Source organism: Myotis nattereri (assembly GCF_964212035.1).
Source record: "Myotis nattereri genome assembly, chromosome: 5".
Lineage (NCBI taxonomy): Eukaryota > Metazoa > Chordata > Mammalia > Chiroptera > Vespertilionidae > Myotis > Myotis nattereri.
Window position 1 is genome coordinate 21174082 of NC_138080.1, and position 71269 is coordinate 21245350.

Genomic DNA, 71269 nt, shown 5'->3' on the forward strand with positions numbered 1-71269 from the left:
CAGGCCAATTGGCTGTGAGGACCAGCTGCGACTACAGTGGGAGAGCTACTGTGCAGGAGACACCCCTTTAGATCAGGACTTGCTTCAGTGGGGCTTCGGTGCTCACTGAGTCTTCCCCTTGAGTGTGTTGCTTGTGGATGTGTAGAGCTGTAATCTGCTGTGGTCTGAAGCTGTCCACTGGGAGCACTGACTCTGGGGCCTCCCAGGATGTGAAAAGTCAGCCACTGTTTGGGGCCACCCAGCAGGAACTACAGAGATATTTGCAGATGGTTGTTACTTGTGTTGGGCTTAGAAGTGCCCAGGCAAGGCCAAGATGTCTTGGGTCACTTACTGATAGATAAGTGCTGCTTATTTGAGAAATTTTAGGAGAGTATGAAGCCTGAACCGGGAGAAGCCATTCATACAGAAAAGCTGCTGCAAACAGCTTGGGTGCGGCTGCAAATGGAATGGGGCAGGGTCTCAGGGAATCACCGGGGTGGGGCAAACATTGTGAGCTAGACTGATGGAAACTCAGATATGGCTGTGTCAGCTCTGCAATAGGTGAGGTCTTAGTATGGGAACAATGACCCCTGCACGCACCCCTGTCTGGGAGAAAGCCACCCTTTAGTTCTTGTTCCAATGGTAGACTATCCAGTTCCTCTCCGTATGCCCCTGGATCCCCTCAAGCTGTTGTCCCAGCTCTGGAGCTCAGAGGGAGTGAGTCCATGGAAGTTTGTGTGCTGGCTCTTTAAGAGGAACTGCCTGGGGCTCCAACTGCCTCTGTGTCACTCAGCCACTTTCCCAGCCCAAAGTTACGAGGACTTCTCTTTCCATCTCTGAAACCGTGGGCTGGAGGTCTGGTGTGGGGCTGGGACCCCTTACTCCTCAAGGGAGTCCTCTGCAGCAGAGATATACCTCCCAATTGAAAAAAGCCATGCATGGGTGTCAGACCAGCCTGTTCCAGGCGTCCACTCTCCTACGTCTCGGGGTGCTTTCTTCTTTACTTCTCAAGGTGTAGGACTTCCATCAGCCAGATTTCAGGCAGTTCTGAATGATGGTTGTTCTGTATTTTAGTTGTAATTTTGATGTGGTTGTGGGAGGATGAAAGTACCTCTGTTTATCTAGGCCACTCTCTTGGGTCTCTGTGTATTTGTATCTTCTTCAGTATCTTATAAATTTCTGAGTACAGGTCTTTTACCATCTTGGTTAAATTTATTCTTCATTTTAAAAAAATACAATTGCACACGGGATTATTTTCTTAGTTTTATTGGTGCCATATTTCAGATGAGAGCATTTTTTTTTAGCAATAAAGTATTTTTAATTAAGGTATGTACATAAGACATAATGCGAGTGCACACTTAGTAGACTACAGTATTGTGTAAATGTAACTTTCACATGGACTTAGAAACCAAAAAACTTATGTGATTGTGATATTCACTTTATTGCCATGGTTTGGAACCAAACTGACAATATCTCCAAGGTATGCTGGTAGAACCTAGTGATTTGATAAATTAATGTTGCAATAAAATTGCCATTGTCGCACTAGCTAACCCCTCTGTCATGTTACATGATGAATCATTTCTTTCAGTGGTGGGAACAATTAGGATCTAGTATCTTAGCAAGTTTAATGCTTATAATACAGTTTTGTTCTCTATAATTACTGTATGTGTGTTAGATTTTTAAGACTTATTTATCTACTAGTTGCAAGTAAGTACCTTCTAATAACATCCTGAGTTTTTCTTGAGCAAAAGAAGCTCACTCGCCTGGCCTATTTGGCTCAGTGATTGAGCATCAACCTATGAACCAGGAGGTAATGGTTCAATTCTTGGTGAGGGCATGTGGCCGGGTTGCTGGCTTGCTTCCCAGTAAGGGGTAAGCAGGAGACAGTCAATCAATGATTCTATGTCATCATTGATATTTCTATCTCTCTCTTCCTCTCCCGTCCTCTCTGAAATCAATTATATATATATATATATATTTTTAAAGAGAAGCACACTCTATTCCCAGAGAAGAAATTCTTTAATAGTCTGCCTGGAAAGATTTGTCATTTGTTAATGACCAGGGACTGCTCAGTGTTAACTCTTCTCGTTTTATCATAGGGATTTTAAACTTTTTTTTTTTAATATATTTTATTGATTTTTTACAGAGAGGAAGGGAGAGAGATAGAGAGTTAGAAACATCGATGAGAGAGAAACATCGATCAGCTGCCTCCTGCACATCTCCTACTGGGGATATGCCCGCAACCCAGGTACATGCCCTTGACCAGAATCGAACCTGGGACCTTTCAGTCTGCAGGCCGACGCTCTATCCACTGAGCCAAACCGGTTTCGGCAGGATTTTATTTATTTTTATTTGCTTGGTCAATCCTCTCCAGAGGGTATTTTTTCCATTGATTTCTAGAGAGTGGAAGGGAGGAGGAGGAGGAGGAGGAGGAGGAGGAGGAGGAGGAGGAGGAGGAGAGAGAGAGAAAGAGAGAGAGAATCATCAATGTGAGAGAGACACATCGATTGGTTGCCTTTCACACAGGCCCCAACCAGGGCGGGGGGTTGAGCCTGCAACCAAGGTATGTGCCCTTGATTGGAATCAAATCTGGGACCCTTCAGTCCTTAGCCAGCAGCTCTCAACCTGTGGGTCGCGACCCCTTTGGCGGTCCAATGACCCTTTCACAGGGGTCGCCTAAGACCATCCTGCATATCAGATATTTACATTATGCTTCATAACAGTAGCAACATTACAGTTATGAAGTAGCAACAAAAATAATTTTATGGTTGGGTCACACCATGAGGAACTGTATTTAAAGGGCCAGAAGGTTGAGAACCACTGCCTTAGGCCAACACTCTATCCACTGAGTCAAACTAGCTAGGGCATTTTCATCATAGGGGTTTTAAATCATTACTCTCCTGTTTGATTCCCAACACTTTGTTTGATGTGTATGGGGCAGATAACTTATTGCTTGATTTACTGACGAAAGACTGCCATTGGACTTGTTGGAGGGAACTTCTCATCACCCAGAGGTCCTAGAGTTTGAGGTAGAAGTATCTATGATGGGACTGTGAGAGTCACCCTAAATAGAAAAACTATTTGCTCTGAAGTAACCACTCCTATCATGTTGCTGTATTTAATTTTATGTCACCTGAATTTCACCTCAATAAAGAACATTGAGCATGTGTTTTACCGCTTATGGAGATGTCCTTCTATATCAGGCACTGAGGTAAATGACATACAGCATTGTCTCAATGAATCCTGACAGCAACCTGGTGAGAGAGACACTTCTATTACCCACAGTTGTATCGGTGAGAAAACAGATGCTCAAAGAGGTTAAGCAAGTTGCTTAAGGTAACACAGCCAGGAAGGGTCGAAGGGTCAAGCAAGCCCAGGTCTGCTTCTCTCCCCGATGATGCTGTACTGCCTCCTCTGCCAGTCTCGTTTTTCAGGAAAACTGGAAAGATAATAAGAAAGCCAGCTAAGTCACAGTGAAATAGATGATTACTAAGGAACCTTTGTATTTCTTTTTTTGAAATTTCAATTACAGTTTTAATATTGTTTTCTATTGGTTTAAGATATACGGCGTAGTGCTTAGCAAAGTGTTCCACTGATATTTCCAGTACCAGCTGGCACCCCACATAGTTATCAGAATATTATTATTATTTTAAAATGTTTTTATTGATTTTAGAGAGAGGAAAGGAGAGGGAGAGAGAGAGAGAAACATCAATGATGAGAGATAATCATTGATTTGTTGCTTCCTGCATGCCCCCTCCTGGGGATTAAGCCCACAACCCAGCTCATGCCCTGACCTGGTGGACGATCAACTACTGAGCCACATAGGCTGGGCTATTGCAATATTAATGATTGTACTTTACATCCCTGGGACTATTTTGTAACTACCAATTTGTAGTTCTTAATCCCTTTACCTTTTCCACCCAGACCCTAAACCCCGCCCCTCTGGCAACCACCAGTCTGTTCTCTATGAGTGAGTTTCAATTTTGTTTCTTTGCATTTCTAAAATGGAAAATTAAATAAGGCAATGCACACCTGTATGGACCTTATTTGGAATTGTGCTTAGAAGAATATGTTTTTTTTATTACTTAATTGAACTATGATATTTGATGTTATTAAAAAACTAGAGGCCCGGTGCACGAATTTGTACACCCACAGGGTCCCTTGGCCTGGCCTGCGGGATCAGGCTGAAACCGGCTCTCTGAAATCTCCTGAGGAGTCCCAGATTGCAAGAGGGTGCAGGCCAGGCCGAGGGACCCCATTAATGCATGTTCAGGGCTGGGGAGGGACATGGGAGGTTGGCCAGCCAAGGAGGGACCAAGGGGGGGCTCCAGGGTGTGTCCGGCCCGTCTCACTCAGTCCCAACTGACTGGACCCCAGCAGCAAGCTCTGCCCCCTGGTGGTCTGTGCATGTCATAGTGACTGGTCAACTGGTTAACTGTCTGCCCCCTGGTGGTCAGTGCACATCATAGGGAGTGGTTGAGCAGCCTTAGCATATCATTAGCATATTAATGCTTTGATTGATTGAACAGCCAACTGGACACTTAGCATATTAGACTTTTATTATATAGGATTATTGTTTTTGTTGGTGTGAAAAAAACAAGGCAATGCACACAGAAACACTCTGCAAATTTAAAGTTAACTGTTTTTTTGTTTATTAATTCATGTAACAAATGTTTACCCAATGTTTGTTATATGCCTGCTCCTACAGCTTAGCATCATGGCTGGATTCAGTTGATGTTCCTGAATGACTAATTGAATGACTTTGTGAGCCCCTTCATACAAATATTTAAAAATTATTTTAAAACTGCATCAGTATAACTTATATGTGGTCCCTAGAGTAGTCAAATCATAGGGAAAGGAAGTAGAATGGTAGTTGCCAGGGTTTGGGCAGGAGGATGGGGAGCTAGCTTTTAATAGAACAGAGTTTCAGTTTTGCAAGATAAAGAGTTATGGAGATGGATGGTGGTGATGGCTGCACAACAGTATAAATGTACTTAATGCCACTGAACTGGACACTTAAAAATGCTTAAGCCCTAGCTGGTGTGGCTCAGTTGGTTGAGCATCGCCCCATGCGCCAAGAGGTCGCTGGTTCAATTCCGGGTCAGGGCACATGCCCAGGTTGCAGATTTAATCCCCAGTAGGGAGCGTGCAGAACACAGTTAATCTATGTTTCTCTCCCTCTCCCTTCATCTCTCTAAAATCAATAAAAAAGTATATTTTTAAAAATGCTTAAGATGGTAAATTTTATGTTATGTGTATTTTACCACAATTAAATATATTGATAAAAACTGCATTGGTATAAAGATAAATATAATTTTAATATTCAGATTCTTATACAATTATTAATGTATATAATTATACAATTATATTGCATGATAAACTATGATATATTATATAAATAAATTATAGTTCCATGTTATATATTCATGTTTTTTCTGACTTTAAAAGAAATTAAAATGCCTGGTCGGTGTGGCTCAGTGGTTGAGCATCGACCCATGAACCAAGAGATCACTGGTTGGATTCCCAGTCAGGGCACATACCCAGGTTGGGGGCTTAATCCCAGCAGGGGGCGTGCAGGAAGCAGCTGATTGATGATGTTTCTCTCTCATCACTGATGTTTCTATCTCTCTCTCCCTCTCCCTTTCTCTCTCTAAAATCAATAAAAACATATTAAGAAAAAAGAATCTAAAAAAATTATTAAAATAAAAGCATTTGTGCCAGCCCCTCCATTAGTGTCTACTGTGGCTGGTGCAGAAATCGGCCCTGGGAAGTTGGCAGCAGGGCGGAAAGGCGTTTCTTTTTTCTTTCTTTTTATTGTTGACACGATTACAGATGTCCCCATATTCCTCCTAGGAAACGCATTTCAAACATTGGCATGCATCAGACTTCCCTGGGACGCTCATTAGAAATGCACAGCCCTCAGCTCTGCCCACTGGGATTCAGATTCTGTAGGCCTGGAAGGTGGCCCAGGAGGTGTTCTCAGAAAGATGGTGCCTGGACCATTCCTTGGGGGCAGTGGCATATCCCCAGGTGGGGGCACCCCACACTTTTTAAAGTCCTGACTTGACCCCCTCATTTGATGGGTGGCTTTTGAAATCTTTCCACTGTGTGGGGTCTATTTCTTCATCTTATGTGTAGGGATGATGACACCCACCTTATGGTATCATTGAGAGGCTCCCTGGGTGCCCACAACTCAGCCCGGAGCAGCAGCTGAAACCTCAGCTCTGAGGCAATGAAGGGGGTTGTGCAAATGCTGTTGGGGAACACTGGGTGACTGGGGTGACAAATGGGCCGGTCCAATCAGAGGTAAGACATTGTCCAGAGGGGAGCATTTGCATCCCCATGAGAGGTTCCTGGGAAGAATGGATGGACAAAGATTCAGGCGAAGTGACAACTCCCAGCCCCAGAAAGGACCTGCAAGAGGCTCAAAAGTCAGTAGGTGGAGGCGGCAGCTCTGTGTCCTGGAAGGAGATGTGGCCTGCACCAATGGGCTCCTTTCTCTCTGGCTTTGAACATAGGGAACACTGACCAATGGAGAGAGAGGGGATATTGCCAGGCTGCCTGCTTCTGACTACTTTGTCCCTTCGGACTTACCAAAGGAAAGGCAGCTCCCCACAGTAATTAGTAACTTGGAACTGTCCCTACATCCTGCCTATGCCTTCGCAAATATAGGCAATTCTCATTATTCACTGTTGTTGCAGTCTATAAAGTTGCCCAAATAAGCAACCATTGCTCCCAGCGGAAATACTGTAAGGGATAGGTTCCTTTGTCATAACATTTTTGTCAACTGCTCAACATATAACCTTGTTTTTTTGTTTGTTTTTTTAAAGATATATATTTTCTTTCTTTCTTTTTAAATTGATTTCAGAGAGGAAGGGAGAGGGAGGGATAGAAACATCAATGATGAGAGAGAATCATTGATCAGCTGCCTCCTGCACGCCCCCCCCGCACTGGGGATCGAGCCTGCAATCCAGGCATATGCCCTTGACCGGAATTGAACCTGGGACCCTTCAGCCAACAGGCTGATGCTCTACCCACTGAGCCAAACCGGCTAGGGCCATAACCTTGTTTTGTGTGTTTCTGTTTAAAGATGCCTTAGTTAATACACACTGTTCAAAAATATATTATTATTGTGAGTCACTAATATTAAACTTTAGGCCAACAGAATTATAACTCATGGCCAAAGGAAGCTTGTCTAACACATCATTTTCTCTGTGAGGCACATCACAGCCTTTTTGCCTGAGGAATACTATAGAGCACTTCAGAAACATGCTTAGGAAACATTTTAAACAGCAAAATTACCAACGAAAACAACAAAAATATGAAAAAACATGGCACTAGGTAGACCTCAAAAATGAGGCTTGGTTTTAAAAAAATTATAGTTGACATATATCTGCTTCCTGTTGGTAGGACACATCAATGATGAGAGAGAATCACTGATTGGCTGCCTCCTGCATCCCCCTACTGGGGATCAGCCCGCAACCTGGGCATGTGCCCTTAACCAGAAGCGAACCTGGGACCTTTCATCAGTCTGCAGGCGGAAACTCACTGAGCCAAACCAGCCAGGGCAGGAAGAACATTCTTGACCCTCAGGAGCCCCTGGCGACCCTCAGGCTGTGGAGTCCCTCTTGAGATAAGGAAAATGGCTGTGATGCCTAATGGTTCGGAGTCAGAGATGGTTCATTTGAACCCCTCAGCCCTACTCCTTCTCATCTCTGTGATCCTGGGTAGGAAGCTACTTATTTTCTGTGTATTTCCTGTCTGATGGGCAGAATTAACGCCACCTTCACGGTTGTTAAGGAGACCAGTGAAGATCCTGGTGAGCCCATGGCCGATGCTTGCCGTGTGGAGCAAGGGAGAGTGCAGACCCAGCGCTGGTCCCACTTCCTCTCTGGCTCTGTGACCCTGGGCAAATGAGCTCACCTTCCTGGACTTCATTGCGGTCTCTGTAAAATGTTGGCAGGGCTATGCTGTGTCCATGTGACTGGTTGGCTCTGCCAAAAGGATGATATTTGTGAGGGCCATTCTCCGCATATACGTGGTCAATTCCACGAGGGAGGGGCCATGCTTCTGTTGGTCCTCAGTGTATCCTCTGCACTGAACACAGCCTCTAGAGCACAGTTGCTTAGGAAATATCCGTGGCTCGATTGAGCACGGTCTATCCGACGTAGGCCACACCCTGAGACCTCCCCATGGAGAGCAGATGATTATGACAGCTTGGTGTGATGGGAGGGTGTCCACAGGCTAGGAGAACGGAGAGGAGAAGTTGGATGGGTGGGTGGTTGCAGCTGGTGGGCTTCCTGTAAGAGGCCAAGCTGCAGCTGCATCCAAAAGGATGATGTTGGCTGCACTTGTCTACTTGTGAGCTCCCTGAGATCAGGGGCCACGGCAATCTTGCTCACTGTTGCACTCTCAGTGCCTGAAACTTCGTAGGAGGGAAAAAAAAAAAAAAAAGAAAGAAAGAAGGAAGGAAGAAGGAAAGAAGGAAGGAAGGAAGGAAGGAAGGAAGGAAGGAAGGAAGGAAGCTATGGATTTTGAAGGAGCTGTCTCCACCCTCCCCCCCCTCCCACCCCCAACCCCTCTTGCTAAATGGAGCAAAGGGCAGTGGAACTCAGCCCCAACTTTGCACTTGAGCTGCTTGGGGTCTGGGAGCATAAGTCTCCACTAGAGAGGGGGCTTCAGGGGAAGCTGCTTGACCTCACTGTGCCTGTTCCCGCAACTGGAAAATGAGGGTGATAGTGACTCAGTGCACTGAGGGTATTGACTACGCAGTCACCATTCCACAGGCCTCCCACATGGGAACTCCTCTGCCCTTACAAGCCTTTGAGGCGGGCGCTGCCATTCTTCCTGGTTACCGGCAGAGTCACCTGAGGCCACATAGCTTGGAAAGGCAGGCTTTGAACCCCCAGAAACCTGGTACCCAAATCCATCCAGTTGACTTGCAGGATACACCGCTCCCAACGTGCCGTAGGGTAAACGATAGACAAACAGGAGAAGTCGAATAAATGTAATGATTGTTCTTTTTAATTATAATTCCGCTAGAGGGCGCTCGGACGGAGGGTGAGCCAGGGGAGAGGGAGAGTCACCAGGCTGAGAGTTTCCCAGGGAACCTGCCATGGGGTGGGGCGTGTGTGTGTGTGTGTGTGTGTGTGTGTGTGTGTGGCCGGAGGGGGGGGCGGTTGCGCCTGCTACTTGGCTGCCTTGCTGTCCCCTTTTGGCGGCTGCGTTTGTGGGTGGGTCCCGGCCTTCGGCGGCGTGCGCGGGTCCCAGTCGTTGACCAGGCACTGCGCCTGCTGGTAGTTGACGTGCGGGTGCCTCTGGCGGAGGCGCAGGCGCACCACGTTGTAGTCCACCTCGTGCCCGATCCTCTTGCAGTTGAGGCTGCGGGTGAGGTTCCTGTGCGTGGTGTGCAGATCCTCCAGGTTCTTCTCCACGTGCGAGATGTGGCGCTGCAGCTTGTCAGTGCCCTGGGGAGCGGGCGGCCGCGTTGGGGGGCCGCCCAAGAGGAGCCAGAAAAAGGGTAGGGGGAGGTGGGGAGGAGGGGGGAGGAGGGGGGAGGAGGGAGGAGGGCAGGCACATCTGGGCCAGATGTGCGTGTGAAAGGAGCAAGCGGAAGAAACGGTGGGCCTCGGATGGGGGGTGGGTGGGTGGGGGGCACACCTGGGCCAGAAGGAAAATAACCAGCGACAGGGCGGGGCTGAGAGAGGAGCCGGATCCCGAGTGAGGGGGGCGGGTGCGGGGGACAGGGGTCGAGGGGACGCATTTGGGAGGCCGTGGAAGGACTGACAACTCGGGTGACAGGCTCTTCCCTGGGCTGCGTGTCCCCGGGGCAGGAGTCTTACCCAGGGGAACCAGAGGGGCGTACCTGGGTGAGGCGCGCGGCCTCCGGGAGCTGGGTGCCCACGTGTCTCTGGTACACGCGGACCAGGGGTCGGTCCAGTTTCTCCCGAGTCTCCAGGTGAGTTTTGGACAGAGGACCCTGGCGAAGGGCGGGGCGCGGAGCGGTGAGGCCCTCTGTGCGCGCGCATCCCTCCCCGGCCTCCTCCCCGCAGACCCTGCGCCCCCAAACCGCACCTTGATGAGGCCGCGGGTGATGTACATCTCCTGGTTGAATTTCGTGCACCGGTGGATAGTCCCCCTCATCAGTCCTACGGTCATGTTCATTCTTTCCTGGGTGGGTGGGAGCGGGGGGGGGGGGGGCGGGGGTCACGCCGGCTCCCCGTCCGCTCCCTTCCCGTGCCCACCCCCCCTCCTCGGCCTTGGTCCTCTCCCACCCTGGCCCCAGCCACCACCTCCGAGCTGCACCTTCAGCAACGTGGTCTCGCGCATCTTTTGGGCCAGCGAGGAGCACACGCCATCGCTAATCTCCAGCTGCTGCTCCCGGATGTCCTCCTCGTTCTTGGCCATTTCCTGTAAGGCGTCCTTGGACTCCGTCAGCAGGCGCTTGGCGTCGTTCAGCGCGGCTGCGCACTCTGCAGGGGGTGGGACCCGCGTGGGTGCCAAGCCCTCCTCGCCCCCCCCCCCCCAGCCCCCTTTTGTTTGTTTATTTTGTTGTTGTTGTTGTTAATCCTCACCCGAGGATATTTTTCCATTGACTTTTTTTAGAGAGAGTGGAAGAGAGAGGGAAAGAGAGAGAAGCATCATGTGAGAGAAACACATGGATTGGTTGCCTCCTGCAGGAGCCCTGATCAGGTCCCGGACTGGGGGAGGAGCCCGCAACCGAGGTACATGCCCTTGAGAGGAACTGAACCCGGGACCCTTTGGTCCGCAGGCCGAAGCTCTATCCACTGAGCCAAACGGGCTAGGGCTGCATCCCTTTCTTTATGGCGGCCTTGGTAAATGGCATTAAATAAATATCAAAAATATAAGTCTTTGTTTTACTATGGTTGCAAATATCAAAAAATTTCTATATGTGACACAGCACCAGAGTTAAGTTAGGGTTTTTCAAAATGCTGACACATCGAGCTCAAAAGGTTCGCCATCACTGGCTCTAGGTGCAGTGGTTCTCAACCTTCTGGCCCTTTAAATACAGTTCCTCATGTGGTGACCCAGCCATAAAATTATTTTCGTTGCTACTTCATAACTGTAATGTTGCTACTGTTATGAATTGTCATGTAAATATCTGATATGCAGGATGGTCTTAGGCGACCCCTGTGAAAGGGTCGTTCGACCGCCAAAGGGGCCGCGACCCAGAGGTTGAGAACCGCTGGGGACAAGGCTCCAGGAAAAGGGGCAGCTGAGAAGTGGAGGGGAGAGGGTGGGCACCCACTACAGTGGACTCCTCTCTGAGGGGCCTACCTGGTGTGTATGCGCCCACAGGGTCTGAAGGAGGCGTTTTCAGACCCTGAGTGTTGGGGGTGGGGATGCGGGAGAGGTCCACCCAGGAGTGGCGGCCGGCCAGCTCCAGAACCTTGTCCAGGGGCTTGTTCATTAAGTCCACAACTTGGAGCCTCTCCTTGCAGCAGAAGGCCAGGGTGTCTCGGCAGGAGGCCAGGGCCTGGGGGCGAGGAGAGGGAGAGAGTCCGAGCTGAGGGCAGGAAGCGTGCTGGGAGGGAGGGGGTGGCTGGAATGGATTTTTCTGCTGGGGGCTGAAAAGCCTTTCTGCCTCTGAACTGACCCTCTTTGGTTCTAATTGTGGCTGAAAAGAAGCGATTTTCAAGTCCAAGTTCAGTCACCCCACCCTCTCACCCTCTGTCCAGGAGCCTTCATGACCCTGGGAGTGGGGAGAGTAGGAGCAGCAGGGCCTGGTGGCAGCTTCCCTGTCCTGGGTGTCCATTGCTTAGGTTCTGTGTCTGGCTTTGCCCTGGCACCCTGAGAAAGCCCCGCCCCCATCGACTTCCCTCTCTGGACAGTGGAGAGGGAGCCCCATTTCTGTCTTCCTGTGCCATCCGTTTCCTCCTCAACTTGCATTCGCCTCATCCCTAGCCTCAGTCACACTATCTCTTCTCTAATGAGACTCAGGAGCCCTCTGCAGTCCTGAGTCCCTCTCTCTGATCTACTGCATCTGGACCTTCGCCTCATCCAAATCCTATTTCCACCATTATAAAATAAAGCATATATCTATAATAATAAAAGCATAATATACTAAGTAGACTGGGCAGCCAAATGACCTTCCAGACATCCTTCTGGACGACCTTTGTGAAGCTGTGGCTGTGAGGGCTGAGCCCCTTGCACAAATTTCGTGCATTGGGCTTCTAGTGTGCGTGCGTGTGTGTATATATATCTCCTATCTAATAATAGACAAACATGGTAATTGACCATACATTCACTACGCCTCCCATTGGCTAATCAGCGAGATATGCAAATTAATCGCCAACAAAGATGGCGGTTAATTTGCATACATAGGCGCACATGAAGGCGGCTCTGGCTGGAGCAAAGGCCTGGGTCCCGGGTGCCAGAGGGAAACCGGTGCCGGCAGCCAGGGGAAGGGAAGGCCTATTGCACGAATCTTTTTGTGCAACAGGCCTCTAGTATATATACATTTAGCTTTTAAAAAGCAGAAAATCCTGCCATTTGTGACAACATGGATGAAATAAACCAGATGCTTAAAGACCAATGCTACATGATCTCACTTACTGGTATATATGGAATCTAACATAATTGCCGGGAGCTGGTCCATCCTTGCTGTTTCAAGGGACCTGGCATATATGGCATACTGTTCTTAATATGTTTGCTCACCTTCTTGGCACTATGTGTTTTAACCAAGGTCACCTCTTTGAGAAAGGTTGTTTCCCCAGGTAGGGATTTTCCCCTGAAGTTAGGGAGGGAATAAAACCCCTTAACTAAGTGCCAGGTGGGTAATTAATCACTTTAACTATGAACAATCATGCTTAATCTACATAATCTTTACTCCCTGGAATGGAGATAAGAAACGCCCTAACCTTTGGAATAGAGATTGATAGGATTGGAATCAACTGGTATAAATACAGATGTAACAAGACAACAGGACACAGAACCTAGACACAGAACCTAGACACAGAACCTACACAGAACTTAGAGACAGAAGAACTTCGCTGGCGAGAACATGGCAAAAGATCCTGGACAGAAACTGGCCACAGAACCTAGAGACAGAACCTAGCAAGAGAACCTGGCTGAAGAACCTAGAGACAGAACCTGGCTACAGAACCTGGATAGAACATGGCAAGAGAACCTGACTAGAACCTGGTGACTGAACCTGGCAAAAGATCCTGGACAGGACCTGGCTACAGAACTTGGTTGGAGAACCTAACCAGAACCTGGCTGAAGAACCTGGCTACAGAATCTGGTGACCGAACCTGGCTGGGGAACCTGGGGAACCTGGCTGGAGAACCTAGCAAGAGAACATGGACACAGAACCTGGCTGGAGATCCTAACCACAACTTGGCTGGAGATCCTGGACAGAACTTGGCTGGAGATCCTGGATAGAACCTGGCAGGAGAACCTCTCTATGCTGATCAACAGAACCTGGCTGGAGAACCCAACTATGCTGATCAACTGAACGCTGCCTCTGTGTCGTTCCTTCTTCGCCGACTCCGTCCACACCTTTGGGGACCCCTGGGCCTGCTGGGGTTGGACCTCAGCACATAATCAAACTTATAGAAGCCAAGAGTAGAAGGGTGGTTGCCAGGGGCTGAGGGGAGGGGGAAATGGGGAGAGGTTGGTCAAGTGGTACAAAGTTTCAGTTATGCAAGATGAGTAAGTTCTGAAGGGCTAGTGTATAGCAATGTGCCTATAGTTAACAATACTGTATTTTATAATTGACATTTGCTTAAAGGGTGGATGGAAGTGTTCTCACCACACAGCATAGTAACTATGTAAGGTGCTGTACACCTTGATTGTGGTGATTGTGACCTGCTGGTTCATAGGTCGATGCTCAACCACTGAGCCATGCCAGCCAGGCTATATGTACAATTTAAAATTATTAATTATACCTCACTAAAGCTGGGGAGAAAAGGATACTTTTCTGCCCCTGGCTAGTCCTGTGTCTGGGTGGTGGTGGTGGGGGGCATCTCTCTCTGAGCCTCAGTTTCCCCACCTCCAATAAGAGACCGCAGTTTCTGCTTCACAGGAGTGCTTACAGGAGCTGACTCAAGGACTGCGCAGGGCTTGGCACAGAGAGGGTGTCCATTGTTATTCTGAGGCCCAACTCCATCCCGCAGAGCAAAGCGGAAACCCAGTGAGTGTCAAGTCAGAGTGAGTGGTGGGTGGGCTGAGAGGTTTGTTGTTGTTGGTCCCTAAGGTCAGAGTGGTTCGCTCCTTAGGCAGCCAGGGGTACCCCTCCAGCCCTCTTCCCTGGGTCCCAGGTATTCCCGACCTTGAGCATGACCTCTGATTTTTCCATGTCTTCCTCCATTTTCCTCTTCATGCTCTTTAACTTCTCTCTCTCCAGGGTAAGCATACTGTCGGCTTTGTCAGGGATCTGGAAAGCGAGGAGAGACTCTCTCACGCCCAGGAGGGGCCACAGGAGAGCTCTCCTTCCAGGGTGGGAGAGGTTTGCCAACCTCATAAACTCTGGGTTGTGGGGATGGCGTCAGGGGTCTCTCTGAGAAGACTTTATCCTTTCAGGGGGGCTAGAGAGTGGGGCTGGGTATCTCCCTTTTACAGGTAGGAGTCCAGTGAGCTAGGGCTGGGGATGCCCCTTCCTTGGCGATGGTGTCCCCCCCCCCCCCCCTCCGCCACCTCCCTGGCCAGTAGTGAGGAATTTCATTATAGGGATGATGAGAGCTTGCCTTTTTGGGGTCTTACTCTCTGAATTTCGGAGCTGGAACTAGGAAGACCACCCTGTGAGTGGGGTCCCTTCCCAGGGAGGCTATAATATTCCCGCTTTGGGGTTCAAGTCTAGGGGTTCACTTGGGAGGGAGGTTTCATAGGACTGGGACTAGGTAGGAGCTCTCTCTCCCTGGCGGGGATTAGCTCTTGGGTGTGGGGGCTGGGAGTCTGAGGGTCTCAACCTGTAGGCAGGACCTGCTCCTTTATTTTCCCATGAGGCCTGGGGAGGGTTTCTCACTCACTGGGGCTGGGGAAAGTTTTTGTTTTTGTTTTATTTTTGTTTTTATAAACATTTTGAGGAGAGTTTCATGGGTTGGGACCAGGACATCACCCACTCTTCTCAGCTGCACCTTTCACTGGGCGTGGCATTGAGGGTCTCATGACCACACGCAGGTCTCACCCGGGGCCTGGGGGCTGGGTGGGTGACTGCATGCCTGGGTTGGGGGTTGTGAGTTTCTCATCTTCCATCTTCTCTCCCTCACGGGGGGGGGGGGGGGGGGGAGACTGGGATACATCCCATCTGGGATAAGGGGACTGAGGATCTCATCCCCCCACAGGGGAGGAGGGGGTGATCTCCTTCCCTGGGGCTGGGGACCAAGGCACCTCATCTTGGGGGTGTCCTCATCTTCTCGGGCCCTTGCTCACTGGAACTGGGGCCCGGGATGGGTGCTCTCTCTGCGGGGCGGGTTTTTCCCAGGGCGAGCTAAGCAAGGCTTCGCGGTCTTGGCGACTGGGCTCGGGTGGGGGAGGGGTCTCCCACCTTCTCGGACTCGGGCCGGTAGCCCCGCAGCTTGACGCTCTGCTGGTTAATGAGCAGGCCCTTGCGCACCTCGCTGAGCCTGTGGTCGGTGGCCTGGCGCTGGCGCTGCAGCAGCTGCAGCTGCCCATTGATCTGCTGCTGTGCGCGGCCCAGGCGCGCGGCGGTGAGGCGCGCCCCGCGCACGTGCGCCTGCACCAGATCCACCGTCTGCAGGGCGCGCGCGTCGCGGTTCAGGGGCAGCGGCAGGCGCGCGTGCCAGGCCGGCGGCTTCATCTTGCTCTTCCACAGCGTGACGCCCTCGCCCGGCGGCGGCGTCTCCAACGTGCCCCCATCTTGGAGCAACTGCACGTGGAAGCGCCAGGGCTGGATGTAGGCGGCCTTGCAGAGGTGGCGCGCCACGTTCGGGTCCCACACGCTGTCCTTGGGTTGCCACATGGCCACGGCCTCCTGCCCGCAGCGGTCGGTCAGCTGCTGCGCCTCCAACATCTTGGCCTGGGCCTCCTCGCGCCATTCCGGGGCCCCAACGCGCGAGCTCTCGCTTTGCTCAATCGGAGGTATCAGCACGGGCATGGCCCCTGCTTGGTGCCCTGCCTGGGCCGCGTCCTACACGGGGAGAGGCAGGGACACCCAACTACACGCACTTCTTTCCAGTCCTGAAGCGTGAGTGAAGCAGAGTCCTCATCACAATGACCGTGGTGACAGGAGAGCGCGTCGGAGTTCCAGAGGTGGAGGAGGGGGAAGGCGGCGGGGAGGCGCTAGATGGAGCCTTTGGAGCTCTGCAGAGGTGGCTTGGAATCCTAGCCTCTTGAGAAAGAGGGCCTCATACCCGCCTCTCCCTGTTATTTATTTATTTATTTTTTAAAATTTTCCCTTTATTTCTTACCCTGCAGCAACACGGGCCTTTGTCCTGCTCTTAGGACACGCTAAGCTCTTCCTCCCTTCAAAGCTTTGGATTTGCTGTTCCCTCTGCCTGGCATACTCCTTTCCCTGTTCCTCCCATGGCTGGCTCGTGCTCAATCTTCAGAACCCAGCTCAAACATCGCCATCTTCAAGGGGTCTTTCCCTTAGCACTATATCTAAGCCTCGCTCTCTCCCATCACTCAAGATTTCTAGCGCCAGAAACAGAAAAGATGATCTCACCATCAGAATCACAGTAAAAAATTCAAAGAAATACAGAGTCCTGTCTGAACTTCCTGTTTCCATGGAGGAAGAAAAACAGTTTCCCATTGAGACTCATATGGGGAATCCCTCCACCATAGGGAGCAGGCTAGAGTCTGGGGAAGAAAAAAGGGACAACTACTCTCTCTTATTCCCCACTCTGCCCCCGTCCCCCTAATTCTCCACCTCCTTTCCTCTCAGCAGTGGCTTCTTTCTTGGGTATTTGGTAGGTGCCTCAAACCATGGTCAAGATCCTAGAGCCAGACAACTTGGGTTCAAATTATAATTCTGACATTTGCCATCTGTGTGACCTTGGGAAAGTCACTTGACTTCTCTGTGTCCCTTGTCTCCTTACCCGTCAACTAGGATAATGGGATTGTGGCATGGGTTAAATGAGTTAATAAGAGTGAAGTGCTTAAACAGCGGCTGATGGAGAGTAAGCACCCTGTAAGTCAGTGGTTCTCAACCTTCTGGCCCTTTAAATACAGTTCCTCATGTTGTGACCCAACCATAAAATTATTTTCGTTGCTACTTCATCACTGTAATGTTGCTACTGTTATGAATCGTAATGTAAATACCTGATATGCACGATGGTCTTAGGCGACCCCTGTGAAAGGGTCGTTTGACCGCCAAAGGGGTCGCGACCCACAGGTTGAGAACCCCTACGAAGTGCTTACTTTTCATTTTTATTCACTGAATGAGTAGATGAATGAGCTTTTCTAATACCAGGAGATGCACAGAGGGTTTCACAAAGAACCAGGGAGATGGCTTACTTGGGACAACATTCAGCACTCAACCGTCCATCTTGGCTTTATTCATTTAGTGCTTCCGGTTTCCCAACTGGAGCATTTCGCTGCCTGGCGTGTGGAGTATTTCTGTTGGGTGGTGGTGTGCCAAACTACCTTGTGCTCTTGTGTCAGATCTACACAAAGATGATTTTGGCTTCAACATAGGTCTGAGGTGAACTTCATTATGGCTATGGGTGGAGGTGTAGTCTGTCCTAGTCTGGCTTTTAATTGGTTCAATGTATTCATGCCCACAAACCCCAGTGTGTACCACCATTGTCCAAGCATTGAAACCAGTATATGCCCTGCCCATTGTCAGTCCACCAACTTCTCACTTCCATCTTCCAACCCCAGTTTGTATCAACTTCTAAAACTCTCCTCCGGTTCCTGGTTTCGATGGTCCGTTTTGGACATTTTTCTCTAGTGTGACTCTAAGCCTGTGTTTGAGGACGAGGCAAACCACCTTCTGCTTTCAAAGCCTGCTGATCACAGCTTGGGTTGGCAGGTTCTATAGATTGAAAGCTTGTGTGTCCCCCAAATTCATATGTTAAGTTCTAATGCCCAATGTGAGGGTTTTAGGAGGTGGGGCCTTTGAGAGGCAATTAGGTCATGAGAGTGGAGACCTCATGGATGGGATTAACACTCTTACAAAAGAGACCTCAGGGAGCTCCCTGCCCCTTCAGCCATGTGAAGACAGTGAGAAGACAGCTGTCTGTGAACCAGGAAGTGAGTGGGCCCTCACCAGACACGAAGTCTGCTGGCACCTTGATCTTGGACTTCGCAGCTTCCAGATCTTTGAGAATGAAGTTTCTGTTGTTTCCAAGCCACCCGTCTGTGGTATTCTTTATAGCAGCCCAAACAGACTAAAACAGCAGGCGCCTGGAAGGGACCATGGTCGGGCTGGGATTAGCTCTCAGTCTCTCTAAGAGATTTAACTGCATGTGGCTGAACAGAAATGATACTCAAAAAAAAAAAAAAAAAAGCTACAGGAATATATATATATATATATATATATATATATATATATATATGCCAAACCTGGGAAAATTTTTTACTATTACAAAAACTCAAATGCCTCTCTTAAGCTAACAAATAAGCCTGTTTTCATGCTGTGAAAGTAATGTATGCACTGAATCTATGCTGCCTAGCCTAGTTTCTGGCATAAACCCAGAAAAATATAGTGAAGAAAAGAAAAATCATCTGCAATCTCATCACCCAGAGATATCTATTCTGAACATGTTTTGATTTCACTCTAGCTATTCCCTGAAACTCTTTCCCCATATACAGGGGTGAGCAAAAGTAGGTTTACAGTTGTTTGTATAGAAAATAAAACAATAAATAATAAGTAATAACACAGGAACAAACTCTGTGTTTCACATACTCACAACCATAAACCTATTTTTGCCCACCCCTGTGTGTGTGTGTGTGTGTGTGTGTATTTATACACATCTCCCTCCTCCCAATATACTAATGCTCAAATATGTCTAACTCAGACCAATGGGGAATAATATTTGTGAAATTAGCTCTCTGATTTTTATAATGAAGGTCGTTTTACAGAAATTCCTTTGTGCGGCCATCTTTGCTGGGACCACCTATTCTACGTGATGAGTATTACAAAACAGGGAGCAGAATGCTGTCCTTGGATTAAATAGAATGAAACTGCAGGATGTATGAGGAAGAAAAAGCCTTCTAAAACTTCTAGCTTTTCTTTCCTTTCTTCCTTTGTTATTGCACGTTGATGTCCTTCATTCTGAAATCTTGGCAGGTAATTATCAGAGACCCCTTTTCCGGTTCCCTGACGTCTTCCCTTCTGGGGCACCAGGTCCTACTTTTAGTAGGGTGCCCCCTTTCTCCTGGAGATAATCACACCAGTGGGTCTCTCATTCCAGGGGGATATGACCTAGAATCCGTTTTGTCTTTGAGAAATGAGGTCGCTTTCCTGGGGGAGGTGTCAGGAGAGAGTGGGAAGCCCCAGGCTGGGAGGGGAGGTTCTTCCTGGCTTTTACCAGTCCCTCTTGCAAAGATGGTAACCCTGCTAGTTGGTGAGGCATAAGGACTGGTCTGTATGGCTCTTGTCCCCATCTGTCCCCTAAAATGGTTCGGGCAAAAGTTAGTCGTGTCCTCCTGCAATTCACAAATTCCACAGTTTCTTTTCTATCCCATTCAACTTGACCTGTAGGGAGAATTTGAAATGGTTTACTAGCTGAAACTTGAATCTCCTCCCCTGTACTCTTTCACACTTTTCCCTTTTGCCTCTGATCTTGCTCCTTCACTGGCTGGTTGTCTGCCAGCCACCCCCTCAAATATAGTGTTCTTCAGTCTTAAAGATGGCTCCCACCTTCTGGCCTTCATGCCCTGTGTAATCCCCTCCCTCCCTTCGCATGTAGGTTGGATCTAGTTCTAACCAATAGAGTGTGACAAACATTAAAGGATGCTCCTTCTAGGATTAGGCTATAAGACAGCGGTTCTCAACCTGTGGGTCGAGACCCCTTTGGCGGTCGAACGACCCTTTCCCAGGGGTCGCCTAAGACCATCCTGCATATCAGGTATTTATATTATGATTCATAACAGTAGCAGCATGACAGTGATGAAGTAGCAAACGAAAATAATTTTATGGTTGGGTCACCACATGAGGAACTGTATTTAAAGGGCCAGAAGGTTGAGAACCACTGCTCTAAGAGATCATGGTTTCTACCTCGCTCTTTCAGAAATGGAAAGACCATGTGGCAAAGAATTGAGGGAGCCTCTGGCCATCAGCCAGCAAGGACCTGAGGTCCTCCGTCCAATATCCTGTGAGAAACTGGAGCCTGCCAAAAACCACGTGAGTGAGCTTTGAAGTATACCTTTTCCCAGTCCAGCCTTCAGATGAGATAACAGCCCCAGCTGATGCCTTGTCTGCAACTTGGTGAGAGACCCTGAGCCAGAGGACCCAGGTAGGCCATGACCAGATTCCTGACTCACAGGAACCTATAAAATCAATATTTGTTGTTTTACGCTGTTAAGTTTGTGATTGTTATGCACCAATAGCTAACTAATGTATTAGGTTCCCATGTTCTAGTCACTTCTCATTCCTCACCCTTCCCCTGGAAAAGCTCATCCATATTAGTGGATTTAGATGTGACTTATTAGATTAGGGCAACTGTGGCTTTAAGACCAGTGGGTAGGCAAGTGCCCAGTTTAGAATAGGATCCAAGTTCCTACCATAATCTGCAGAATATCAGTTCCTTACCACCTGGCTCCTGCCCACCTTTCCTCCCCCATATCCAAACACTGTGTCCTTAGATCATTAAGGATCAGCCATGCTGGTGCTCAGACGCACCAAGTTTATTTAATTTCATGGGCTTTGTGTTTGCTTCCCCCCCCCCGCCCCCCCCCCCACACCCCCATTAGATGTTCTGAATTTTCATATGGCTTACTCCCTTTCATCCTTTAGGGGTTTTTTTGGTGTGTGTGTTTTTCTTTGTTGATTAAGGTGTTATATATGTGTCCATATACCCCCATTGTCCCCTCCCCCCCATTGCCGCCCCGCTGTTGTCTGTGTCCATTGGTTAGGCTTATATGCATGCATACAAGTCCTTTGGTTGATCTTTCCCCCTTACCGCCCCCCCGCCCCGCCTTCCCTTGGAGGTTTGACGGTCTGATCGATGCTTCTCTGTCTCTGGATCTGTTTTTTCTTCATCAGTTTATGTTGTTCATTATATTCCACAAATGAGTGAGATCATGTGATATTTATCTTTCTCCAACTGACTTATTTCACTTAGCATAATGCTCTCCAGGTTCATCCATGCTGTTGCAAATGGTAGGAGTTCCTTCCTTTTTACAGCAGCGTAGTATTCCATTGTGTAGATGTATCACAGTTTTTTTATTAATGGGACTCTTATCGCCCTTAGTCCTCACTGAATCTATGCTGCCTAGCCTAGTTCCTGGCGTAAAGCAGGCCCTTCATACTTATTTTTTGAATGACTGAGTGATGGTGGCTCTGCCATACTTGGACATAGTCCACGAGTGGACTAACCAAGACTCTGCTGCTTCTGCCATGGACGTTTGTGGTCTTTGCAGATGTAATTAGTTATTACACCAGGTTATACTGCAGCAGAGTGGAACCTTAATCCAATGATTCTTGTTCTCATAAGAAGGCTACACGAAGACACGGAGACATACGGGGAAGATGGCCACATGAAGAAAGAGGCAGAGACTGGAGTGATGCATGTATAAGCTGAGAAACACCAAGGATTGCCGGCAACCACTAGAAACTGGGAGATGCAAAGAAAGGATCCCCCTCCTTAGAGCCTTTGGAGGGAGCAGGAGTCTGCCAACACCTCCATTTCAGACTTCTGGCCTCCAGGTTTGTGAGAGAATAAATTTCTATTGTTTTAAGCCACCCAGTTTGTGGTAATTTGTTATGGAAGTCCTAGGAAACTAATATAATGACATCTGTCTCTTTAGTCGGAGGTCCCTTGCCTACCCCTGGCCTGTCTCTCTATGGGGCAGTCACCATCACCTGTGCACACTGAAAGCACCTCTTCAGTGCGCAAAGAGCAGAACCAGAGAGAGGCAGCTGTGTTCTCTCCTGGTGTTCTGAGCTCATTATTATTTTCTTCTTCTTAAAAAAATATATTTTTATTGATTTCAGAGAGAAAGGAAGAGGGAGAGAGAGGTAGAAACATTCATGATGAGAGAGAATCATTGATTGGTTTCCCCCTGCATGTCCCCCACTCCCACCCTCCACTGGGGATTGAGCCCGCAACCCGTGCCTGTGCCCTGACTGGTAATTGAACCGGGTCCTCCTGGTTCATAGGTCAATGTTCAACCGCTGAGCCACAATGACCGGGCTGACCTCATCTTCTATATGTTAGTTTCCCACCTTAATCTTAACACTCCTGTCATTTCCTGCTGGACCCTCCTTTAAGTCAAATCCACCTGCCAGATTCCTGGAAACAGGGAGCCCATTGATATGGTCCACACAGATCCATCCATTACCTGGGGTGCAGAGCAGGTTGGAGATGGGTGGAGGGTGGCCTTGGGGATCCACCAGAAAATCTCTTTCCTAATGGTTGATTGATTGAGTTATTTGACAAACATTACTGAGCTCCTGCTCTGTGTCATCACTGGACTTAGAACCAGGAGCCAAGAGTGATGAGAGACAAAGTCCCTTCCCTTATGGAGCTTCTCATCCAGTGGGGGAGATGGAAAATGAGAAACTAAAATAAGCCACCAAGTAATTGGGTGAAGAGCAGGCCACTGCAGCCTGTCCGTGGCCACTTCTCAGGTGCAGAATGCTGCTTCCGGTGTTGGCTGGCCCATCGGTAGCCCAATCATGGCTGGGCGGGAAGAGGGCAGCCCTGTGAAGGCCACCCTGCTCTGCAGCAGCTCCTTAGGGTGGACGTTGGTGGGAACACAGGGCTGCAAGGAGCCATACCACTTTTCTGGCATCCTGTGCCAACATATCTGTTGGGAAAGATGCATCTGATGCTTACCTACAGAGGGTGAAAAATCAGACAGGCTGATTTATACTGGGATTCTGGCCCAGACAACATCTGGTGTGAAATGTTTCTCTTATTCTACAAGTGTGATCAGCCTTGCCTTTCTATCATACATGCTGGCACAGAATAATATCAGATTTGGAAGCCTGCCTTTGCAAATCTTATTTTATGGCATCATAGGAATCTTTATAGTGGCCACCCCAGCACTGCTTCTCTTTGTTCCAAAAGGCTAGGTCATTGGTTGTGCCACGAGGCCACAACAGACACTTATAAAGCCACTTCTTATAATGTTGTGCTTTCAGAAATGAGTACAGTGTTTCACCAGAATGACATGAAGATTCCAAACAGCACATACTGATATGTGTTTACTACATTTTATGCTAAGGCAAAACCACGGTTAGTTAATCCAGGTCTCTTTCCAAACCCTGAAGAGTATGACCATCTAATGGGCTATGACAAACCATTCACTTTTATATGGAAGAAATCAGTGAAAACAAACATTTGTAAATAACATATTGTAAATAATATTGTAAATAATGTAAATAATGCTTCAATGAACATAGGGGTGCACATATTCTTTTGAATTAGTATTTTAGGTTTCTTTATACTAGTATATACCCAGAAGTGGGATCGCTGGGTCATAAGGCAGTTCCATTTAAAAATTTTTGAGACACCTCTGCACTGTTTTCCATAGTAGTTACACCAATCTGCATTGTCACCAACAGTGCATAAGGGTTCCCTTTTCTCCACATTCTTACCAACACTTGTTGTTTGTTGATTTATTGATGATAGCCATTCTGACAGGTGTGAGGAATATCTCATTGTGCTTTTAATTTGCATTTTTCTAATGATTAGTGATGTTGAGCAACTTTCCATATGTCTATTGGCTATCTGTATGTCCTCTTTGGAGAACTGTCTATTCAGGTCTTCTGCCCACGTTTAAAAAATATTTTTTTTTGCTTTTTAGAGAGAGAAAGGGAGAGGGAGAGGGAGAGGAAGAGAGAGAAAGAGAAACATCCATTTGAGAAGATCAATTGGCTGCCTCCTGTAGGCCCTCCCACTGGGAATCAAGCTGGAAACCCAGGCATGTACCCTGACCTAGAATCGAGCCAGCAACCTTTGGTGCACAGGCTGATGTCCAACCAACTGAGCCACACCAGCCAGGGCTCTTCTGTACACTTTTTAACTGTGTTGTTTCTTTTTCTTTTAAAAATTCTTTATTGTTTAAAGTATTACAGATGTCTCTTACTGGGTTGTTTCTTTTCTGGTATTTAGTTGTATGCGTTCTTTATACATTTTGGATGTTAACCCTTTATTAGCTATATCACTGGCTGATATGTTCTCCCATTCAGTAGGTTGTCTTTTTATTTTCTTGATGGTTTCCTTTGTGGTGCAAAAACTTTATAGTTTGATGTAGTCCCATTTGTTTATTTTTTCTTTTGTTTCCCTTGCCCGAGGAGATCCATCAGAAAAATTATTGCTATGAGAAATGTCCGAGATTTTACTGCCTATGTTTTCTTCTAGGATTTTTATGGTTTCGAGTCGTAAAAGTTTTTAATCCATTTTGAATTTATTCTTGTATATGGTGTAAGAAGCTGGCCTAGTTTCTTTTTTTCTTTTTTTGCATGTATCTGTCCAATTAACCCAACACCATTTTATTGAATAGACTGTCTTTACCCCATTGTATATTCTTGCCTCCTTTGTCATAGATTAATTGACCATCTACATGTGGGTTTATTTCTGGGCTCTCTATTCCATTCCATTGATCTATGTGTGTTTTTATGCCAGTGCCATGCTGTTTTGATTACCATACCCTTGTAATATAGATTGCTATCATGTAGTGTGATACCTTCTATTTGTTCTTCTTTCTCAAGATTGCTGTTGCTGTTCCGCGTCTTTTATGTTTCCATACACATTTTTGGATCATTTGTTCCAGTTCTGTGAAAAACACCATTGGTATTTTGATAGGAATTGTGTTGAATTTATGGATTGCTTTGGGTCGTATGGACATTTTAATGATGTTAATTCTTCTTATCTATGAGCATTGTATATGTTTTCATTTATTAGTGTCATCTTCAATGTCTTACAATTTTCTGAGTAGAGGTGTTTTACCTCTTTGGTTAAATTTATTCCTAGATATTTTATTTTATATTTGATGAAGTTATAAAGGGGCTTGTTTTCTTACTTTCACTTTCTGATAGTTCATTATTGCTGTATAAAAATGGATTTGTGTGACTTTTGTTTCCTTCTACACTTCATGCATTTTCCAAATTTTCTACAATAAACAGGCATTACTTTGGTCATAAAAAAATCTTTAAAATGTCTGTCCTCCGTTCCTTTTCCCTCTCTTCCCTGCCATGATGTTGCTTTCTAGTGTTTCTCACTCAGGCTCCCCAGCTCCTGCAGCTGCCACCAGGGACACACGGAGATCCCACAGTGTGTTTCTCATTGCCTGTTTATTGGAATTTTGTTTCTTTTTAAGTTGTGATGGCTATTTTTTTTTTTTTACAGTAGTCCCCCTTTATCCATGGTTTTGTTTTCTGCAGTTTCAGTTACCCATGGCCAACTGTGGTCTGAAAATAGTCAATGGAAAATTCCAGAAACAAACAATTCATACGTTTTACACTGTGCACCATTCTGAGTAGCATGATGAAACCGAGCCATCCCGCTGTGCCCCAGTGTGACTCATCCCTCTGTCCGCCATGTGTGCTGTATGTACTCCCTGCCCATGAGTCCCTTCGCAGCCGTCCGGGTTATCAGGTTGACGGTCATGGTGTCGCACTGCTTGTGTTCAAGTACGCTCATTTTACTGAACAATGGCCCCCAAACCATTCACATAGCTTTTATTACAGTACATTGTCATAACTGTTCTATTTTAGTATTATTGTTGATTTCTTACTGTGCCTAATTTGTAAGTTAAACTTTGTCACGGGTGTGTATGTATAGAAAAAGGACATCACTAGCAATCTGGGAATGTAACCTCCACGGGTAAGGGCGTGACTCCTGTGTTTATTTTCCAAATTTATTTTTATTGAAATATAATTGACATACAACACGGTGTAAGTTTAAAGTGTACAGTGTGTCAATTTGTTACATTTATCCATTGCAATATGATTAAATGGTAATGTTGGTTCACACCTCTATCATATCACATAAGTATCTTTTTTGTGTGTGATGGGATCCATTAAGATCTGGTCTTTTAGCAACGTTCAAGTTTATAATACAGTGTATTGTTGTCTGTGATCACCATGCCGTGCATTAGGCCTCCAGGACGTCTTATCCATGTCTGTTCGTTTTTCTACTGCCGCTTCTGAGTGCCTGTCTAGAGGGAAGTCTCAGCAAGAAGCATACTCAAACAGGAGAGTCGGTGAAGATGTGGTGGTGGCGCAAGGAAACAGAATAGGATGGTGCAGTCACCTGGAGCTAGCAGCACCTGGGAGCTGTTACTCTCTCTGAGCAGGAGCAGGAGGAGGAGGGAGCAGTTACTGCCAGAATCTGCCAGGACCTGTGGTCTACAGTCCAGGGCCACAGCCATCGCAGTGAGAGTGGAAGGAGGGGCCTGAGGGCAACATGCCCTGGCCTCACTCTCCTCCATCCTGCGGACCTCCCGCAAGTGTCTTCCTTTACCTGAACCCAGCCAGACCCGGACAGTGAGGGAGCCTGATGGGACAACCCACGAGGGTCAAAGTCCTAGGACACAGAAGCAAGGGAGGAAGAAGGGTGTCCCAGGAGGCCATGGGAAGGTCTCCAGGGCTATGTCTCATTGAGACAGCGCTATGCTTCCCTGCTCAGAGCACTGCTGGGCACAAAGCAGAGGCTCAGAAATGTTGAAGAAACAGTCAGGGACTGGAAGGAGACTGATTTTTTCGTTGTAAAGTGCACATAATGAAACTGACCATAGTAACCATTTCCCCAGCTTTATTGAGATACAGCTGACACAGAGCACTGTGTAAGTTTAAGCACATGATGATTTGCTACATTTATGTATGGCAAATGAGTCCCACCATAGCCATGATAACCACTTCGAAGTCACAGGTCAGTGGTATTAAGTACATTCATGATGTTGTGCAATCAACATCGAGTTCCAGAACTCTTTCATCGCCCCAAAAGGAAACCCCACATCCATTAGCAGTCACTCTCCTTTCCTTTCCCCCTTCAGCCCCTGACAACCACTCAGCTGTGTTCTGTCGCTATGGATTTATTTATCTTGAATATCTTATATCAGTGTAAACCCAGGCTGAATTTGGGGGAAAATGAACTTAGCCCCTCATCTTTGAATCTCCTTTTCTCCCCTGAAATTCTGCCTGAGGTTTCAGTCACTTCACTTGCATATGGGGCCACTCTGATAATAAGGAGGTGGGGGCGGGGGGGGGGGGCTCAGAGGAGGGGGAACCTGGCCTTTCTCTCCCTGCTTCTCTGCTCCCTTTGGGGCCCTGGGAATGATGGGGAACCTGACAGCTGATAATGAGACTCCCTCTCCCTTAATGACTCCAGGGGCTGCGGGGATGCCTCAGGCCAACTCTGCCCTAATTAATTAATAGGGAGCACTTCCCACAGAGGATTAGCCTCGATTCCTCCTGTCTCAGGCTCCTCTTGGCTCAGCCCCTGCTCAGGCCCCACCCCTCGGACAGGGCAGTCATCTGGGACAGCCTGGGGATGCTCCATCCTAATGCTGGGCCAGAACTGGAGCCACTGGTCAGAGTGGACCTGAGGCGGGCGCCAGCTCTGGCTCAACAATGTGGGCTGTGAGCCCCTTTTACACCTGTAAATGGAGTCAGCATCCTTTCCCTTATTGAGAGAACGAGACACTCCCAGAGCCAGACACTCTCTTTGGGTGTATCTGTAATTTCCAAAGAGTGAAATATGTCAGATTCTTTCTAGCATTTATTTATTTGTTCATTTACTTATTTATTTATTTTTCTCTTTTAAAAAACTATTTTCAAATATAGTTCAGATTCTTTTTTTCTTTATGAGGCATTTTTTTGGAGATTAGTTACACTATCTTTTCTCCACTTGGAGGTAATAAAGATATTCTCCTAAAAAAGATAAATCATATTTCAATGTCAGTTGAACCCTTCCCCCTCCCATAAAACTAATGCAAAAATCAATGATGATCTTCAAAAACTACTTTAAAAGAATAGTCAAGTAGGTACAGAGTATTCAGTGCATTGACAGAGCAGGCTCTGCTTAGTCCTGTTGTTTGTCCTTGGTTTTGGGGTTGTTTCCAATTTTTTAACATAGTGGATAAAGATATTACGTACATCCTTGAAAAAAAAAATCAGTGGTGAGGTAAATGTAAAAATTTAAAGACAGAATCAGTGAGTGTTGAGCCAAGCCATATGGCAGACCGAAGCAAAAGAAAAATCAGGAATTCTGATCCTGTCCTTTTTGGGGAAATGTTGACATTTTGTTAATTGTGGATATTTCGCATTCATTTTGCATATTGAATAATGAAATATGTTAATATTTGTGAGATCTTTGTAATTCAGTGAACAAATATTTTTCAAATGACTAGTGCATGATGTTTCAAAATCATGCATGGATAAAGATGCACTCAATGGACTTTAATGTTAATTTAAAAAGTACAAAACTTCACTGATAATTCAGATCCCACTTTGCAACTATCCTTTAAGGAACTAAAATGTGTTGCGTTTTGGTGCAGAATAGTCACAATGACCTGAAAAACCGAGCAAAATACTCTTTCCTTTTAAAATTACTTGTTCATGTAAGATTGAATTTTCTTCAAATACTTCAAGCAAAACAACATATCCCCGCAGATTCAATGCACAAAATATATTTAATTATCGTGATTCATGGTAATTTTGTTCTAGAAAGTTGTGCAAACACTGAATTAGCGGATAAACCGTTGCTCCCAGGGAGATAGACTGGGTGAGGTTGCTGTGAGCCTCTGCTCACATTTTTGTCAGACATCAACCAATCAATACCTGACTGTTTTATGGGCGTTTCTGTTTAAAGACATCAGTTGAATATCATCTATGATAATATGTACGTATCTATATGTAATTCACTGACATTGAATTCACAGCCAACAACATCGTAACTCTTGCCAGAATGAAGCTTAGCTAATACATATTTTCTCCGTGGCGCACATCACAGCCTTCTTATGCTGACAAACAGTAGACAGCACTTCGGCACTATGCCTGGGAGCCGTTTTAAAATCTACAAAAATGAGGAAAACATGGCACCAACTAGACCAGGGGTGGGCAAACTTTTTGACTCGAGGGCCACAATGGGTTCTTAAACTGGACCGGAGGGCCGGAACAAAAGCATGGATGGAGTGTTTGTGTGAACTAATATAAATTCAAAGTAAACATCATTACATAAAAGGGTACGATCTTTCTTTTGAATAGTTTTATTCATTTCAAACGGGCCGGATCCGGCCCGTGGGCCGTAGTTTGCCCATGCCTGAACTAGACCATGGGAAGGCCATCATCTTTCATAGTACGACAGCTGGTCCAAGAAGGCAGAGCACACATCGCCTCATTCAACCGCAGCTGGGAACACACCTGTTGGCCTGTTGGCTGCTCTGGGCAAGCTCGCTAATGACCACAAAAGTGCCACCAGCATTGATTTTGGGTCACAGATACTTTTATGCGAGTGGGTGAATTTGCTACTATGGAATCTGCACATAATCAAGAGCAACTGTATGCACACCCCACTGTCTTTTTGTTAAGCTGGACATCAAAGCCATCTGCAAAAGTGTGAAACATTGTCTCTCTTCTCACTAATTTTTTCTTGTTTTGGAAAATATTATTTTTCAAAAAATATGCTTTTTATGTGAAAACGAATAAATACATAGTTTAAACCCTCAGCTTTAATTTCTAATACAGTAATGATTAATTGGTATAACTCAGATAGATGCATATTATTTGGAGTCCACCAGGATCTTATTATTTTATGAACATTTTTAAATTAAAGTCTAGTTGGCATATAATGTTATATTAGTTTCAGGTGTACAACATAGTGATTCAACATTTATAAACCTTATGATGTGATTGACCACCATATCATATCACCATGCAAAGTTATTACATCATTGACTGTATTCCTTGTACTGTACATGATTGTTTTAATCAACAGACACAATTCCTTAGAATAATTTTAGATTTACAAGAAAATTGAAAAGATAGTACAAGGAGTTCCCTTATCCTCTCCACCCAACAGTTTCCATTATTATTATTATTATTATTATTATTATTATTTATTATTATTATTTTATTTTAGACGGGGGGACTGAGAGCTTCAGGGAGGAGCTGCAGGAGAACCTGACATCTAGTGCAGGGGTTCGACCTCACGTGGGGAGCATTAAAACATGCCATGCTTTAGGCCTGAGCCTGTGCCCAGGGACGCCGATGTGATTGGTCTGGGGTGCCACAGAGGGAATCAGAATTCCCAAAAGCTCCCCTGGTGATTCTGAAGTCCTGCTAAGTTTGAGAACCACCTGGAGAGCAGGTTGGTCAAGGAGGAGAGTCCAGGCTGTATGCACAAATGGTTGGAATAGAAGTGGCCGCTCTCTGGCTCTCTCTTGGGCAGGTTACTGAACCCCTCTGAGGCCTGTCCCCTGATCCGCAGCGGAGGGATGTGATAACTACCTCATGGGGTTGTGCAGTTCAGATAGAAGTCAGTGAGCCTGCAGGGCGGGAGGCATACCTAACAGAGCCACGGGGGCCAGGGCAAACATGTATGGATATTTATTAATTAACTTATTTAATATATTTTATTCGTTCTGTACAGAGAGGAAGGGAGAGAGATAGGAGTTAGAAACATTGATCAGCTGCCTCCTGCACGCCTCCTACTGGGGATGTGCCTGCAACCAAGGTACATGCCCTTGACCGGAATCGAACCTGGGACCCTTCAGTCCTCAGGCCGACGCTCTACCCACTGAGCCACACCGGTCAGGGCCATGTATTGATTTTTAAATCACTCGCGCGGCTCTGTGCTCATCTTTTAAAAAACGGCAATGAGCTTACAGAGCGGCGGGAGTTGTGGGCAGCGATGCCAGCACCCTTTGAGAAGAAAAGCGGGATCAGCGTGCTGGACAAATTACTGCCGAAGACAGCAGAGGATAGTATTAATTACAATAGTAACAGGTATGCGCTTTAATCTCCTGTGGGGTCAGCAGAGCTAGTCGTTGTTTAGCTAAGGAGGCCAGGCTCAGAGAGGGAGAGGGACTGGCCGGAGCACACACAGCGGCCCAGACACACAGCCCCCAAGGGGAGCAGCGGGCCGAGGAGCCCACGCGCGGGAGCTGTGGTCACTGGGCCTCCCGCACCCACGCTTTGCCGGGGCCTCCGCCCAGGATGCGGACGCGGGCCGGCTCCAGGGGTGCCAGGAGCGAGTCTGGGCTCTCAGGGATGTCCAGGTCGCCAGGTCTCGGAGGGCTGGGGAGGCAGCAGGAGGCTGGGGCTCGGAGGCGCGGCTCTGCGCGGGGGGCGGGGGCAGGACGCGAGAGAGCCACCCACCCCGCCCACCTCAGGATCCCCCTCCTTCCGCAGACACGCGGTGCGCCCTCTCCTGCGCTGCAGCGGAGTCCGGGCGCAGGGGAGGCGGGGGGCATCCCTGAGGGGATCCCTTCCCCTCCCCCGGCCGCCCGGCGCCCCGGCACCCACGTGAGCGCACGGCCGGCGCGGATCCCACCGGCTGCACAGCGCGTCCTGGCTCGGCACCCGTGCCTCCGCCGCCCGGGTCCCCACGCCGGCACCGCGCTGTCCCTGCCGGGTCCCCGCTGCCCGAGCCCGGCGCTTGGCGGGGCTCCGGCTCCTGCCACCGGGGCGCAGCGTACAGGCCGAGGCGCCGCTCCAGACGCGGGTGAGTGGGGACACCACGGCCCGCACGCGTAGGGACGGTCCCGGAGGCGCAGGGCAGGCGGGATCCCAGGCGGGTTTGGACCACGCCGAGGTCAGGCGGGTGGGGCGCCATCTCTGGCCGCTCGTTCAGTTCCTCCCTGCCCCTTAGAGCCGCTGCCGCCGCTCACCTCCCGGTCGCCCTGCTGAGCTTCCTGCCGTTCGTTACCGAGCCCGGGTCTCCCTGCCCCCTCCCCGCCCCCATCCCGTCCCTCTACCTGTGGCCCCCGCTCCTGGGCAGGTTCCAGCTCTGTGTCTGATGCCTTGACCCCTAACAGAGCTCGTCCCTGGTCTATCAGAGGGGTTTCCTCCAACTCGACAGACCTGGCTGTGACCGAGACAGGAGACAGGTCACGGCTGCAGGGAGGCGAGGTCCAAAGATGGGCGGGTGGTGGTGGTGATGGGTGTGTGTGCGGGTGTGTGTGTGTGTGTGTGTGCGTGTGTGTGTGTGTGTATGTGTGTGTTTGGGACAATTTATGGGGTTGCCTTCCCAAAGGAAGAGGTGTGTGCGGCTGGATATTTAGACGTGGGGATGAATGTGAATGTCTGAAGTTTTTCCATCTTGTGTCCCAAGTTGTGTGTGTGTGTGTGTGTGTGTGTGTGTGTGTGAATTGTTTGGCGCTGCACGTCTGGAGCGTCATTTACAAAGGGGACTTGTGTAGGGCCGTGAAGGTCGCGTGGGGTTGCGTGTTCGAAGAGGAATGGGGGGCTGTGTGGTGGATGGTGTGCAGGAATGTGACACTAGTGTGCGCACACGTATCTCTGTGTGTAAATATTGTATGACTGATACTGCATTGAGTGCAGTTGCATTTCTGAAGCTGTGTCTGGGGCTGTATGTCTGCACAGTTCTCTGTATGTGATCGTGTGTCTCTGTGTGGCAGCGTATGTGTCAGTTGCACACAAGAGGTGTGTGCGGTTGTGTGTCAAGTGTGTGCATGTGTGAGATGTGTGTGATTTCCTTCTTCTCTTCCCCCTCACACTTCCAGTTAGGCCAGCAGAGGGGTGAGATAAAATGTATGGAAAGCCACCTTGCTTTGTCTACCGTAGTTTGTTTCAGCTTTAGAACATAAGAGACTTTCCTTTTTCCCCTCGGCTCCGAGGGCCACGAGCACATCTCATCGGAGCCTGGAGATTGGGGGAACCAGTGGGGAGATGGATCCTTGAATCTCTGCAAGGACATGGGGGACTAGAAGGGCCATTTCCCCGAGCAGGAAGCCTAAGAAACAGGGTTAAGAGAACACCTGGGACCAGGAGAGACTAGAAAAGAGAGAAGTCAGGCTGAGGGGAGAAGCCCCAGGCATCCAAGAGACACTGAGAAAGGCCCAAGTGGAAGCCAAGGTCCTGGGAAAACCATTTCAAGTCAATTATTGCCTGACAAGTGACGCAGACAGGACTGAGAGAAACGGGGAAGAAGACAGTCTCTCGCTTCAGCGGTTTTCTCTGTCCTCAATCACGAGTCTGTTGGGTCTCTGCTTTATATGAACCACAGTTGGCGTCTATTTCATGCTCGCCAGGCGCTGTTCTCAGCATCACCTGAACTGGGCCATCTAAACCACATAGAAGGACACCAGTTCCTGCAAGGCGGAGCCGGGTTTGAAATACGGGCTCAGGGATGCCCTTCCAATAGGCCAGGGTTGAGCAAAGTTTTTTCATTAAAGGGCCAGAGAGACTGACTGTTTTGTAGCCCATATAATCTCCGTCCCAGTAACTCACCTCAGACATTATAGCGCATAGACAATACATAAGGAATGAGTCTGGGTGTGTTCCAATAAAACTTTATTTACAACAACAAGCAGGGGGCTGGATTTGGCCCTCAGGCTATGGGTTTGCCCATGCCTGCTCTTTGCCATACTATTTTTTTGGAAAGAAGAGAAAAGAAAGAGACAAAACTAGCTCTGGAGTTGTTGTGACTAGTTTAGATCTCAGCTGAAGAGTCCCTTGGGACCCTTGGGCAGCTTGGAGCTACCACTGCTCAAAGACTGGAAAGATACAGCCTAGAGGAGAGGGAGAACTTACGAGTTTCCTGTGTTGTGTGTGATCCCATGTCTGGGATCTTTCACACCGAAGTGAGAAGCAGCATCAGTGGATCCATTGGAGCAGGAACCAACTGGGGTTTGGCATTCGGGACCTGGAACTGAGACCTGGACAGTTGAAGCAGATGACCCATCCCTCAGATGTAGGGGGAAGCAAAGGAGGGCAAGGAAGACAGTGAGCTCAGAAAAGTAGCTGCTCAGCCAATGGCAGGAAAAAACCAGAGTCCAGAGGCCTACCTGCTGGTAGAACTGAGACTTCCTACAGACTCCCAGCTCCGACCTGGAAGAATTCAGGCAGTGGAGGTGGGGTGAGGAGACACATCCAAAGCTCTGATCCCTCAGAGACTAGCTGGGTGAGACCAAGTTCTTACCGGTGCAGCAATCCCAGGCAAACCAATAGGCACAGAGTTCCTCAGTTTACTGCCTTCCTTTGGCTTAGAGCAGTGGTTCTCAACCTTCCTAATGCCGCGACCCTTTAATACAGTTCCTCATGTTGTGGTGACCCCCAATTTCTTTTTTTTTTTTTTTTAATTTTTTTTTTAATATATTTTATTGATTTTTCACAGAGAGGAAGGGAGAGAGATAGAGAGTTAGAAACATCGATGAGAGAGAAACATCGATCAGCTGCCTCCTGCACATCTCCCACCGGGGATATGCGCGCAACCCAGGCACATGCCCTTGACCGGAATCGAACCCGGGACCCTTCAGTCCACAGGCCGACGCTCTATCCACTGAGCCAAACCGGTTTTGGCGACCCCCAATTTCATTGTTACAAATTGAACATAATTAAATCATAGTGATGAATCACAAAAGCAATATGTAATTATATATGTGTTTTCCAATGGTCTTAGGCGAACCCTATGAAAGGGTCGTTCGACCCCAAAGGGGTCGCGACCCACAGGTTGAGAACCGCTGGCTTAGAGAGTTTTTTTTTTTTTAAAAATAGATTTTTATTGATTTCAGAGAGGAAGGGAGAGGGAGAGATAGAAACATCAATGATGAGAGAGAATCATGGATCGGCTGCCTCCTGCACACCCCACACTGGGGACCGAGCCCACAACCCAGGCATGTGCCCTACCAGGGAATCAAACCGTGACCTCCTGGTTCATAGGTTGATGCTCAGCCACTGAGCCACGCCTGCCGGGCTTGGAGAGTGTTATCTAACAGTGAGGCGAATCTGGTGTATCAGTCAGGAGACAAGCACACTGAAAAGCGTTTAAGATAAGGACTATTTACAAAGGTCTGAGCAGGGTTAAGGGAAACCAGCAAGGCTGGTGTAGCACTCAGGGACCAGCATGAGTGGAGGTTCGCAGGAAGGGAGCAGGAGAGGGACCCAAGGAGAGTGGAGGCTGTAACAGAGGCTGTAATTTTTAAAAATTGAAATATATTTGACAGATTGAGAAAATTTAAGGTGTACAGCATGCTGTTTGGTACATTTATATATTGTACTGTGACTGCCATTATAGTGAGAGTTAGAACCCGTATTGCGTCAAGAGGTCCAAGAGCACCCATAGGGGAAAGGACAGTCTCTTCAACAAATGGTGTTGGAAAAACAAGATAAACAAATGCAGAATGGTGAAACCAGACCCCTGTCTCACACCACTCACCAAAATTAACTCGAAATCGGTCAAAGACTTAAACATAAGACCTGAACCATAGAATTCCTCGGAGAGAACAGAGGAAAGAAGCTCCTTGATATTGGGCAATGCTTTTTGGATATGACACCAAAAGGACAGGCAACAAAACAAAAAAAATCAACAAGTGGGACTACATCAAATTTAAAAGCTTCTGAGCAGCCGAAGAAAGCATTAGCAAAGCAAAAAGGCAACCTGCAGAATGAGAGAAATTTTTTTGCAAACCATATATTGGAAAATGGGTTCAGACCCAAAATACATAAAGAACTCATACAACTCAGTAACCAAAGAAACCTCCCAAATCCAATTAAAAAAACGGGCAGAGGAACTGTATAGACATTTTTCCAAGGAAGACATCTGGATGCCAGTAGGCAGAGAGGATTGTCTGATGGGAGCTGTGGCCTTAGGTCGAGGAACACAGCCACTGCCAAACAGGGCCGTGGCAGGGGGAACGGGGAGAACCAACGTTCCATCCCCTCCCGCCCTCTACTCTCCTGTTGCCTTCCACTGGCCTGACCCAGCGGGGAGCCAGTGGGCAAGGGAGCCTGGGTCAATGCCATCTCTAGTGGTCAGCCTTTTACCTGGGAGTGAATCTAGAGCAGCGGTTCTCAACCTGTGGGTCGCGACCCCTTTGGGGCTAGAACGACCCTTTCACAGGGGTCGCCTAAGACCATCGGAAAACACATATATAATTACATATTGTTTTGGTGATTAATCATTATGCTTTAATTATGTTCAATTTGTAACAATGAAAATACATCCTGCATATCAGATATTTACAATTCATAACAGTAGCAAAATTACAGTTATGAAGTAGCAACGAAAATAATTTTATGGTTGGGGATCACCACAACATGAGGCACTGTATTAAAGGGTTGCGGCATCAGGAAGGTTGAGAACCACTGATCTAGAGGAATAACAGAATTCCAGGACCCACTTTTTTTTTGCTGTAAGATCAGTATAGACAAGGCTGCCTATCCTTCAGGAACTGTAGGCCCAGTGCCCAGGGCCCATGAAACTTTTAGGAACCCACAGAAATTTTTTACTTTTTTTAAAATCAGAAGAAAGAATTAAACTTCAAGTCAAAGAAAACATTTTAATACATAATATGAGGTGAAATCCACATAACAGAAAACCAACCATTTCAAAGTGGCAGTCTGTGGCATTTGGTACATTCACAATGTTATACAACCATCACCTCTCCCTAGTTCCAAGATTATATAGTCATCTTTATATCAATGCAGTTGTGAAATACAATTTTAATATATTTTTTTAATGGAGGAAGGAGTCCACAGAGGTAAAAGTTCCTCAGGCCCATGGAAGTCACAATTTCTAAGCTGCCCTATATATGTAAGGCAAGCATGTCAAACTTGTGGTTTGTGGGCCACAGGCTTCATTCAAATAAACTCCCAAGCCGGGAGTTTGACATGCTTGATGTAAAGTGCTTAGTTGGTAAAAGATTAGGAAGGTGTTTATTTTTATATGTATTTTATTAATGTGTATTAAAACATAATTAGCTGGGATAGGGGCGGAGGGGGGGGGGGCTAGAAGAGGTCAGTGGGGAAAAGAGGGACATACCTAAGACTTTCAACAATAAAGATGAAAAAAAACATAATTAAAGACCCAATATATCTAAAGTTTCCATTTGAGATACATTTATTTAGAACGTAAATAAGATTATATGGATATGGCCGAATTTAAAGAGCAGACACAAAAGTCTGACGTAGGGAAAACAGTGAGATTCTGAACATCACATTTCCCTTCAAAGGTGGATCCTAAAGGACCACCGGGGGCAAGGATGATAACCATTTCCTTCCCAAGAGGCTCTTCTCCCGTCCTGTTGCTCACCCAGGCACTCGGCAGAGCAGCTGCATTTATTGGGCACCCACTGTTTGCCAGGCACTTGCTGTCATCGATCTTGTTGTTGAAAGGCCATTTGTGAGCATCTCCAGGCCAGACACCAAACCATGTTTAGGGCCCCGCATGCGGTGGCCTTGTTAGGCTGGCTCATTAGATGGGACAGCCACCAATTGCTTGTGATGATCTTACCGAATAAGGACAGGGCTGGAGTCAGGGAGTGGCAAAAGAACCTAATATATCGCGGTCTCCTTCCCTGCCTCTTCCCAGACAAGCAGGGAAGCAATTCTGAGACCCTCGCTCTTTTCTGCCAAGTCGTGACCCTTGAACCCTAGGCAGAGTCCTCAGGTGTCCCAGCCTGGGCACATCCCAGCAGATGCCCCTCCCCTGCTGTCTGGATTCTCTTCGAGTTTCTCACCCGCTTCCTCCACCCTGCCACCCTCCCTCTGCCCACGTCCCACCCTGTCCTGTCCCTCACCAGGCCCAGGGCCCTCTGTTCCCCGCAGATAGACGATGAGCAGCCACGCCAACAGCCTGTTCCTGCGGGAGAGTGGCCAGCGTCTTGGCAGGATGGGCTGTCTGCAGCGGCTGCAGGACAGCATGCAGCAGAGAGCACTGCGCACGCGCCTGCGCCTGCAGACCATGACCCGCGAGCACGTGCTGCGCTTCCTGCGCAGGAACGCCTTCATCCTGCTGACCATCAGCGCTGTGATCATAGGTGAGTGGGCTGGGAGGGCGGGGACTTCAGGGAAATTCCTTGCACTCACGTCTCTTCATTCCACCAACTCATTCTCACCTGCACACATTCACATCTTGTCCTACCAGTGACCGTTCCTGTGTAGAACACACACACAGATAGTGCACACTTATGCAAAAACAGCTCTGTGCCCACACAATGTCATATGTATATGTATGTGTGCACATACATGCGCACACTATACAAACACACTTTCTACATATGAATACACAAACATGAACACATTAATTTATGCATGCACAGGACTTACATTTGCAAAGACGTAAACTCACACAGTTGCACACATACTGGAACTTGCATGCACATTCACACACACACACACACACACACATTCCTCTGCACACACTCTGAGCTTAAATACACATACACTTCCATGGAGCCATGAGACCTGCCTCTGTGCTGCTCACGCAGCATCAAGCCCCCGCTCACCCATGCGTGCCCGCTGCGCATGCAGCCTTCTGGTGATTGCTCGTTACAGAGTGAGTGTGTCACGACCACATAGGCTTTTATTATATAGGATAAGTCACACCTCTATACACACATGGGAAAAACATGTGCACGGGTTCATATATACAAGTACAGACACATGCACAAATGAGTGTATGCTGTCACATATGCATGCATGTGTGCAGATCTTTACACACAAATTTACACAGTATCAACATAACATAAACCCATTCATTTTTACAATGTACACACACACACACACACACACACACACACAGAATGTTTCTCTTTCTCTCACCTCCATCGACACACACCCTTCTTGGGATGGATGGCTCCTGCTTGGGGCTGAGTGACCCAAACTCCACTCCCTAGGGGTCAGCCTGGCCTTTGGCCTACGCCCGTACCAGCTCACCTACCGCCAGATCAAGTACTTTTCTTTCCCTGGAGAGCTTCTCATGAGGATGTTGCAAATGCTGGTGCTGCCGCTCATCGTCTCCAGCCTGGTCACAGGTGAGAGAGCCCAGGCCAGTGCTGGCCTCCAAGACCCACCCTGCAGCCCAAGCTTAAACCTGGAGCCAAAAGCATGGGACCACTTCCCTAATTTAGGACCTCAAACATGGAGTGTTCACCTAGCCCAGAGTTCTTGGCCAAAGCCCAGGTCCTGATCAGACCCAGGTTCTGGGCCCTGTCTTACCTATACCACTTATCTCACTAACTTTTCCATACTTTTCACTGGAGATAAAATACCAGCATGCCAGGAGCTGAGTATCATGCAGAGGTGAAAGGAAGGCTGTGGTGGGACAGCCAGGGAGGGTAGGGCGGATATGGCATGGATGGTCAGGGAATGTGACTTGGATCAGGTGTTTGAGGTGGAGGTGACAGGATGGTGGGTGAGGGTGGGATGGACTATGCAGGGGTCAGTACATTTTTTCTGTAAAGGACCAAATAGTAAATATTCCTACCTTAGGGGCCATATGCTCTCCTTCATGACTATTCAATTTTGCCATCTTAGCGCTAAAACAGATGCAGATTAATATGTGCATAAATGGGTGTGGTTGTGTTCCAGTAAACCTTTATTTACAAAAACAGGGAGTGGGCCAAATTTGGCCCTTGGGTGGTTGATTGCCAATCTCTAGATTTTGTGATAGGCATGAAGATGAAGGCATGAAAAATGCTTTCTTGGGTTGGGTTTTCTGGAAGTAGAGCATGCGATATTTGCACAAGTAATTTATTCAGGACTGCTTTCAAAGAAACCTATGAGGAAGTGAGGGAAGAGGGTGAGGTGAGGAAAGAAACTAAGCTGAGAGGTTCCAGAAGACTGGCCTCTGGAGGGAGCTCTGGAGCATGAGCCACACCACAGAATTGTTCCTCCTAACTCTGGTCCCATTGGAGTCAAAAGAGCTGAATTTTTGAATCCTTGTACCAGACACTGACTGTAGGTCTGCCTTGGGGCCTTTCTGAGCACAATTCTCAGGGGAAGGGGGCAGCATGAACTGTTAGCAGCCCACAGCTATTTTTATTTTATTCTTTTTTTGAGGCAAAAAATTGAATGGAGAGTGGAACAAAAGTGAGGTTATAGTACACAATAGGGGTAAATGGAGGATGGGATGGGGTTGAAAAGGTTAGCTTGGAGTAGAGGGAAGCTTGGTTAAGTGGTGCTTGGGTAAAAGATGGGGAGGAAGATGTATATGGAAAATAGAATGGGGGTTGAAGAATGATGATATGGGTCAAAAATGATGGTGTGGGTGCTGGGTGGGTGTAAGAGGAAGGGATGCTTGGTGGAATGGTCGAGCTGGTGGTATGGGGAGAGAGAAGGGGCTGGATGGGAGAGTGGGTGGTGGGGTGTGAATGGAGATGCTTGGATCTGTACCACCTGTCCTCCAGGTATGGCATCCCTGGATAACAAGGCAACAGGGCGGATGGGGATGCGGGCAGCTGTGTACTACATGGTGACTACGGTCATTGCGGTCTTCATCGGCATTCTCATGGTCACCATCATCCATCCTGGGAAGGGCTCCAAGGAGGGGCTGCACCGTGAGGGCCGGATTGAGACCATCCCTACAGCTGATGCCTTCATGGACCTGGTCAGGTGATGTCCTTTCTAATTTCGATGGGAATTCTGGCCCTATGTGCATCAATGCATACTCAAGGAGAGACAAAGGGGACAGGCTGGCCCAGCCTGAAAGTGCAACATCCAAGTTGGGCCTAGTTTTATTGATGTCCATATTCTGGCTTGGAGCTTTGCACAAATTCTCTGAGAGCAGCTGACTCCTAGGATAGGATATTTTGACCCTTAGCTTAGGGAAGCTATATCTTGGGATAGGCTCAGGACAGACGATGTTTGCTGCTCCCAGGATCTGTTGGAGGGTGAATGAGTCTCTGAGGACAGCAAGATTTTGCCAGCCTAATTAAGGCTAGCCTTAGTTCTGTCCTAGCTGCTGACTTGGGGGGAGGTGGAGGAGTGCAGGAGCTGAATGGTTTATTTTATCCTTTTTTGAGGCATCACTGGCACATGTATATGAATTGAAATCCCTGTATATGAATAGTGTCCTACTATAGGATTTAGACCGACCTGAGATGGATTTGAGGTCCATCTGTATGCCTTAGCAGCTATGTAGCTTTGGGTAACTTACATAAAATATTTTGTTCTGTGTGTGTGTGCGCGTGTGCGTGTGTGCGTGTGTGGACACCAATAGCACTCGCTTTTAGGGATATTGTCGTGTTTAAATCAGAACATATAGGTAAGGCACTTAGCTTACTTAGCTTGGACTAGGCAGTGGTTCTCAACCTTCTTGCCCTTTAAATACAGTTCCTCATGTTGTGACCCCCAACCATAAAATTATTTTCTTTGCTACTTCATAACTGTAATTTTGCTACTGTTATGAATCATAATGTAAATATCTGATATCCAGGATGGTCTTAGGTGACCCCTGTGAAAGGGTCGTTCGACCCCCAAAGGGGTCGCAACCCACAGGTTGAGAACTGCTGGACTAGAGTAACTGTTCAAATGTTGGCTGCCATTATTACTGTTGCCTTTGCTAATATTATTATTATTATCAACCTAGATGCCTTTCTAACAGCTAATCTCTTCCCTTCATCTGATGTTTTTCTGCAGAAATATGTTTCCGCCCAACCTTGTGGAGGCCTGCTTCAAACAGGTCAGGGAAAAGTACAGTTTGATCAAGGAGGGTTGGAGGGCGGTGGGGACTTGCTGCTGAGCGAACGGACTAGGGATCAGGGGTGGGAAGACGGGCCTGACAGAGCAATGGCCATTGGCATGATGTTCAAAGGAGGGTTAGAGAGAAGGATATAGGCCAAGGGCTTCCTGGGGATGGAACCAGAGGAGGAACCAAGACTTTTGACTGGAGACAGGCCCCCAAATCTGAGCATTGCCCAGGGAGCTTGTGAAAAATGCAGACTCTACTCATTCTTTGATGATTTGGTCATTCACTCTCTCATTCTTCTACTCATTCACTCATTCTTCTATGCATTGGTCAAATCATCCATTCATCCATCAGATCTGTTGAATAAGACTCTCCAGGCTGTGGGAATCAGGAATTGGTATTTGAAAGACATTTCTTCAGGTGATTCTGATGCATCCATTGATTCGAATTTGGCCCCAAATCTCTCCATATTTCAGTTCAAGACGCAGTACAGCACGAGGTTGGTAACCAGGACCATTGTGAGGACAGAGAATGGATCTGAGCAGAGCGCCTCCATGCCTCCTCCATCGTCAATGGAGAATGGAACCAGCCTCCTGGAAAATGTCACACGAGCCTTGGGCACCCTGCAGGAGGTGCTGACCTTTGAGGAGATTGTGCCTGTGCCTGGCTCAGCCAATGGCATCAATGCCCTGGGCCTTGTGGTCTTCTCTGTGGCCTTTGGGCTGGTCATTGGTGGCATGAAACACAAGGGCCGAGTCCTGCGGGACTTCTTCGACAGCCTCAATGAGGCTATTATGAGGCTGGTGGGCATCATTATCTGGTGAGTGCTGGACTGTGTAGAGTGAGTGGTGATGGCACAGGGAAGGATGGAGCCAGGGATGGGAAGTCAGTCAGTTGGGCAGCTGCTGATAAGGTCATCAGGACCATTTGGCCAAAGTCATTTATATATGTATTGGTTAATTCACTCTCTCATTTACTCATTTGATCACTTATTTATTCACTCTTTTCTGCAATGATTTATTCACTCATTTACTTCTGGATTCATCTGTGCATTGGTTAATTCAATCATTCATACATTCATTCATTCATAAATTCATTCATGAGCTCATTCATAATTAATTAATTTACTTACTTATTCAGTCATTTATTCATTTGGACCCACTTATTCATCTCTGCATTTATTCACTCTCTCAGCTATTTCCTGCACTCATTCATCCAGTTACTTAACACACTCATTTGTTCACTCTCCCTCTCATTCATGTCTCATTTACTCATTTTTTTACTCATTTATCCACTCACTAATTATTCCTTAATTGATGCATGTATTCATTTATCCTTTAAATCCCTTCACACCTTCACCAATTTCTTCTCTTATTTAGCAGACATTTCCCAGGCTGACTTTGTCTCGATTCTGGAACAAAGATGCATTAGTCCTTGTCTTCAAGGAGCTTACAAAGTCTTGGGAGAGACAGACACATACTAGATCCATATAATACCAGGTGGAAGGTTCTATAGTAATGGGACGTTAAAAATGTGAACATGGAGAAGGGAGCCAATGGAGGGATATGCAGTGAACTCTTTCTGGGAAGGTGAGGAGGGAGTAATGAAGAAGGTCACCTGTTAGAAGGAGGCCTTATAGGATTGCATGCCATGGGCCTGGAGAGGTGAGTAGGAATCCAACAGGACAGAGAGAAGGGAGAGGTGCTTCAAGCAGAGGGAAGAGACCACGCAAAGCTGAAAAAACCCGAGTTGCTTGGAGCATGGTGAGGAGTTCAGGAAGGCAGGAGCATACAGCAACTTGGGAGTTGTGATGAAAGATGTTAACAAGGTTCTCTGGTTCCAAATCAAGAAAGACTTAGTATATCATCCCAAATGATTTTAAAGTTGTCTAGGGGGTTAGAGGTCAATTTAAGAACTTGGAAAAGCAGCTGAGGGGGAAGGGAGGGGGAGCTTATCAAGGATAAGCAAGAAGATTGACGGGTATTGAAGGCTCAACTGAGTTGAGAACCATGAGTTTATAGTGGTGTCCTTGGCATGGTTGGGGGAAATATCCATATGTGCCAGGTGGCTGAGTACAGGAGGAGAGAAGTGATATGCAATTGATTCAGAGTTAGGAATTTTATAGAGGATGAGATGGAAGGATGGAGGTGAGAGAGTTGGGAAAGGAGTTTGCAGAGTAATCATAGAGATAAGTGTAGACTTGGAGATAAATAAAAAACTACTGCCCAGGGCTAACCCTGAGACCAGCTTGAGTTTGTCTGGAGAAGACCCTGCATCCTCATTCTCATGACTTAGCTTCAGTTTCATGATTTCTGACCCAAGTTATTGAACCACATTCCTGAGAGTTCCTCACCTCCTCCAATACATCCACCATGACAATGGCCAAGCATAGCCTTCAGTTTCTAAAGAGAGAGGAGTAACAGTTGAAGCCCAGGGATGGGTGAATGATGGCATCACTGGCAGACACTCCAAGACTAAGCAATGGGTTAGTTTGTGGGGAAAATAGGTGAGCCATTGAAGAACTCACTTCTGTCTCCTCTACTCTCCTTTTCACTCACTGAAAGATTAGGTGTCCCAACTAATTGGTCTTCTTTCTGCTCCTCCAATACTCCCAGTTCACGCTCCTCTCAGGGTCTTTGCACTATGCCTGCAGTGCTTCCCCCTCAGAAATACATGGTTCCTTCTCATGATTCAGGCCTCAGCTTAAATGTCACCTCTTCAGATAAGCTCTTTCTGACCTCTCACATTTAAGCAGCCCCAGTCAATGACTATCTTTTGTAGTTATCACCACCTGAAGTTCTCTTAATGACATGTTTCTATGTGTACTGTGTAATTTCCTCATTTGAGTGTAAGCACCATGAGGTCAGGGACTATGTGACTGCAACACAGTAGGTGCTCAATAGATATTCATGGAATGAATGAATAAACAGATGATTTGATAAGATAGGTTATTTGAAATGTCTGTGGGAAATCCAGGTGAAATAGCGCAGGGCTGGTGAATTGGTGAGAGTATGCACTTATAGGCAAGAGAATAGGGGCATGGAAGTGAGAGGTGTAGAACAAAGAGTTGGGGGCAGTGAGTAGGGAAGTTAGAGGGCCAGAGCTAGGGATTGTCTGGGCAATGTTTCGAGAATGAGTCCTGAAGAGAGTAATTTTGGGGAGGGGGACTTGAATGGGGGTGTGGATGAAGGAGAGACCTTATAAGATTGCATGCCATGGAGTCGTAGGAACTTTTTTGCTGTCTGGGGTTGACCTGTAGGTGAGCAGGAAGAGCAGCTAGGACGTGTTTGTGGGTGGTGTTGAGTGCTGGATGCTGGGCACTGTCTTGTTCTAGGGTCTTATAAGGGCAAAGCCTTGGGATACCAGCTCTGGGCTTGTAGTGGAAGTCATGAGGGAGACCTGACTGGTGTCTGGTTTGGCCCAGGTACGCACCTGTGGGCATCCTGTTCCTGATTGCTGGGAAGATCCTAGAGATGGAAGACATGGCCGTTCTGGGGGGTCAGCTGGGCATGTACACCCTGACTGTAATTGTGGGCTTGTTTCTCCATGCCGGTGGTGTCCTGCCTCTCATCTACTTCCTCATCACCCATCGGAACCCCTTCCCCTTCATCGGGGGCATGCTGCAGGCCCTTATCACTGCCATGGGCACGTCTTCCAGGTATGACCTTGTCTCCCAACACTGGTACACTTCCTAGGTTTATTTGTCTACCATGGGCTCTTCTGGGGTACCTGCCCTCCCCCTGCTGCAGAACATCTTCTGAGTTGTTCAGTAATGTCAGGGGTTCCTGAAGGTGGCTTATCTGGGCACTGTTTTTGTCCTGGGCTGTCTCTCCTGACCCTTTTTCTCCTTTCCTGTGTCTCTATTTTATGTAGAGGAGAACCAGCTGCCACTTAAGCAAATATTTTTATTGATTTCAGAGAAGAAAGGAGAGGGAGAGAGAGATAGAAACATCAACGATGAGAAGAGAATCATTGATTGGCTCCCTCCTGCACGCCCCCTAGTGGGGATTGAGCCTGCATCCCCAGCATGTGCCCTTGACCGGAATAGAACCCGGGACCCTTCAGTTTGCAGGGTGATGCTCTATCCAGCTGCCACTTTTAGGGTTAGAATGAGGGCTCCACCATGCCCCATGTTCCCAGTCATTTTCTAGCTCAGAGAGTCTCACTCTCTTTTAGATGGTGCCTGAAAGCTCTCTTGACTTCTTTCTCCTTTTTGGGGGGTTTCAGGTGGTTAATAAAGAGCTACCCTTTCCCTCATTCAAATTCAAAATAATTTTAGATGTATCACAAACACCAACCAGATGGAAGAAAAGTATCTTTTTTTTTTATTGCCCATAATGCTGATCAGTGAATGTGCCTTTTGATCTGTGGCCAAGTAGGACTGATGCCACTGTACCCCAGAATTGAACTCACCTGGGCCAGAGCTAGGGCTTGTCTGGGCAATGTCTAGGGAAAGAGTTCCGAAGAGAGTGATTTTTGGGGGGGACTTGAGCGGGGCTGGACACCCAAAGGCCCTCTCCGTGTTCAGGTTTTTCCCTGCATGACATAAAGCTGACCAGACGGAGCACATGTTTTGTGGGCAGGCTGATTCCCTAATGAGATGCCCACTCTTTGGACAAAACTCACCAATCACTCTTCCTGCTCTAGGGAGTGGTAGGGAGAGAGACTGAGAGGATTAGTGTAGCTGAGGTCACTCCCTGACCAAACACGGGGAGTGAGGAACGGTGGTCCTCTATCATACCCCTGTCTTAGCCCTGAGAGGAGGACAGCCAGAATACCTCTAGTCCTCCCTTTCTGCGGGTGGATAGATAGAGGGAACTAGTGGCATGAACCAGTGTAGTAATTATCCTTAAGCTATTGGCTTTAACTGGGACAAGGAACCTTTAGCCTGGAGGACACCATTGCTGTGAGCTCCCTGTGTTGTGAGGAGTCCCTCTTCCGCATGCAGTTATCAGCCTCTGAAATGTTAGACCCCTGCCACCTGCCCCTGGCTCTGGCTTCCACCTGGCCTTCCAATGTTCTCAAGGGGAACCCTCCTTTGGCCTATTGCTGCTCCAGCCCCGCACCGCCATCCCCTACTCTCAGCCCCTGGGGCTCTCTCTCCCAGCTCTGCGACACTGCCCATTACCTTCCGCTGCCTGGAGGAGGGCCTGGGTGTGGACCGCCGCATCACCAGGTTCGTGCTGCCTGTGGGGGCCACTGTCAACATGGACGGCACTGCCCTCTACGAGGCCCTGGCAGCCATCTTCATTGCCCAAGTCAACAACTACGAGCTCAACCTGGGTCAGATCACAACTATCAGGTGAGATAGTCTTTGTGGGACCTGCCAGCAGTTGAGACCTAAGAAGTCATTAGTGTGGCTAGGGGAGGAGGCAGCTCAAGGTCAAGGGAGGCTTTGGATGCTAGCAGGGAGATGTGGGTAGAGGCCAGTCACCCATGCCAGACGAGGTTCAAGGCAAGACTGCAGTCTGAGACTGTCAGGAGCTGGCCGGGTGTTCCAATCAGATCTCCTCTCACATGCTATTGTGGGAGACCCTTTGTCTCCAGTACTTTTCAAATGGCCTGAGGTTCTTGTTATAAATATGGATTCCTGGGCCGCATCACCCAGAAGTTCTGACTTAATCATTATAAAAATAGTGCAAATGCTATCACCTCCTTCAGGTCTATGCTCCAATGTCACCTCTTCAGGGAAGCATTCCCTGAATACCCTATTTAAAATTGCATGTCTGGGCTTTCTTAGGCTGAACCCGTTCTCCACGGTACAATCTGTTTTAGCAAATATTTTACTGACTCATTTGCTTATTGCCTGCATCCCCTACTAGATGGTAGCTCTGTTTGGGCAAGCCTTTTCTTCTATGGGAATTTCTACTAGTTATATAATACATGGTAGATGGCCAATAAATACGGGTTGAACTAGTTAATTTATTGAAGGCTCTGTAAATTCTTATGTAAAATGCCTTTGTGCCCATTTGCTTGATTCCCACCATACCCCATGAGGTGAGTCAAGTAATTGTTTTGGAGAGGAAGAAATGAAAATTGAGGCAGGTTAAGTTACTTGCCCAAGGTCACCTAGTGGGAAGAGGTGGAGGGTCTGGTAAGTGTAGAGCATGGGGTGGGAGGAAGCTGTGTTAGGAAGCAGAGGCATGTATATGTGGGCAGTAGTTTCAGATTCTCTTGCCCACGGGAAGGGGTTGAGTCACCAGACCTGCCTTCTTCTGTCCCACACTCAGCAACCCCATGCTGCCTTCATGTGCACAGGAAGTACCTGGAGCTCATGGGGCTGGGGTTCTCCATTTCCTGTGGTTCCGGTAACAGGTCTCATAAGTATTCACTATTAGGGAGTAGCCTCTTGTCCAATCAGTCAGCAAATGTTTATTGTAGTAGTACTGACTTGGTTCCAGGAGCTGGGAATATGGCTGTGAGCAACACACTCATGGTTCTGCACTGCGTCTTTTGAAATCAGATGGCACAGCTGACTCAGGGTCCTGGGAAGGTGCCATTGAGGATTTTCTTTTTTTTTCTTTTTTCTTTTTTTTAAAAAATATATTTTATTGATTTTTTACAGAGAGGAAGGGAGAGAGATAGAGAGTCAGAAACATCGATGAGAGAGAAACATCGATCAGCTGCCTCCTGCACATCTCCTACTGGAGATGTGCCCGCAACCCAGGTACATGCCCTTGACCGGAATCAAACCTGGGACCTTTCAGTCCGCAAGCCGACGCTCTATCCACTGAGCCAAACCGGTTTTGGCGCCATTGAGGATTTTCATCACGGCTTGGGCTGATGGTAGTAAGGGCTCTGCATGAACTCCCAGCAAAGGCTGGCTAGAATGTGCTGGATACAGCTCTGCAAGGCTCTTCTCTTATTCAGGGATTTTTTTGGAGGACGACGACACTCATTGTGACTCCTGTGCTGATAGAGGCCCAAGGCCAGTTTCTTGCCTGGTTGGGAGATCCTACTTTGCACCTGATCTGAGCTTAACCCAAAGAAGTTCGAGTTGGCTTCTTGGATCAAGCTGGAATTAGCTCATCCCATTGAGAGTGTGCTATGTGCCTCCCGAGGGCACCCACATGCCAGGGCTGGTGTTTAGGGGAGATAGTCTCTCTTATTTAGGATAATGGTAATAATGGCCCTTCCTGAAGCCCCATTCATGAAACACTGTGCTCTTTTACCCTCACAATAACCTATAAGGTAGGTATACATCTCCCATTCTACAGATGAGGAAATAGAGGCTCTGAGTTTATGTACAAGGTCATATGGCTAATGAATGGAGTCTACTGGGCCCCAAAGTCCATTCTTTGTCCATGAACCCAAGTGCTCAGTCACTGTTCTGATAGAGACATCATCTTGGCTAAGTGTCCTAAGTGGCTCCATGGTCATAAGTATAAAATTTGGGAAGGGTCTTCTAAGGCCACCAGATAGAGGGGTGTAACTTCAGGGCACTAAAGCCTTTCCTGGCAATCTCAGTGGCTTTAGAATTCTTCTTAGCACCCCATACCAGGCAATTAGAGTTGATGTAGGAGCTAAAATCTAGCTTACTCTTGATCCAGTCAGATTTGTACCTGATGTTGAGCCACTATCTCTTTTATTTTCCATATTTTAGTTTTCAAAACCATATGAAATTATTATTTACTTGCTCAGCATCATAGACAATTTCTTCTTTTGGTTCTAAACTTTGCCCCTCTTCCAGAGTTCCATTCCTAGCAGCTGTACCAACCTACCTATTTCCAATATATGTGCATACAGGAAACTCAATCTCCTGGTTCATGGCTGCTGCCTGGGGTGATTCTTCTGCCCTCTTCCAGTCCACAAGGCAGTTCAGTTAAACACCTACTCTTGCACCTAAAATATGAGTTGTCTAAATGTTCAAAAGTCCATCTTAGATGGACTTCCTAACAGATCCCGGGAAAGGATGAGAAGACCCATCTGTACTGGCACTCCATGAGTCACACTGGATTTGCCTTTTATTTGGGGGACTTTAATTTAAGATGCCCTGGGGAACTCACTTCTTTCCTTCTGCATACTCTTTCTCACTATCCTTCTCATCTCTCCCTTTTCGTCTCCTGCTTCCCTGTGCTCTCTCTCCATTTGCAGTATCACTGCCACAGCAGCCAGCGTTGGGGCTGCTGGCATTCCCCAGGCGGGTCTGGTCACCATGGTCATTGTGCTCACATCAGTCGGCCTGCCCACTGAAGACATCACGCTGATCATAGCTGTGGACTGGTTCCTGTGAGTGTCCTTCAGACCCTGTTGCTATCTCTCCTCGAACCCCTGCTTTCCATTCAGGATCCCCCAACCTATGGGTCCTCTTTCTAGCAAGGACACCGAGTTCTAGAATTTTAGAGTGAAAGGGGGCCTTGGGAATACTCCTAACCATGGCCTGTGGATCCCAAAGTCCATAGAATTAACCTTGGGAAGTAGGGCAAAAAGGAGATAAGTGATGGAGGTTTTACCCATCAACCAGAAAGGCCCCCCTTTTACCTGTTTTATGTAGAAGTCACAAAAGGTGATCTGTGGGACAGAGCTGGAATGCAAATATATTTTTAAAAGTCTCAACTTTAAAAATAGGAGGGTTACTTAAAATAAATCTGGACTTCCTCATTCTGTATGCTGTTCAGCTCATAACTCCTTATTTTCTATATTGAATATTTACATCCTTAAAAAATTTGTGTTGCTGAGATCAAATGTGAGCATATCAGAGCTGACCTTAATTGCTCATTCCCCTCCATTCTCTTTCTGTTAGGAGGGGAACTGAGGACAGAGAGGGGAGGAGACCTGCTTGGTCTGGAATTGGATTGGAATGTGAACCCCCCAACTCTCAGACTTAGGGAACCCCCTCTGCCGTATCATCTCCCCTCCGGTGCTCTTCCGGCTTTGGTTAATGGAAGTTAATGGTTAACGTTCTCTCCTCTCCCTTCCCCAGAGATCGACTTCGCACAATGACCAATGTGCTGGGGGACGCCATTGGAGCAGCCGTCATTGAGCATTTGTCTCAGCGGGAGCTAGATCTGCAGGAAGCTGAGCTCACCCTCCCCAGCCTGGGGAAGCCCTACAAGTCACTCATGGCACAAGAGAAGGGGGCATCCAGGGGACGGGGTGGCAATGAGAGTGCCATGTGAGGGATGTCTTGGGAAAAACCCACTGCCTGAATGACCCACACCCTGAACACATATTCTGTCCGACGTGTTTGAGGGAAACTAAGATAAAGGAGCAGGAATGAAAGGATGTCCACAGTCTTCATTTCTCTCTGAGCCTATACTGAGAACTCGAGGGAGGTTGGGCAAGGGTGGAAATCGAAAATGTTTTTCCTGGGGTTGTAGGTATAGGAAGCTTCAGGTTCAACAAGGTGAGGGGTCACCTCATGCTCCTTATTTCCTTAAGGAGCAGTGTAATTGAAGGAGGTAAAGGGAAACCACTATTTCTTATAATAAAACAATATCCATGGCCTCTGTTGGGAGGTTCTCAAGACCACTTTCAGGTTCCATGATTGGTTAAAAGGGCTTACAAAACTCAGCAAAGCTGTGATGCTCACATTTCTGGTTTATTGCAGTGAAAGGACACAGATTAAAATCAGCAAAGGCAACTAGCTCATGGGACAAGGTCCAGGGAACATCAGATGTGAGCTTCCAGTTGTCCCTTCTTAGTGGAATTGCATGGCTGGCACTTTTCTGCCACCATCAGTGCATGACAACACATAAAGTATTGCCAGCTAGGGAATCTCACCCGACCCTTAGTGTCCAGGGTTTTTATGGGGAGTTTTTTGTGCAGGTATGGAGTGCCTGCTGACCTTAGTTACTCATTCTTCAGTTCCCCCAGAGGTCAAACTAATACAGCATAGCCCAGTGAACAAAAATAGGCATTTGCTGTAAATTACACTGTCAGCATAGACTACCTGGTATAGCTCAAGACTCCAGGCATACAAAGACACGTAAAAAAATGAAATTTTTTTTTTTACCCTAGTCAGTTTGGCTCAGTGGAGAGAGCATCAGCCTGCTGACGGAAGGGTCCTGGGTTTGATTCTGGTCAAGGGCACGTACCTTGGTTGCAGGCTCCTCCTCAGCCCAGACCCTGGTTGGGACATGTGCAGGAGGCAACCAATCCATGAGTTTCTCTCACATCAATATTTCTCTGTCTTTCCCTCTCTCTTCCACTTGTTCTAAAAATCACTGGAAAAATATCCTCATGTAAGGATTAAGATAAATAAATAAATAAATAAATTAATACATTTTCCTATGATTTAAAAATAATGGAATTGTTAAAAAATGTTTTTACTGATTTCAGCGAGGAAAGGAGAGGGAGAGGCAGAGGGAGAGGGAGAGGGAGAGGGAGAAGCTGAGAGAAAGAGAGAGAGAGAGAGAGAGAGAGAGAGAGAGAGAGAGAGACATCAACGATGAGAGAGAATCATGGATCAGCTGTTTCTGCATGCCCTCTACTGCGGATCAAGCAATCCAGACATGTGCCCTGACAAGGAATCAAAACCATGACCTTCTGGTTCTTAGGTCAATGCTCAACCACTGAGCCACACCAGCCAGGCCAAAGACACTTTTATCAGGCAAGATATCCCAAGGGCTCAAAGGTCACCTCCCAGGAACCAATGAAGATCCAATCTTTTCTTTGGGGTGTGCAGGCTTTGAGCACCCCTAGCCATCTGACTTAACCTTTTATTTCATACACTCCACAGTTGAAAATAGAGGAAGCAGCTTCCAATGGGGATGAGTAGCCCCAACTCTTGATTCTTGAGAGCAATTGGCCTAGACACCCCACCCCCATGCTAACCTCAGGGGGCTCTGTGTCTCCTAACTACACAAGGCTAGATGTTGGCCTTTTAGCATTATTTTCCTGCAGGTGGGACATTAAATGGGACTTTATTAAAGGTTTGGAGAAAACACATGTGAAGTAAACAAAGAGTAAAATGATTCTACCTCTCAGGTAACTCAACTCCATGGCCCTTTTGTCCAGGAAACATGACATTATTTTTTTTTTTCTAAGTTAAATTAAGCTTCACTTGAGCATCTGTCCTTTCCAAGGGATATTCAAGCACAGGTATGTTTTGGAATGCCCCCACCCCAACTTTTGGAATCCTGAGAGAACCATTGGACATAAATAATTGAGAGAACTTGGAAGAGAATTCTAGAATTCTTTGATCTATTTGTAGTTACCATGGAGACATTTATGGTCAGAGACAAGAAATAATTCATGCAAAGGCAAGAGCCTCTTCTGCTTATTGTTGACAAAAGTCCCCAATCTGAGGTGTGGAAAAGAGAGACTTTAGTTAGGTGAACAGTTTGCAACTAGGGGAAATGCAACCACTGGTGGAAATGGAAAGTGTGTCTGCTGAGGCAAAGGGAGTCTGCCTTTTACAGAGAAAGTTCCTGCCCTGGTTTCTGATTGGTCCATTTTTAGGTGAATGAGGAATCAAGTGGGCACAGTTTGATTGGTCCAAAGAGCACTATCCTGATTGGTCAGCATCATGTGTTCTGATTGATCATCATGGAGCTGCTCTGATTGGTCAGTGTAGATGCAAATGAAGATGTTACTGTGTGTTGCAAGATAAGGCAGATTTCAGCCCACGGACTGGAAGATGATACCAGGAACTCCCTTATAAGGGTAGACTCAGATGGCAGGAACACAGTACAGAAGGCTGGCAGCTCAGCCTGTAGCTTTTCCCTGAAACGCACAGTGCCGGGGAGGCCTCTGTCAGCAATGGGAGCTAGACTCTGGTTATGAATTTGTGCCCAGTTAACCACAAGGAGACCTTCTTGCCAGATATAGTTCTTCTGGAGGTTTACACTGTAAAACGTCCTACTCCACATTTGACCCTGGGGAACTTTGCCTGGGATCCCAGGCTCAAACCAGAAATTCAGCCTCTGGCCTCACACCACCCCATGGTCAGTGGTCTGTGCTTCCAGTGTGCTCCTTGTAGGAGCAGGGTATATGACTTTGCCAGGGCTGCATGACAAAGTCCCACAGACTGGAAGGCTTAAATAACAGACATTAATTTTCTTATACTTTTGGAGGCTGGCAGTCTGAGCTCAAGTTGTCAGCAGGACTGGTTTCTGTTGAGGCTTCTCTCCGTAGCTGGTAGATGGCTCTCTTCTCTTTGCATGTTCATATGATCAATATATTTTTACATATTGATTTCATATTCTGCAACGTGACTGAATGTCACATAACCTCAGAAATCACCTCTGTAAATGAGTTTGCAGGGCTTCCAAATTAGGTACACATCGCATCACTTCGGAGGATACATTTTAAAAGCCTAAGACATTTTTTGAGAGCTCTATTTTGTCTTATTGGTTAGTTGACATCAATTCCAATTTAACTCTAATAACATTGACAAATTCTTATCAAAAGCAATGTCAGAGGAAAAAGGTTTATCATTGCCTCCTTTAATCTTTCAAGGAAAATAATCTTAAAAGTTGACAAATTTAAAAAAAAAATGTCATCTTACATCTCACATTTGGAAATCTAGACGGTAGGCTACAAAGAGACGTATAGGCACATGATACGTGTATTGAAATGAGGCTGTCTTAATGAGTTACCTGGGAACCAAGGGAACCTAGACATCACATCTGCAGGTTAATGCAGCTGCCTTAGGAGTGATTCTGGCTCAGCAGGCAGCGCCCTGGAAGCAAGCCAAGCTCTGTCTCCACCTCCATAATCCTGAACCCCTGTGACCAAAGCAGGGCACAGAGTCTCCACATAGGAGATACAGTAGGAGACTTAATATTTTTTAAAAATCCAAACCATTACTTAAGCAACTGAGAAAGCACCAGGCTTTATTTATATAAAGTTAAAATGACTAGTTGTAAAATGAAAAAGAGAATCCAAGATATGACCTAAAGAAAAAATGGTGAGAGAACAAAAAAAAAGGAAAGTTTTGCTTTAAAACATATAAACTTAAGAAAATGGCCTGGCCCTAGCCGACTTGGCTCAGTGGATAGAGCATCAGCCTGTGGACTGAGGGGTACTGGGTTCGATTCCAAGCAATGGCACATGCCTGGGTTGCGGGCTTGATCCCCAATAGGGGACGTACAAGAGGCAGCCGATCAATGATTCTCTCTCATCATTGATGTTTCCATCTCTCTCTCCTTCTCCCTTCCTCTCTGAAACCAATAAAGAAATATATTTAAAAAAAGGAAAAGAAAAAGAAAATGGCCTGGCCTGTGTGCTCAGTGGATGAGCGTTGAGCCAGGAACCAAGAGGTCGCTGGTTCGATTCCCGGTCAGGGCACAATGCCTGGATTTTGGGCTTAATCCTCAGTAGGGGCCGTGCAGGAGGCAGCTGATGGATGTTTCTTTCTCATCCATGTTTTATTTCTCTATCCCTTTCCCTTCCTCTTTCTCTAAAAAAATCAATTAAACATATTAAAAAAAGAAAAGAAAATGAAAAATATCGGATAAAAGAAGCCAGCATTTCTGGTCCTCAGCATTATGTACTCAGCTACTCACCGGGGGTCCTGTAACTGCTTTATTCCTGACAGTTACCACCCTGATAAGGAGTTCCCCCAGGGCCCTCTTCATGTCCCTGTTCCGAAGACTGTAGATGAAGGGGTTCAGCATGGGGGTGACCATGGTGTACATCACCGAGGCCACCAAGCTTGTCCTAGAGGATGAAGTGGCTGCAGAACTGAGGTAGACCCCTAGGCCTGTGCCATAGAACAAGGAGACCACTGACAGGTGAGACCCACAGGTGGAGAAAGCTTTGTACTTGCCACCAGCGGAGGAAATCCTCAGGATGGAGGACAAAATCTGAGCATAAGAAAAGAGGATTCCAGAGAGCGGGAAAACAGCTAGGACAATAGTCACAAAATATACCACCATGTTATTGACGAGGGTGTCAGAACAGGTGAGTTTCAGGACTTCAGGGAGATCACAAAAAAAGTGTGGGATTTCAATGTTTGTGCAGAAGGACAGTCTCAAGACGGTCAAGGTTTCAAGCAGGGAGCCCATGACACTGATGCACCAGGACCCCAGAGCCAGCAGTCCACAGAACCGAGGGCTCATGATGACGGCGTAGTGCAGGGGGTGACAGATGGCCACAAAGCGGTCATAGGCCATGATGGTGAGGAGTAAATTGTCCAAGCATCCAAACACAATGAAAAAAAAAATCTGGGTGATGCAGCCTTCATAGGTGATGGCTCTGCTCTGTGTCTGGATGTTCACCAGCATCTTTGGGACGGTGGTGGAGGTGAAACAGATGTCTATCAAGGACAGGTTGGAGAGGAAGAAGTACATGGGTGTGTGGAGGTGGGAGTCGGAGCTGATGGCCAGAATGATGAGCAGGTTCCCGGTAAATGTGACCAAGTACGTGGACAGAAACAGCCCAAAGAGGAGAGGCTGCAGGTCCGGCTTCTCTGAGAATCCCAGGAGGAGAAAGTTTCTGACTCTTGTTTGGTTTCCTCTTTCCATGGAGCTGCTGGGTTTGCCCAGAAGGAGGAAAACAAACAAACAAACAACAACACAAATTTCACTTCAAATAAGAAATCCTTGGAATGATAGAAATATCCTTAATCCAAACCCAGGAAAATCATAGTCATTCATCTTAGGTAATGAATGGTTGGCCTTCTTTGCTGGCAAATTGTGGTTACTGTGGTTACCTGGGAAAATGTCTGTCTCTAGGTCCAGTGGTTCTCAAGTTGCGGTCCCTGAGCAGCATCACTTGGTAAGCTGTTAGGGATGCACATTCTGGGGCTCACCTGGCCTATTGAATCAGATGCTTGGGTGTGGAGCCAGTGTCTGTGCTTTAACATGCCCTCTCAGGAACTCTGATGCTCGAAGTCGAGGACTACTTCTTGAGCAGTGGTTGCCTGCATCCCTAAGCAGTCATCCCATTCCCAGCATCTCTGGCACTTTTTGCTCAGTACTTGTAGGAAAGGGGGTTTTCCTAACTCTAGGCAGACCTTCCAGTAACTAAGAGGTTCCTTTATTGTGCTGTGGTTTCTGTATATTAGATCTTCTGGACCTTGGGTTCTCCTGCTAACAAAAATAATAACCCATGTTACTATTAATCATAGTCTACATTTCATGCATATTACTAGTGTTCCTAGATAAAATAAAAAACGGAATTTCTAAATATAATCTAAATATAATCTCCTAATGCTTCTAAACATTCAGTTTGTTTTTCACATGAATTCATCTTTTCTTTTTAGCTTTTTTGAGGTATAAGATTTACAAAAATTTGCACTATTTAATGTATATATCTTGATAAGTTTAAACATATGCATACAACTATGATACCAACACCACAATCAAGGTAATAAACATAACCATCACCTTAAGAAATGTCCCTGTATTCTTTGTGTGTGTGTGTATGTGTGTGTGTGTGTGTGTGTGTGTGTGTTTGTGGTAAGCACCTATGATCGATCCTCTTGACACTTTAAAGTGCATAATACCGCACTATAGCAGATCTCTAGAACTTACTCATCTTGCATAACAGAAGTTTTTTTACCATGGGCTGGAGATAATGAGTTGGCAGCTAAAAACCTCTTTTAGCTGTGTATAATTTTAGTAAGGCAGTTAACACAGAACAAATATGTAAACCAGTAGCCACTTATTTTTATATTTATTTATATTTATTTTTAAATAATCACTCAAGGGTATTTTTTTGTTGTTGATTTGAGAGAGAGAGAGACATACATTGCAGTGAGAGAGAAACATCAATAAGTTGCCTCCCAGACACACCCCAACCAGGGATCAAACTGCAACCTACATATGTGCCCTGATGGAGAATTGAACCAACAACCTTTTGCTGTATGGGTCAAAGATCCAGCCAACTGAGCCATCTGGCCAGGGCACCAGTAGCCATTTTAAAGTGGAATTCAGTGACATATAGTATTTTCAGAATGTTTTGCAACCATTGTTTCCATCTAGTTCCAAAACATTGCATCATTATGGGAACTCACTGTACTATCTTTGTAAGTTTTCTATAAATCTAAAATTAGTCAAAAATAAAAAATAACAAAAAGTGGGCACAAGGGAAAACCCCCCAGCAGTGTTTACATGTCTAGGAAAATCTCTTAGAAAATAGATTACAATTATTTCACATATTAACAAAAATTTAAATGTCTTGGAACAGGGACTAGAAACTTGCAAATACACAAAAATGAGAGTGATAAATTTACTAAATTAGCTAAAGTTTCTTGAGGCTTTCCATGTGTTGAGCACTTGTGCTATATTTTATATGCCTTGGCTTATTTTATCATCATCACTCTTTTTTACCACGATTTTTTGATTTAACAATGAATATTTGCTTACAATAATACAATGGTGACAATTAAAATGTATAGGTGTTCACTAGGTGATAGACACAAAAATCTTTCCAGTCTTTATCTTTTTAAATTTAATTCCCATATTATACTTATGAAGAGGATACTATCAGTAGTCTCATCTTACAAATGTGGAAACTAAGACACAGAAACATTAATTAACTTGAGATCACAAGAGGTATGAATAAACTTACCAGTATAAGTCCTCACTAGGCAGAATTCCAGGGAATGTTTCTTGTTTGAATGAAGGAGTGAGTAAATGACTGAATACAATTTTATAGATAGAAGAATATGGGTGAATCTTTGATAGAGGAACGTGTAGTGGCTCCTGAATAAATGGCTAAGATGGCTGGGTATGAAACTCTTGACAGATGTTGGGGGCAGAGAGAAAGTCAATTTCCATTAGGAAGGTCAGAGATCCTTAGAATTGGGTACCAGAAGAGAGAGAGAAAAGGAAGCTGAGAGAAAGAGAAATTGAGAGAGACACAGGAATTGTATTGTGTAGAATGTTTTAAGTAAATGGATTCTCACTATTGTGCCTCGAGTGATTATTTAAAAATAAATATAAATAAATATAAAAATAAGTGGCTACTGGTTTACATATTTGTTTTGTGTTAACTAAAATTATACACAGCTAAAAGAGGTTTTCAGCTGCCAATTCATTATTTCCAGCCCATGGTATAAAACTTCTCTTACGCAAGATGAATAAGTTCTAGAGATCTGCTATAGCCCAGTATTGTGCACTTCAAAGTGTCAAGAGGGTAGAACCCCATCTGTACCATCCAAGTTCATCCTTTGAGAGCTCTGCCTGCCTCCATACCTGTTTCCCACAGCAGATATCTGATGGTATTGCCCAACCACTGGTTTCCTTGGTCTTTCCTTCCCTGGGTGATGGATATTTAACCCAGCTCCAAAGAAGGGCAGGGAGGGGGCATCAAGCGTCTGTGCTCTGAAAAGCAGAGTTGGACTCCCTCCTTCCTGGAATAGTTGATCTGTAGGTGAGAGAAGTGAGGGACATATGTACTGTTTCTGGGGCTTTAGAGACTGAATTCTCACAAATCTTCATTAAATTAATTGTTCCTTGGTTGCTCTATTCTCTGAACAATTTGGTTCCCAGGAGTGAAGGAACAAAAACAAAACAGAACTTTTCCTTCTTCTAGTTTTGTACCCTTGGGGTCGTTTTAGATGCCAGCTACATTTATCCCATCCCTTTGTTGCTGGAGCGGGTTTGCCTCAGGCTGGCCTGTAGTGTGTGGGTCCTTGACTTCCTGTAGGAAAGATTTCACAACACGAGTCCAGGCGGACTTGAGAGTATGTTAATTAACACTGGGGACAGTGAAACAAAGGAAGGAACAAGGGTAGAAGAAACAACAGGGGAGAGCCTGGTGCATGATTTTTTTTTTTTTGGCAGGGATCATCTTAGGCTGTTTTATTTTTGTTTATTTATTTTTTAAATTAAATTTTATTGGGGTGACATTAGTCAACATGAACATATAGGTTTCATGTGTGGATTACTAAGTTACAAAATCTGTATATAGCACCATGCACCCACCACCCAAAGTCAAATCTCCTGTCACCTCATATTAGGACCCCTTTCTTCCCCTCCCCCCTCCCTCTGGCAACCACCACACTGCTGCTTGTGTTCATAAGTTTCAGTTTTATATTTCACATATGAGTGAAATCATATAGCTCTGAGCTTTTTATGTCTGACTTATTCACCTAGCATAATGTTCTCAAGGTCCATCCATGTTGTTGTAAATGATGCTATTTCATCCTTTCTTATGGCCGTGTAGTACTCCATTGTGTATATATACCACATCTTCTTTATCCAGTCCTCTACCATAGGGCACTTTGGCAGTTTCCAAGTCTTGGCCACCCTGAATAATACTGCAATGAACACAAGGGTGCATATATCTTTGCAAATAAATGATTTTGAGTTTTTTGGGTGTATACCCAGAAGTGGGGTTGTTGGGTCACATGGTAGCTCTATTTTTAGAGCTTTCCATAGTGGTTGTACTAGTTCACATTCCCACCAGCTGTGAATGAGGGTTCCCTTTTCCCCACAATCTCTCCAACACTTGTTGCTTGTCTTGTTGATAATGGCCACTCCAACTGGTGTAAGGTGGTGTCTCATTGTAGTTTTAATTTGCATTTCCTTGATTACCAGTGAGGTTGAATATCTTTTCATATATCTAATGGCTGTTTGTATGTCTTCTTGGGAGAGGTGGATTTTCAGGTTCTCTGCCCACTTTTTGATTGGACTGTTTATTTGTTTGGTGTTGAGTTTAATGAGTTCTTTATATATTTTGGAAATTAAACCTTTGTCAGAGCTACTGTTTGCAAATATCATCTCCCATCTGTTTGGCTGCCTGTTTGTTTTGTTGTCCATTTCTTTTGCTGTGCAGAAGCTCTTCAGTTTGATATAGTCCCATTCATTTATTTTTGCTTCTACCTCCCTTGCCTTTGGGGTCAAGTCCATAAAATGTTCTCTACCACCAGGTCCATAAGTTTGGTGCCTATATATTTTTTATGTTACTTATAGTTTCTGGTCTTATGTTTAAGTCTTTGATCCATTTTGAATTAATTTTTGTACATTAATTTTTGCAACCCAGTTTCATTTGTTTGCATGTGGCTTTCCAGTTTTCTCAGCACCACTTCTTGAAGAGACTATCTTTACTTCAATATGCATTTCTGGCTCCTTTGTCAAAAATTATCTGTCCATATATGTGTGGTTTTACAGCTGGGCTCTCTATTTTGTTCCATTGATCTGTGTATCTGTTTCTCTGCCAATACCATGCTGTTTTGAGTATTGTAGCTCTGTAGTATATTTTGAAATCAGGTAGTGTGATACCTCCAGCCTTATTATTATAATTTTTTTTTTCAGGATTGCTTTGGCTATTCTGGGTCTTTTGTGTTTCCATACAAATCTAATGATTTCTCATTCTATTTCTTTAAAAAATGACATTGGGATTTTGATGGGGATTGCATTAAATCTGTATATTGCTTTGGGTAAAATGGCCATTTTAACTATGTTGATTCTTCTAATCCATGAATACTTTTCCATTTCTTTGTGTCTTTCTCAATCTCTTTTAATAATTTTCAGTATGTAGGTCTTTCACATTCTTTGTTAAGTTTATTCCTAGGTATTTTATTCTTTTGGTTGCTATTGCAAAATGAATTGTTTTCTCTATTTCTTTTTTTGAAGTTTTGTTGTTAGTGTACAGGAAGGCAATGGATTTTTGCACATTGATTTTGTATCCTGCAACTTAACTATATTTGTTTATTGTTTCCAGTAGTTTTTTTTTAGTAGAGTCTTTAGGGTTTTCTATATACAGCATCATTTCGTCCGCAAAAAGTGACAGTTTGACTTCTTCCTTCTCTATTTGGATGCCTTTTATTTCTTTCTTTTGCCTTATTGTTCTGGCTAGAACTTCCAGTACTATGTTGAATAAGAGTGGTGAGAGTGGACATCCTTGTTTTTTCCCTGATCTTAGGGGAAAAGCTTTCAGTTTTTCACCACTGAGTATGATATTGGCTGAGGGCTTATCATATATGGCCTTTATTATATTGAGGTACTTTCCTTCTATTCCTATTTTATTGAGCATTTTATTTTTTATTTTTATTTATTTATTTTTTTGCATTAGGCTTGGTATTTATTTATTTATTTTTTAATTTATTGCTTAAAGTATTACAAAGGGTATTACATATGTGTCCATTTTATCCCCCTGCCCTAGACAGTCCCCTAGCCTCCCCTATCCCCCAATGTCTTATGTCCACTGGTTATGCTTATATGCATGCATACAAGTCCTTTAGTTGATCTCTTACCCCCCTACCTCCTGCCCCCCAACCCTCCCCGGCCTTCCCGCTGCAGTTTGACAATCTGTTTGAGGCAGCTCTGCCTCTGTATCTATTATTGTTCAAAAGTTTATAATGGTCTCTATTATCCATGAATGAGTGAGATCATGTGGTATTTTTCCTTCATTGACTGGCTTATTTCACTTAGCATAATGTTATTGATCATTTTAATCATAAATTGATGTTGTATTTTATCAAATGCCTTTTAATGCATCTATTGACAAGATCATATGATTTTTATCCTTTCTTTTGTTAACGTGGTGTATTACATTGATTGATTTGCGAATGTTGAACCATCCTTGTACCCCTGGAATGAATCCCATTTGATTGTGATGTATTATTTTTTGGATGTACTGTTGTATTCGATTAGCTAGTATTTTGTTTTGGATTTTTGTGTCTATATTCATCAGGGATATTGGTTTGTAGTTTTCTTTTATTGTGTTATCTTTGCCAGGTTTTGGTATCAGGGTTATATTGGCTTCATAAAATATGTTAGAAAGTATTGCCTCTTCTTCAATTTTTTGGAAAAGTTTGAAAAGAATAGGTTTTAATTCTTCCTTGAACATTTGGTAGAATTCACTGGTGAAGCCATCTGGTCCTGGACTTTTGTTTTTTTTGGAAGGTTTTTGATGGTTGTTTCAATTTCCTCACTGCTGATCAGTCTATTTAGATTTTCCAGTTCTTCATGATTTAGTCTAGGTAGGTTATATATTTCTAGGAATTTATCAGTTTCTTCTAGGTTATTGAATTTGGTGGCATAAAGGCTTTCATAATGTTCTAGTATGATCCTTTGTATATCTCTGATGTCTGTGGTAATTTCTCCTCTCTCATTTCTGATTTTGTTTATATGGGTCTTTCCTCCTTTTTCCTTAGTGAGCCTAGCCAAGGGTTTGTCAATTTTATTAATCTTTTCAAAGAACCAGCTCTTTGTTTTATTGATTTTTTGTATAGTCTTTTTGTTCTCTATTTCATTTAATTCTGCTCTAATTTTTATTATTTCCTTTCTTCTGCTAATTTTGGGTTGCTTTTGTTCTTCTTTCTCTAGTCTTTTAAGGTGTGATATTAGGTTGTTTACTTGGACCTTCTCTTGTTTCTTGAGATAGGCGTGTAGTGATATATAAACTTTCCTCTTATTACAGTTTCCGCTGCATCCCAGAGGATTTGATATATAGTGTTATCATTCTTATTTGTCTCTATGTACCTTTTGACCCCATCTTTTATTTCTTCTTTGACCCAGTCATTTTTTAGTAGTATGCTGTTTAATCTCCATGTATTTGTAGTTTTACTGGTGGTTTTTTTTTTTTTAACCTCCTTTTTGCAGTTGATTTCTAATTTCAAGGCATCGTGGTCATAAAATTTGCTTGGAATAATTTCAATCTTTTTGAATTAGTTGATGCTTGTTCTGTGACCCAACATATGGTCTATCCTTGAGAATGTTCCATGTGCGCTGGAGAAGAATGTATAGTCTGATTTTCTGGGATGAAATGTTCTGTAAATGTCGATTATATCTATTTAGTCTAGTGTTTCATTTAAGGCCTATATTTCTTTATTGATTTTTTTATTTGGTTGATCTGTCTAGAGCTGTCAATGGAGTATTAAGGTCTACAACTATAATTGTGTTTTGATCTTTTTGTCCCTTTAGTTCTGTGAGTAGCTGTTTAATATGTTTTGGTGCTCCCTGGTTGGGTGCATAAATATTAAGAAGTGCTATGTTTTCTTTTATATATATATATATTTTATTGATTTTTTACAGAGAGGAAGGGAGAGAGATAGAGAGTTAGAAACATCGATGAGAGAGAAACATCGATCAGCTGCCTCCTGCACACCTCCCACTGGGGATGTGCCCGCAACCCAGGTACCTGCCCTTGACCGGAATTGAACCTGGGACCTTTCAGTCCACAGGCCGACGCTCTATCCACTGAGCCAAACCGGTTTTGGCTTTTTTTTTTCTTTCTATGTTTTCTTTTTGTAGTGTTCCTTTTATCATTATAAAGTGTCCATCTTTGTCTCTTGTTATCTTGAGATTTATCTTATTAGATATAAGTATGGCTACACCTGCTTTTTTATGGATTTTATTTGCTTGGAGAATTATTTTCCACCCTTTTACTTTGAATCTACCTTTGTCTCTGCTGTTTAGATGAGTTTCTTGTAGGCAGCATATGGTTGGGTTTTGTTTTTTGATCCACTCTGCTACTCTGTGCCTCTTTACTGGTGAATTTAGACCACGTATATTTAGGGTAATTATTGATGTATGAGGATTTCTTAGAGCCATTTTTTCTTTTGTTTTCTGGAAACTCTGTGCCTCCATTGGTTTTTTTCCTTTATGCTTCTATCTGTTGTTTTTGTTTGGTGGTATTCCATACATGTTTCCTGTTTTGTTTTTTTTTGTTGTTGTTGTTTTTTAAAGCTATATGTCTTGTTTGGGGGATTTTTGTGTGTGATTGCCATTAGTTTTATAAAAAGTGAAGTTGCATATATACCATAGTTTTTCCCCTTTTGAGTGCATCTGATCTTCATCTTCCTTTGCCTATTCAAACCTGTTCCTCTTCCCCTTGTATGTTTTTATTGTCACAAACTATTCCTGTTTATGCTGCCAGTTTTTTTGGCAATCCTACCGATAGTGTTATGACCTTATGTTCTTTGTTTCAGGTAGAATAACTTCCTTGAGTATTTTCTCTGATGGAGATTTTCTAGTTGTAAAATACCTCAGCCTCTGTATATCTGGGAATATTGTTATTTTTCCTTCATATTTAAAGGATAATATTGTTGGGTATAATATGCGTGGCTGGTAAGTTCTCTCTTTCAGACATTTGAATATTTGGTTCCACTCTCTTCTGGCTTGCAGAGTTTCTGCTGAGAAGTCAGGTGAAATTCTGATGGGTTTTCCTTCTTTTCTGTGGATGCTTTGAAGATTTTTTTCTTTGTCACTAATTTCTGACAGCTTCATTACCAAGTGCCTTGGAAAGGGCCTCATTGGGTTGAGGTAACTAGGTGTTCTGTTTGTTTCTTGGATTTAAGGATCTAGTTCTTTCCATAGATTTGGGAAGTTCACATCCACTACTTGTTTTAATAGATTCTCCATTCTATACTCTCTCTCTTCCTCCGCCGCTATGCTTATGATTCTGATGTTATTTATTTATTTTTTTTTGTGGAATCAGAGAGGTCTCGTAGGGCTATTTCATACTTCCTTATTCTCAGATCTCTCTCTTCTCCCCTCTGCATCATTTCTTGATTCCTACCTTCAATATCACAAATTCTTTCCTCTAGCTGGTTGGTTCTATTTTCTATGCTCATCAACTCACTCTTAATTTCTTTAATTGCCTGCTTCATTTCCAGAACTTCTGTGTATGTGTGTTTCCTCACGTCCCGCATGGTTCAGGGTTCAGGATCTGGAAGAGGAGCCACACACAAATGAAAGAGACAAGACAAGAGATAATTTGGAAATATTGGGGGGCCAGGTGGGCAAGTCCAACTCAAGGGGAAGGACCTCCACCGGTGCCCAGGCCTCGCCAGCCTTTTATTCAACTTTGGTTACACATAAAGCCCTTAGTCAGGCAGGTAATTACAGTAACAGACAGGCTATCTTAAAGGTCAGTAAATATTAGAAGGATTTACTCTAAGGCTATTTGATCAGGAAATAGCTTGAGCTCCCATTTACAGGACTAGACAATCTGTGCAAAACTCACGCCCTTGCCGTGGGTTCAAGGGTCACCAGCATTCCGGGATCCTTGTTTGCACTTCTCTGCTAGTGAAGACAATGGGCGGCCTCCTGCAACTTCTGCTTGATTCTTTTCTAAAATTTCAATTTCTTTGGAGAAATACTCATTGTGTTCATTGATTTATTTTCTGAGTGAGCTGAATTGCCTGTCAGCATTTTCTCGCATCTCATTGAGTATTTCCAGAACTGCAATCTTGAAATCTCTGTCATTCAACTTGCATAATTCCATGTGTTCCAGCCTGTTTTCTGGGGATTTTTCCTTTTCTTTCTGGTCATCATTGTTGTTGTGGTTGTTTATGGCGTTCACTGTTGCTTAACGTTTTCCCATTTATCTCTGAGGCGGTCTTTCTATTTTGTTCCAGTAGATGGCACTGAATTGCAAGATTTTTATCCTCTGTGGCCTCACAGTTTTGAGCCTCTGTTGCTTGGGGGTGAGGTTTGTTTTTCCCCTGAGAGTAATGGCTACCCCTGATCTCCGCAGGTCCAGCCCAAGCACCCCTCCTTGGGATTCAGTCACAGAGGGACACTGTGTTTCTGCTGCCCTAGCTCTTGGCCCGCAGATAATACACTCCTGGAGCCAACTCCAAGGGCAACGGGAAGCGAGATTTGGGAGTCTAATCAGTGGCAGGGCTCTGCGATTTCCTTTCTTTGCCTGAAAGCCCGCAGCCAAGCCCCGCCGTGCAGAGCAGCTCTGTAGGGCGGGTGTCTGCTGACTCGCAGCTCACGCATGCAACTCAGACCCCATTCACAACACGCCCTCAGCTTCAGACTCTCACTGCTAGTGTGCACGACCACACAATACCGCTACCAGTGGCAACTCCAACAGCTAGCTAGCCACTTGCCGGGTTAGCTCTGTTCGTTCCAACCAGCTGAGGGAAGTGCCCATAATCGCTGCTGCCAGTGTCCAGCTGCGCTGCAGACACGGGGCTGCGCTGTAGCCCTGTTTGGCTTCCCTCCCTTCTCGTCTCCCCGCTTATTCCAGGGAGCCCACCGTCGCTGTTCCGGTGTGCCGGTCTCTCACGCGTGCATTTGTGTTGAGCAGGGACTTCTGTATTGAATTGTAGGTGGTTATTTTGTTGAGATGTTAGGGGGAGAGGAGAGATGCGCCCTGACACCGCCATTCCTCTGACGAGGCTGTTTTCTTGGCTCTAGAAATGTTAGAGGAAAGAAGCGAGCCTAGTGGGGCTGCTTTAGCTCCCTGAGAGGTCAGAGATAAAGGGGGCCTTGGAGACAGGATCAGGCGTGGAGCTACCACTGCCCACTGCTCCCCTGGCTGCAAGTCGCGTGGGGACCCTTAGAAATAAGTTCATGCCCGGGAAGGGGCATGGGTGTGCTCTAGGGCAAGCTCGCATTGAGCTTTTGTCCTGAGGGCTTTTTATCCTTTTTTTTTTTTTTATCCCCTGCAGGCAAGAATCTCAGGGGAGAATTTCGTACAATAGTCATCAGCTCTCCAGGTGCATTTTTAGTATGCTGATGCATCAAAATGAGTGTATAGGGGAGTTTTGGGTTGTTCATTCTTTGGTCTGATTTACTGTTTTACTTTTATCTTAGGTCTGTCTGGCTTTAATGGGGTTTTTGCTTTTTGTTCCTCTGACTTCATTTGTCCTTGGGTTTAGCTGGCACAAATGCTTTAATTGGGTCTTTGTTCTCTGTTTTCCTAAGCCAGCGAAGCTATGTTATTTGGAGAGCATTATGCTAAGTGAAATAAGCCAGTCAGAGAAAGATAAATACCACATGATCTCACTCATTTGTGGATTATAGGGAACAACATAGACTGATGAAAAGGGACAGACCCAAAGACTGAGAAACAGCGATCAGGCTATCAATCCCCAGAAGGAAAGTAGGGGAGGGCGGGGGTAAGGGGAAGAGATCAACCGAAGGACTTGTATACATGTATATAAGCCAAACCAATGGACATGGACAATAGGGGGATGGGAGCATGAGTTTGTGTGTGAGGGGGAGGTTGGGGGTTAATGGGGGGGATGAGGACACATTTGTAATACCTTAACTAATAATAATAAAAAAAATAAAATAAAAATAAAATAAAATAGCCCATCTCTTAAAAAAAAAAAAAAAAAAAAAGAAGATTTGGAAACAGCCTAAGCGCCCATCAGAAGATGAGTGGATAAAAAGCTGTGGGACATTTACACAATGGAACGCTACGCAGCTGTAAAAAAGAGGGCTCTCTTACCCTTTGGGACAGCATGGAGGGACCTGGAGACTATTGTGCTAAGTGAAATAAGCCAATCTGAGAAAGACAAATATCACATGATCTTACTTATCTGTGGAATCTAGTGAACAAAATGAATTGACCAACAAAATAAGGCCTGAAGCATGAAGGCATGGAACAGACTGACATACCTCGATGTGGGTATGGGGGGACGAGAAGAGATAAACCAAAGAACTTATATGCATAGCCCATGGACACAGGCGATAGAGTGATGAAGACCTGGGTGGGGGTGGGGGGTAGAGGCTGGGAGGAAGAAGGTAAAGGGGTTGGGGAAATGGGAGACATCTGTCATCTATTAACAATAAAAATATATATTAAAAATAAAAAATAAATTTTTAAAAAATAAATAAATATAAGGGTTTTTATTTTTTTAAGTCTCTTCTTCAGCTAGTCTTCAGTTGCTAATTCATAGTGAATGTTCCCCAATTTATTTTTATTTCCAGTTTGGATCTGAGAGGAGGTGCACTAAAGATCCACCTACCCCATTTCCATGACCTTCACGGCAGGGTTCAGGATCTGAAGGAGGGGCCAATGCACAAATGAAAATGCTATAGAAGAAATATGAATTTATGAATTTAGAAGGCACTGGGGGCCAGGTGGAGACCCCTTTCTTAAAAAGGCACACAGACCTCTGGACTGGTCTGTTTTTTATTCACTTGAATACACATTTGCCCTTTAGCAATGCATACCGGCAGGTCAAAGGTAAAGTTTGGTAAACAGTATAAGGATTATCAGGTTAGGGAATTGCCTTGAGCCACTGAGCCCACAACAGGGCAATATTATGCTGATTTTCAGCCCTGCTGAATATCAAAGTCCATTGGCCTTCCAATGTTTCTTTTTGCATTAATATGCTAACTGCTGTTTGCTTTAGCCTCCGGCACCTCATTACTATCTCGAACACCCTTGGACCTGGAGATTATTATGTTAAGTGAAATAAGCCATTCAGAGAAAGACAAATACCATGTGATCTCACTTATATGTGGAATCTAATGAACAAAATAAACTTAAGAACAAAATAGAAATATTGACGTGGATGTGTGGAACAGACTGATAGCTGTCAGAGGAGAGGGGAGAGGGGGGACTGGAAGAAAGAAGATGAAGGGATTAGCCAAAAACATATATGCATAACACATAGACACAGACAACAGTGTGGTGATAGCCAGAAAGAAAGGGGGGTGGAGGGTAGGGGGAGGTGGGCAAAAAGGGGGGAAATGGAAACGAAGAGACTTTGTTTGGGATGATGGGCTCACAGTGTAGTGTGCAGATGATGTTTTCTTGAGTTGTACACTTGAAGCCTGCATGGTTTTGCAAACCAACATCACCCCAATAAGTTCAATTAAAAAATATAATGGGGGTTTCATTTTTTAATATTTTGAGGAAATTCCATACTGTTTTCCACAGTGGCTGCACCAGTCTGCATTCCCACCAGCAGCACGAGGGTTCCTTTTTCTCCACATCCTCGTCAGTACTTGTCATTTGTTGATTTATTGATAGCCATTCTGACAGGTGTGAGATGGTACCTCATTGTTTTGATTGTCCGATGATTAGTGGCATTGAGCATGTTTTCGTATGTCTCTTGGGCTTCTGTATGTCCTCTTTTGAAAGGGGTCTATTTAGGTCCTTTGCCCAGTTTTTGATTGGATTGTTTGTCTTCCTTTTGTTAGGTTGTATGAGTTCCCTATAAATTTTGGAGCTTAAACCCTTATCGGATATACTAGTAACCTTGGCAAATATGTTCTCCCATGCAGTGGGCTCTCTTGCTTTGTTGATGGATCCAGAGACATAGAAGCATTGAACAGACCATCCAACCTCATAGGGAAGGTGTGTGGGAGGGTGGAGCGTGGTGAGAGATCAGCCAAAGGACTTGTATGCATGCATATAAGCATAACCCATGGACACAAACTGTAGGGGGGTAAGGACATGTGCTGGGGAGGTTGGGGGAGGGATGACTGGAGAGAGGTCAATGGGGGAAAAAGGAGACATATGTAATACTTTAAACAATAAAGAATTAAATTAAAAAATATAATGGGAGGACATAATATGACTGACTGACAGAACTGACCACACAAAATTTATAAAATGCACACATTCCCCCAATATATCTACACATATATAAGATAATACACTGTCAAACACTAAAAAACTTTGTCAGAAACTCCAATGTTTGAAAGTATGGAATTCAAAACCACAACAAGAAACCAGCTCTCACTCTATAAACTGTGTAAAGAGCTTGCACAATTTACATTGAAGTAAAAGGCTTTAACCCTAAATATAAACATTTTATTTTATTTTTTTATTTTTTTTTATTGATTAAGATATTACATATGTGTACCCTCTACCCGCCCCCCCCCCCCGCTCATCCCCTCACCCCCCCGTTGTCCGTGTCCATTGGTTAGTCCTATATGCTTGCATATAAGTCCTTTGGTTGATCCTTCCCCCTTGCCCCCACCCTCCCCTACCTTCCCTCCAAGGCCCGACAGTCCAATCAAAGCCTCTCCGTCTCTGGATCAGTCCTTGTTCATCAGTTTATGTTGTTCATTATATTCCACAAATAAGTGAGATCTTGTGGTATTTATCCGCTCTCCAGTTCCATCGATGCTGTGGCAAATGGTAAGAGTTCCTTTTTCTTCTTCCTCTTCTTAAAGAATACCTTTCAGCATTTCATATAATGCTGGTTTGGTGGTGATGAACTCCTTTAGCTTTTTCTTATCCGTGAAGCTCTTTATCTGACCTTCCATTCTGAATGATAGCTTTGCTGGATAAAGTAATCTTGGTTGCAGGTTCTTGCTATTCATCTCTTTGAATATTTCTTGCCACTCTCTTCTGGCCTGCATGGTTTCTGTTGAGAAATCAGCTGACAGTCGGATGGGTACTCCCTTGTAGGTAACTGACTGTCTTTCTCTTGCTGCTTTTAAGATTCTCTCCTTATCTTTTGCTCTTGGCATTTTAATTATGATGTGTCTTGGTGTGGTCCTCTTTGGATTCCTTTTGTTTGGGGTTCTCTGCGCTTCTTGGACTTGTAGGTCCATTTCTTTCACCAGGTGGGGGAAGTTTTCTGTCATTATTTCTTCAAAAAGGTTTTCAATATCTTGCCCTCTCTCTCCTTCTGGTACCCCTATAATTCTGATGTTGGTACGCTTGAAGTTGTCCCAGAGGTTCCTTACACTATCTTCATACTTTTTGAATCTCTTTTCTTTTTTCTTTTTCGGTTGGGTATTTTTTGTTTCTTTGTATTTCAAATCTTTGACTTGATTCTTGGGATCCTCTTGTCTGCTGTTGGATCTCTGTAAATTATTCTTTATTTCAGTCAGTGTATGCTTAATTTCTAGTTGGTCCTTTTTCATGACCTCCATGGTCTCACTATACTCCTTGAGGGATTCATTAAATTTATCGGCGGTTTCCATAAAATTCTTGACAAACCTTATAAACGTGGCCTTGAACTCTATATCCAGTCGTCTGTCCTCCTCCGTTTCTGACAATTGTGACCTGTTTCTCTGTCTCCGCATTTTGGCTGCTTCCCTGTGTTGATA

The 71269-nt window shown here is 45.5% G+C and overlaps 3 protein-coding genes and 1 pseudogene across 6 annotated transcripts; 2 read left to right on the plus strand and 2 right to left on the minus strand.

Annotated features, from left to right (window-relative positions):
- Positions 1–8982: 8982 nt before the first annotated feature.
- On the minus strand, positions 8983–16057 carry TEKTL1 (tektin like 1; the record flags this gene model as incomplete). Its single annotated transcript, XM_081091408.1, has 7 exons — positions 8983–9446; positions 9845–9958; positions 10054–10149; positions 10285–10451; positions 11278–11476; positions 14273–14377; positions 15488–16057. The coding sequence occupies 7 exons, from the start codon at positions 16055–16057 to the stop codon at positions 9168–9170; spliced, it is 1530 nt and encodes a 509-aa protein (XP_080947534.1). The 3' UTR covers positions 8983–9167.
- A 6690-nt stretch (positions 16058–22747) lies between these two features.
- Positions 22748–23420, plus strand: LOC308519363 (transmembrane protein 70, mitochondrial-like; annotated as a pseudogene). The gene has a single exon. The product of its transcript is annotated as a transmembrane protein 70, mitochondrial-like (transcript).
- Positions 23421–31440: 8020 nt separating this feature from the next.
- SLC1A6 (solute carrier family 1 member 6) lies at positions 31441–50891 on the plus strand (the record flags this gene model as incomplete). 3 transcript variants are annotated; one of them, XM_081091403.1, is made up of 10 exons in its annotated part: positions 31441–31742; positions 37808–38019; positions 38878–39015; positions 40390–40594; positions 41621–41663; positions 42146–42489; positions 45094–45327; positions 46777–46971; positions 49764–49898; positions 50593–50891. In XM_081091403.1, the coding sequence occupies 9 exons, from the start codon at positions 37815–37817 to the stop codon at positions 50786–50788; spliced, it is 1695 nt and encodes a 564-aa protein (XP_080947529.1). In that variant the 3' UTR covers positions 50789–50891. The 3 variants fall into 3 exon arrangements, with proteins under 3 accessions (XP_080947529.1, XP_080947528.1, XP_080947530.1); XM_081091402.1 differs by having other exon boundaries at positions 31456–31742; positions 37783–38019; XM_081091404.1 differs by lacking the exons at positions 31441–31742; positions 40390–40594; positions 45094–45327; ... (1 more) ...; positions 49764–49898; positions 50593–50891 and having other exon boundaries at positions 37815–38019; positions 42146–42313.
- A 3657-nt stretch (positions 50892–54548) lies between these two features.
- OR7C2 (olfactory receptor family 7 subfamily C member 2) lies at positions 54549–56080 on the minus strand (the record flags this gene model as incomplete). Its single annotated transcript, XM_081091417.1, has 1 exon — positions 54549–56080. One exon carries the CDS (start codon positions 56078–56080, stop codon positions 55109–55111), a length of 972 nt encoding a protein of 323 aa, XP_080947543.1. The 3' UTR covers positions 54549–55108.
- Positions 56081–71269: the final 15189 nt, after the last annotated feature.